The sequence below is a fragment of the Suncus etruscus genome, chromosome 9 (genome assembly GCF_024139225.1).
Source record: "Suncus etruscus isolate mSunEtr1 chromosome 9, mSunEtr1.pri.cur, whole genome shotgun sequence".
Taxonomy (NCBI): domain Eukaryota; kingdom Metazoa; phylum Chordata; class Mammalia; order Eulipotyphla; family Soricidae; genus Suncus; species Suncus etruscus.
In genome coordinates this window covers 107,404,416-107,466,780 of record NC_064856.1, presented here as the reverse complement: position 1 = coordinate 107,466,780, position 62,365 = coordinate 107,404,416, and the positions used below count along the sequence as shown (strand labels likewise).

The 62,365-nt window shown below is 44.7% G+C and overlaps 2 protein-coding genes across 2 annotated transcripts; one reads left to right on the top strand and one right to left on the bottom strand.

The window, feature by feature from the left end:
• Positions 1-3,394: 3,394 nt before the first annotated feature.
• On the bottom strand, positions 3,395-11,826 carry LGALS12 (galectin 12). Its single transcript, XM_049779882.1, has 10 exons — positions 11,758-11,826; positions 11,150-11,184; positions 9,635-9,751; positions 9,111-9,324; positions 8,102-8,221; positions 7,651-7,689; positions 7,162-7,188; positions 6,543-6,631; positions 4,025-4,175; positions 3,395-3,541 (listed from the first exon to the last, which is right to left on the bottom strand). The coding sequence occupies exons 1-10, from the start codon at positions 11,824-11,826 to the stop codon at positions 3,395-3,397; spliced, it is 1,008 nt and encodes a 335-aa protein (XP_049635839.1).
• A 12,010-nt stretch (positions 11,827-23,836) lies between these two features.
• PLAAT5 (phospholipase A and acyltransferase 5) lies at positions 23,837-42,538 on the top strand. Its single transcript, XM_049780863.1, has 5 exons — positions 23,837-23,910; positions 26,269-26,377; positions 39,074-39,182; positions 40,515-40,777; positions 42,437-42,538. The coding sequence occupies exons 1-5, from the start codon at positions 23,837-23,839 to the stop codon at positions 42,536-42,538; spliced, it is 657 nt and encodes a 218-aa protein (XP_049636820.1).
• Positions 42,539-62,365: the final 19,827 nt, after the last annotated feature.

Genomic DNA, 62,365 nt, shown 5'->3' with positions numbered 1-62,365 from the left:
GGTTAACTTAAACTAATATGCATGTGCATGAAAATGTAAAAAAGTACTTTGCCTTCAATGTTGAAGGAGTTACATAAGTTTTATGGCTTTAAATTGCTTTGTGTGCTGCTAAGAAATATTATGATTACAATCTGGGGACTTGAGGGACAAAGTAATTGTACATGTGTTCTGTTTTATTTTTCTTAATGTTCTTTGGTTGAAAGTTCAAAGTTCAGATATCAGCAAGGGGATTTCTGAGAATTCTGTTTATGGGTGATTGTCCTTCCACTGTAACTTTACCTTGTCCTCTTTCTTTGCATCTTTGTTCTCATAATTAAAGATAAAAATATTTTAAAAAAAAGAAAAACACGGGGCCGGGCGGTGGCGCTAGAGGTAAGGTGCCTGCCTTGCCTGCGCTAGCCTAGGACGGACCGCGGTTCGATCCCCCGGCGTCCCATATGGTCCCCCAAGCCAGGAGCGACTTCTGAGCGCATAGCCAGGAGTAACCCCTGAGCGTCAAATGGGTGTGGCCCAAAAACCAAACAAAACAAAACAAAAAAAAAAAGAAAAAGAAAAACACGGGGCCAAAGATCTCATAGCCTCACTGACTGAACACCCTGACTGTACTCCATGTAGGACATTTATTGTTGAGGAACAATCAACATGGGAAGGATAGATAACAAATTTCTATCTAATTTTTTTCCAGCCACACCGGGTGATGCTCAGGGGTTACTCCTGGCTATGTGCTCAGAAATCGCTCCTGGCTTGGGGAACCATATGGGACAGAGGGGGATTGAACTGCAGTCCGTCCTAGGCTAGCACGCACAAGGCAGCTGCCTTACCGCTTATGCCACCACTCCGGCTCCTCCCATGTAATGTTAACTAAGCTTAAGTAGGTTTTTACATTTCATAAAGGAATGTGTGAGGAAAGAGGAAGAGAAGGTAAAAAAAAAATCTCCAAAGGGTCTTCCTCCAGGAGAGGTGACAGATAAAAGACTGAATACAGGACTCCTGCCCGCAGAGTGTTCCCTATGGGTGCTGGTATTCCAATAATTTGCATTAAGAGTTCTCAGATCTTCTTCTGTCCCTCCCCTCAGACTCTCAGTTCTCTAGCTAAACTTGCTTACTTCTTGGATGTCTTCATAGCTGACACATAAGAGTCCTTTACTGAAGTGGTGTAAAGGCAAACACTTAGAAACTTGTGGTGGTTCATCTTCATGTCCTTATCACAATCTTTTGTTTCTGCTGGAGCTTCTCTCCAGAGGAGAGAGGTCGAGCTTTCTCAGAGCCCAGGCTGGTGTCAGTCATATCAGACCTCAGTTACCTGTATCCACAGAGTGGGTCCAACCATAATGTGTCTTATTGCTTTAGGACTAGTTATGACACCTAGATATTAACCCAAAACAAAGGCATTCCCTTATGTTCCTCTTACCTTAAAATCTCTCCTTTTGATATGTAAAATCCCACCTGGATTACTTGACCTCCCCTCTCCTGGTGAATGGATATTGGTTTAATAAAGGAAGAGGCAGTTCTGGTCTCTCTCAGGCAGAGAGATCACAAGGCGAAAAGCCACAGACTTCATGATTCTTTCCTGTCTTGATTTATTAATCTGGCACCGCTACCTTGCTTCTTCAGACCTGTCTGCCTGGCATTGGAGATATGGTGTGTGTGGTGATCTTAACTCTGGAGATTTATTTTATGTGACAGGAGTTCTTTCAATCTCATCTTGGTTCCATTCTTTCCCAATAACTCATTGTTGGTCCCATTTTGCCCCCATCTAAAACAAAATAGTTAAGAATCGTTCTATTGAAAGAAATTTACTTAGAGAAATGTGTTGGGAGAGAAAGTGAGAACACAGGCTGTTCCAGAGGGGGAAAGGCTGAATGTGCCTACATATCTCAGGTGGAGATGTGGGCCAGTCTCTAGGATGAAGAAGACACCTCCGGTGCCTCTACATAGTTGCCTTCTCCAAACCAACTTTGTAGTCGGCTTCTTCCAAATTGCCTTGGCCTGGAGTTCTCAGAACACAGAAAAATTAATCTGGGTTTTGCCAAAGGGAAAGTCTTGGGTTATGGATGGTCCTTTCATATTCTCATAATGACCTTTAGATACTCTTAAAATTTCTCCCTATCAGTGGTGCACCCTTCTCTGGGTGGTGCCTGTTTCTGCATCTGTGTGTTGGTTCATTTTTTTCCATTGGCTAAAGAACTCTGGATTTGCTTCTCCAAGAGATGTGGTCTTTATGCCTTTGACTACTTTAGGGGCAGGCAATTTTTTAAATATTTTTATTATCTCTCTGCCTACATCAGTTTTATGGTTTCCTCTAATTTAGTGCCAGAAGAGATCCTTATTGGTATGTCTACCCCATAATATTAAAGAATATACAATATATCCTATTACATATAGTATTTATTATGTCTCACCTTTTAGAATAAATAATATATGTAGTTAGTAATTATATTTTTAGAGTATGTTCCCCAGTGATGCTCAGAACCACTACTTGGGGTACACCATGGTTACACTGTATGGAAGCCATACAATGCACAGGATCTAACACAGAGCCTCAGATGCTAGGCAAATACTGTACCCTTTGTGCTCTTCCCAGCATCATAATTCATAATTCATAATTAATTTATTCTTTAACCACTCCATTTCCTTTGGTGTTCTTCCTTTCCCCCTTTTACTTGGTCTTCTCTGTGCCTGGTTTTCTCTTTCTCCATGAGAATATCAGCATCTACTGTCCATGAAATGCCATTGCATCAAATCTATTCTCCCTATCTTCACAGTAATAGAACTGCGACCAGGCATGGGTTGGCTGGCCAGAGATATTTCCAGTTTTCCATGCAGAGAGACTGCACGATTCTGTACACCCCATGTACATTGAGTGTACGTGGAAATGTAGACTCATGTGTGTGTGCACGCGCACACTTGCGCTTGGGACTTAGGAAATCACAAGTGCCCCATTCACAGTTTCTCCACTTTCTCTGTGAATAACCTGCCTACAGAGACAACAAATTTCTTCCACGGGATGAAGTTGATGCCTGGACAGGGTGAGATGAAGGCTAGAACAATCCAGAAGGTTCTGGATTCTGCCCTTCTGACCTGGACCATTCTCTCTAGAACTGTTAGCAAAACCAAAAGCAGCTGCCTTCGGGCTCTAAGCTGTTGTAGTTTTAGTCAGCAAAAGGATGATGGGCTCAAGCCTAGACTCCTTGTGGAGGGAAGATCAGAGCAATGGGACTCTTCAGTTTTGGTTCCCCCTCTACTGAGGGCCGGGAGACAAAGTCCCTGCAGACATGAACTCAGGGCCCCAGGAGTGAGGCAGTAGGAGAATACTGTGGCATGGAGACAGTCTTGCGAGGGCATGACGGTGCTTAGGCCTCCTCCTCTTCTCTCCTAGGCCCTGACTGCTTCCTCAACAGTGGACGCAGTAGAGGTGGACACTGCCACTGATGCGAAACACCCTCAGCTGTTCCAGGACCTGTGGATCCAGGCTGGTGGCACCCAGGCCCTGTCCGTTGAGAGCCAGCATCAGCCCACCTTCCTGGCACTGAAGCAGCACCTGAGAAAGGGCAGGGCATGAGGGAATGTACCTTCCTGGGTCTCCCAGGCCTGCCAGGTGTTTACCTCCCACCCACCAGGGATTCCCCTCTCCAGAGGACACAAAAATTGGCTACAGGATCCCTTCAAAAGAACAGGATTGGGGCCCAGGAAGTCACTAGCTCATACCACCCTACTCAGGGGGGTGAGAGGGAATCTCCTCTATAAATGGGGTTTATTCGCTGGAAGGAGGAAGGACCGGTCTGGCCCCAGCTGCATCAAGAAGTTAGGAGGGAGGGGGCTTTAGAATAAAGTAGATGTCTAAGTTTGCTCTGGTGGATTAAGGCTGGATCCTGGGCAAGGAATTCCCCGTAGCAGCATGCAGGGACTGAGCAGGCGTGTTGGCCATGAGTTCTTGAGTTGCCCTGGAGGGCTTGGGTTCTGCATCCCCAAGTGATGTGGGTGGGAATAGAACTCTGTGCCCAGCTACTTGTCCCCTACCCACCTCAAAGAACCGCTGAGGGTAGAAGAGGAAAGGGGCTGAGATGAGCGTCTTGCTGCCCCAGGGTGAGATCCAGGCCAGAGTTTTGTCTGCGAAGGAGGCTCGGAGTGCCAGGGGAACACGGGCGGCTTCATCCAGTAGGCTCAGAGTGAAGCTGAAAGATGGGGACAGGAGGGGTCCATGGCTGCAAGAGCCTCCAGAAATAGGCCTTCAGGATCTTTAATAGGCTTGGGGCTTTCCGCTAAACACTGAGGCTGCAGGGCTGATGTACACACAGGATGGAGTTCTCCATATTGTGCGCTGGAGCCCACCATATAGCCCCCTGCTGGCTGGAGAACCATGGTGGGCTCAGCTGCAGCCTCAGCTTTGCCTCCGCAAAAAAAAGGGCAGAGTAGGTATCTGGAGGTTAGGACAGGAAGGGCGTTTGTTGTGCACGCAGTCGACCCAGGTTCGATTCCCAGCATCCTCTATGATCCCCCAAGCCTGCTAGGAGCAATTTCTGAGTGCTGAGCGATGAGTGATTTCTGAGCACTGCCTGGTGTGGCCCCAAAACAAAATGCAGACTGGTTGTGAGAGTTTTGCCAAAGGGGATAAAAGTATTGTAAAGAGTATACAATTGCTAACAAGATAGTGCCAGGGATCACAAACCTATCTCCTAGGGTGCAGAAAAAAATAAAGAGGGTCATGTACTGGATGCTGAAAGGAGGGAAAGTGATATGAATGATTTTCCTTTTATGACAATATTGCAAATCACACTGTCTAAAAGGAAAAAAGGAGAAGAGAGAAAGAGAGAGACACACAGAGAGACAGAGAGAGTGACGGAGAAAGAGAGGGGTATGTGGAGGGCAGGATAGAAACTGGGGACATTGGTGGTAGAAAATGTACACTGTTAGAGGGGGAAATAAGGGAGGCACCAAGACCAAACAGGTGCAAGACTACTAAGTAGTAGGCTAGATACAGAGGGGACCACATATTCTAGCAGCCCTGGGGGTGAGGGAAGAGGATATGGGAGGTAGGACAAAAACGGAGGTGTCGGGAGGACAATTTGGTGATGGGAATTCCCCCCTGATTTTATGTAAATATGTACCTAAAATATTATTGTCAACAATATGTAAGCCACTATGATCAAAATAAAAATTATATTAAAAAAAAAGAAAATGTACACTGTTGAAGAGATGGATGTTGGACATTGTATGACTGAAACTCAATCACGCCTCAACCATGTAATTGTGTATCTTATGGCGATGTAATTAAAGAATTTAAGTAAAAATAATAATAATAAATATTTTAAGGAAATTATGCAAGAATTCTAGAATGTTTCTGGCATAAAATCTGTGCTTGCTTCTCAATACTTCTCATGCGATTCCAGTGTTGGGGAATTCGTGGCCCATCTGACGAGTACCAACAGGCCAAAAAAGGAAAGTCAAAAAGGTCAGCTCTGGGGCTTTAAGCAGCCGATGAGTCTAGGTCCAGGTCTGAGGGTTTCCTGTTTCTCTTCTAGGCAATTGCTTTTTCCAGGGTTGGAAACTCCCCAATTAAGTGATCTTTTAACATCACATGCCTGAACTGAGACACAGCCATGGTTTGGGGGCTTTTTTTTTTTTTTCTGTGCTCAGCACAGTCTCAACATTTCCACCACCCCAGCAGCTGACACGGTTGTTACCTCTGTTTACAGACAAAGAAACAGAAAAGCAGAGGAAGAGGCCAGAGAGATAGCATGGAGGTAGGGCATTTGCCTTGCATGCAGAAAGACAGTGGTTTGAATCCCAGCATCCCATATATGGTCCCCTGAGCTTGCCAGGAGCAATTTCTGAGCATAGAGCCAGGAGTAACCCCTGAGTACCTCCAGGTGTGACCCCTTCACACACAAAAAAGAAAAGAAAAGAAAAGAGAAAAGAAAAGGGAAAAAAAGCAGAGAAAAGCAGAGAAAGGCAAAAGAACTGCCTTAAATTTGCGTAAGTCTCAAGCATTCTCAGTAGAAGTCAGACACAGGCCAGAGGGGCTCAGAGAAGTCATGTCAGCCAGTGCCTTTCCAGAAAGAAGGAATGGAAGGAAGACAAGTTGTAAAATGAATTTAGGAAAAGAAAGATAAAAGACAGTGTGGAAGGAAGTGACTTGGAGGATAATGGATCAGGAGCGCCCCCTGTGGGAGGCTTGGGGCAACACCACTTATCTATCTCCCTGGAAGTTAACAGGAGCTTCCAATCCTGTGCCCACTTCTGTGCAAGCAAGTATGGGACCATTTGAGAGGCCACATCCTCCTCTGGGTCTGAGCCTGCATAGGACAAATGTCCTTTCTGACACCCCACCAGGGACAGTCCTTTGAGGACTTGATGGGACTGCAGGGACTGTATGGGCAGCTTGAGCCCAGGCCCCACCAGATCTGACTGTGTCCAGGCTCTGAAACCAGAGACAATGACTTCCGCCAGGAGAGTTGGGGTTAGACAGGAAGTTTCTGGGCTCATGCCTAGCACGAGGGAACCTTCCCTCCTCACCTCTTTCTCCTTGTTTAGATACTTACTCCTTGGGCTCTTGTAGAACCAGTCCCCGGACTATGATGACTTGCCCTGGCAGGAGACCCCGAGGCAGGGCACGAGAGCAGGGAACTTTCTAAAAGAAAAGAGAGTCGACTGAGAAGACCACTCACGGTGGTTTTGGGGAACCACTATTCCCAATGCCATTTTCTTGGGTTCCTAGGATGGGAGCAGGAGTCCCAGAGCAGGCCGGAGGGACCTGACTCTGCTCCTGAGACTCTGTCTGCACCTATTCCAGACCCATCTCTAGATTCCATGCCCCCTGTCAAGGCTGGATAGCGCCCTATACCATTCAGTGAATTCCACATGTATCACCACCTCTGCCCCCTAAATGGACATGGGTGGTTGGTTTAGCCCCCAGCCTGTGAGCAGCTAGAGACTGGGCATGGTTTATCTCTGCTCCGAGGCACAGGAACCTGGCACATAGAACATCAAGGTGTGGCATCCATGAAGACAATGTTCAGTGAAACAAGAGCCTCAGGCCAAAGGGCTGCCCCCCAACCCTAACATCTCTGCAGTTGTCTCTGGGGGGGTCCACCTGATGCTGAGGGGATCCTTAATCTCCACCACTGGAAGGTACCTGGGATCAGGGTGAGGGACACTCACCAGCCGAACGCTCTCCAGCAGGAAAGGCTGTCAGGGAGAGACAGAAACCTCATGAGGATTAAAGACTGGGAGACTGGGGGTTGGTCTCTCTTAGAGATAAGGCAGGTGGGGCCCCCCTGAGTGTGGGGGCAGAGGGTCTGTCACTGGCTCTCTGTGAGGTGAGGGCTCAGCTCCTCTTGTATCCCAGAGACTACCTCAGCTACTGGGGGGCAGAAAGTGGCTGTCTCAGGAACTAACACTCCGATGAAGAAGAGTTTTTTAGAAGGTAATCTTGGGGTCGTCCTCACACACCCTGCACCTCTTCCTGTTGGCCCCCCAGGAGAAGGAGAAGCTGTTTTGGGCTGTGTAGGAAGTGAAGCCTATAGCCTGTAGTAGATGCTGAGGGAAGGGGGTGCAGGCCCCAACCCCATGAGGAACAGATCATGTTGACAGTGGGGAACTGTGGCTCAGTTAGTTTTGGGGGAGGCTCCAGGGTCAACAAAGACTCACGTGTCCAACTGGATACTCGCTGCCGCCCTCCACAAATGGCTGTGGGGAAAGAGGATAGGCCTCAGGCCACTCCCAACCAAGAGAGTCAGGAAGTGGCCTGTCTGCGTGGGACAGTTGAATATGTAGCTTCTAGGGCCCCTTCTCTTCCCATAGCCACTGAACTAGAGTCTCTGGTGGTGACCACAGAAGTCTGTGTTTAAATAAATTCCCAGATCCAGCAGCTGCCAGTTCAAGTCACTCACTCTCCACTTACCCATGATGGACTCCCTACCCCAGGCCCCAGGACCCCCTTCCTGTGTCCCCTTGTCTTCCCTCACTCACTAATACCCAACACTTTAGAGGTCCCCTCTAAGGTAGTTCGAATTGTTGTGCCTGGGCCTGTGGTTGAGGTAAGGATCTCGGGCCTGTCCAGGTCTTACGGGTGTCAAGCCCAGGTCCCAAAGGGACTAACATTGATATTCAGGAATCCGACAGCCTTGACCAAGATGTCCCCGAAGATGCCCAGGGTGTCCACCCTGGAGAGTGGCAGGCGATAACTGTAGTGCAGGAAGTGGCGGCCATTCACGCTCACCTGAGGTGGGACATAGGCCAGCTCAGTAGTAATTCTGGCCTGTAAAATAAAACTTAGGAATTGTGAGATTACCCCACATGCATATTTCCAACCCCAGGAGAATGGGTCTGAAGCAACAGGGTAGCAGTGAAGAAATAAGAAACCAAGCTAGTTAGGAGCCAGTCTGCGCCTCCCAGTCTCTCTGACCCTCAAGGTCAGAACTGTTCTCTCATTATTAAACCAATTCCCATCACCAGGAGAGTGAAGATTTACAAATTAAAAGAGATTTACAAGGAAGAGAAAGATGGGAGAACAACTTTTGGGGGAGTTAATAGCTTGGTGTCATCTTATACTGGCCCATGTGATCCTACTTTTGCTCTCCAGACAGTGCTACTTCTAGAACCTTCTCCATGAAAGGCTCAGGCCTAGGCTTCTGCAGGACCTTCCACAGTCCCTTGGGTGCACCAGGCTCTTTTCAGGCCCTCCTCAGCATTTCCCTTAGGCACAAAACCTCTGCCCCAACTGAGGAGGAGAAACGGAGGCTCTGAGGCTGTCTGAACCCCAGTTTCTACTCTTCCAACCCCTCATTTCTGGAGAAGGGAGAAGAACCTTACTTTTTGTTTTGGTTGAAATTTGTACCTCACTGTCAGGCAGTGCCTGCCTCAGGCATGGCAGTGAGAATTCACAAGCATGGGAGACAACATAGATGGGTACCAGAGAACTTACTCAGTCCACCTATGCCCGGCCACTGGGCCTAAGGCCTCTTTGACTCCAGCCTGGAAGCTTCTTGGGGTGCCAGTAGATCCTCCCAAGAAAATCCCATCCAATCTTGTGACATGGGGAATTTCCAAGGGCAGAAGGATTGAAGGACCCAATTCCGAGACCTCCATTGTACATCTCTCCACCTCACCTTTACACCCTCGTTTCCAAAGAGAAAGAGGAGGAGGAAGCTGTCCCCTCGCTTCACAGCCAGGTGTGGCCAGCGGATCTCCTTCTGCCAGCAGCCACCGTACAATGAGTTGCAGATGACGTGGGGCTGGGTGGTGTGAAAGCGAGGGTTGAAGTGAACAGCAATGTCGGGGCGCGGCTCCAGGCTGCAGCCGCACTGGAAGTCCACGTGGAACCTGGAGGCAGACAAGCTCTTCAAGACACCTCCTGGAGCTATGGCACAGCAGAGAGGGCATTTGCCTTGCATGTGGCTGACCCTGGGTTTGATCCCTGGCATCCCATATGATCCCCTGAGCATTGCCAGGAGTAATTCCTGAGCACAGAGCCAGGAGTAATCTCTAAGCATTGCTGAATGTGGCCCCCAAACAAACCAAAACAAAAATGATGCCGCCTTCCAGAGAAACCCTCTACCCCAGAGGCTCAAGGCAGAGAGGATCTCCCAGCTCATCGACTCCAGTGTCCCCCCCCCCTCAAATCCCTACTGACCTGTGGGCACGTCGGGGAACTACACCCTGTAGCATGACCATTTTGCCAGCCCGCAGGCCACCAAAAATGGTGGTGACATAAGGAACCACCTGGACCAGGGGAGAAGGGCAGACAGAAGTCAGGGCGTGGGGAGGGTAAACAACCCCTACTAGTTTCCTAAGGGGGCAGAATGACTGAAAGTTCTCCTGTGCCTGTCCCCTTCATGATGTCACCAGCGGTCGCAGCTGCATTGGCCCAACTGGACACTAACAAGCCAAGTCTCTCTCTCTGGCTCCTAGAATCTATGTCCCCAGGTATGGGCTCACCCCTTGGCCACCAACTCCCAGAAGAGACTTTGCAGGACTTATCCTAGGTCCAGGAGGGAAAGGAAGAGACCAATTGAGACAGGAAAGTGGCTGCTAAAATGGGTCCTGGACAAGCATCTGAGGGTTTCCTGGCTGCCTGGAATTTTACCTTCCCCCAAGAAGTTGCTTGGCACCCCTAAACATAAGGCACGGTTAATATGTCCACATCTCCTTTTCAGTGTTCTGTTCCTGCTGATTATTTTTTTTAATTTTTGTCTTCCTGGAAATGCATGTTCAAAATTCTTCACATCTAGGGGCTGGAGAGATAGCATGGAGGTAGGGCATTTGCCTTGCAGACAGAAAGACAGTGGTTCAAATCCTGACATCCCAGATGGTTCCCCAGGCCTGCCAGGAGCGGTTTCTAAGCTTAGAGCCTGGAGTAACCCCTTAGCACTGCCAGGTGTGACAAAAAAAAAAAAAAAAAAAACCAGGGGCCGGCGAGGTGGCGCTAAAGGTAAGGTGTCTGCTTTGCAAACACTAGCCAAGAAAGGACCATAGTTCGATCCCCCCACATCCCATATGGTCCCCCCAAGTGAGGGGCAATTTCTGAGCACTTAGCCAGGAGTAACCCCTGAGCATCAAACAAGTGTGGCCTGAAAAAACAAAAAACAAAAAAACAAAAATAAAGTAAAATAAATTATTCACATCTGGGGTCCCTTCCCAGATATCCCTGACCTGGTGCCTGAAAGCACCCACCACCACCCCCAGCTGCAAGTATTTTCATTCTGAATGGGCTGGTAGCCTGCTGGCTTGGGAGAGGGGTGACCTGGTGGGTGGCGCTGGGAGCCTGGTCCCCATGAAGATGACATATTGGCTTTCCTCTTTGGGTTCAGTGCTGCACAGAGTTGGACTGTGCTGAGATGTAGGCAGAAAGAACAGAGCAAAACTTCAAAATGGCCTTCACAGGGCATTCTAGCAACTTCTGAAAGTTGGATTACCTACAAGGTAGTTCAAGGTAGATGGGAACTGACAGTCACTAAAACAAGGAATGGGGGTGACCTGAGGGCCGCTTCAGTTCATCTTGCAAGTACTTGGGAAGGGGCAAGACCTGACTGGGAATGGGGGTTCCTCTATCCTTAGCACCCCCAGACCTACTCCAAAGCTTTCCAGGGACTGAGCAAATTCAACTCCAATCTTTTGGAAGGTACTTCCAGGTTTAAAAAAAAAAAATCAGGGGGGCCAGAGAGATAGCACAGAAGTAGAGGGCTTGCCTTACATGCTGCTGACCCCGGAGGGAACATGGTTTGATTCCCGGCACCCATATGGTTCCCCCACCCCCAGCCTGCCAGGGGTGATTTCTGAGTGCAGAGCCAGAAATAGCCCCTGAGCACCGCTGGGTGTAGCCCAACAACCAATCAATCAATAAAGTTTAGAAAAAGTAAATAAAAACAATCAGGAGTAAGGATATGGGCGGGGACTGAGCAGGAGGAGGAAGACAGAGAGATGCCACGTCCCATCAACTTTGAGCTGGACAGTCCAGTCTGGGTTCCTCCTAGTGTGGACATGAGACTCCAGGTATTTCTGGGTAAGGTAACCTGGAGGGTCCTGGTTACAACCCAAGCCACAAGTGCAGGAGTGTAGGGGGTAGACGTTGCTGCTGTTCAAATGCATCCTGTGCCCCAAAGCCACCTATACCCCAGGGGTGCAGAGCTGACTTTAGCCTCTCCCACAGTCTCCTGGGAGAGACTGCAGAGGTTGTGTGCTGTGGGCCAAGGGCCTCTTCACACCACTAGAAGGGAGGCACCCCAACTTCAGAAGGTCCCTCATCTCTGTGCTCACCGGGTGGAAGACTGGTGGCTGCAGGATGAAGGTGTCAGGAAGCGGGTCCAGTTTCTCTCTAGGTGACATGGGGTGGAAGGGAGGGTGACACTTCTGACTGGAGCAGCAGACCCCTTGCCAGGAGCCCAGCTGGGCTGCTCCCCTCTTCCAGCAGGATCCCAGGTGTCAGCCTGCACCCGTTCAACTACCCTTTTTTTATTTTCCCCTTTCCCAGCTGGATCCTATGTACCCAGGGCAGCTGTCCCAGCTGTTCCTCCCACTTTGGCACTGCAGGGTCCTAATGCCGCTTGCAGCAGGCAGGGGTGGGAGCGGGGTGCTCCACCTTGGTGCCACTCCTCAACCCTCTTCTTCCCCCACTGCACTGGATGGTCCTGGAACTCTGTGTGAGAGGCAGCAGGGGCACAGCGATAAGCTGGTTGAGCAGGAGCTACAAAGAGGCAAAGTGGAGTCTTTGGGGACACCGAGGGTTTGTGTTTTGGGGGTCTGGGGGTCTGTATCCTCTAGTAGCCCCTGCAGTCAGTCCCAGGGGAGACCCCACCCACAGCTTCTTAGACTTTGTGGGGAGCCCCCTCCCACCTTTCTGGAGCTTCCTCCCTTCTCTGCCCTTTCCCCCTCTCTTTTGCAAGTTTAATTGTTCCTTGGGGGATTCTAGTTTCAGCATCTACTGGACTAGCCAAGGCTCAGCCAGGGTCATTAGAAAAGGGGTGTTGGAAGGGCCATGAGGCAAGCACAGGAGAGAGGAGGGTAAAGTGCAGCAGAGAGAGGAGAGAGGAGAGAAGAGGCGGTTCAGTGGGAAGCATGCAGAGGCACCCCAAGATACCTGGCTTCTTGCTCAGTCTCTTTGGCAGCACTGCTCTCTGTCATGAGGCATGTTGCCATGTCTGGGACTCCTTATAGATTATTTGTGCATTGAAGGGAGTGAGCACAGGCCCCTACCCCAAGGGGTGGGCCAAGACATCTGCATTTCTTGGGTTGGTTTTTGGGCCACACCCAGCAGTGCTCAGGCGTTACTCCTTGCTCTGCTCAGAAATCACTCTTGGCAGGCTCAGGGAACCATATGGGATGCTGGGGATCAAACCTGGGTTGGTCATGTGCAAGGCAAACACCCTCCCCGTTGTGCTCTCACTCCGGCTGACTCCATACAGCTGCATTTTTAATGAAAGCATCTTCTACACCTGTTTGAGCTAGAGATGGTCCAGTTCTGACTCAAAGTCCAACGAGGCTTTCTTTCCCTTGAAAGGATTGGGGAGATAGCTTAAGGGTATGAAGGGAGCCCCGGGTCTGATTTCCTGACTCTAATTTCCACTACCCCTCCCCCACACCCCCAGCACTCAGGGAGATACCCCCAACCAGAACCCCCATGAGGTGTGCCCCCTTTTAGTTGCATAGAGGCTGGGCTGTTCAGTAGTCAGTGGTGGAACTCATGCAGTACATGAGGCCTGGGTTTGATTGCGGGAGGGGTGTCTGGGGCCCCACAAACCTTCAACTTTATGCTGCCTTGGATGATGCCAAACTCTGACCCCAGAGTCAGACTTGGCTCAGGGCATCCCTGGCAGATGGGTCTGGGCACAGGCTCAAGTTATGGGCACTGAAGAATGCCAGATGTCCCTTTGCAGGAGAGTAAGCAGGTTCTGGCTGCAAACACGTAGTCAGGGGTTGTGTCAGTTCCACCTGGAAGTTTATGAGAAATGCAAATATTTGGGCTACAGCACCTCAGGCTGGGGGAGAGGAAAGGGGTTAGAGGAGCCCGTGAGTTGTTAGTTTCAGTTCCTGTATGGGTTCCTGCCTGTGCCGCTGGTGGACCTATGTGCCTTGGGGTGCAGATCCCACAGGGAAAGGGGGACCCTGCAGGTGTTCAGTGTGGGGACATTTGATCAGCGTGGGTGAGCCTAGGAGGAGATATTTGTGTACACAGCATTATGCAGAGCAAAGGTGGAGAAACCAGTCAGGCAGGGGAGGACAAGCCAACCTCAGTCCGGGGTTCTCCCCTGCCCCCCACCCCCAGCTTTGCTTCCTGCTTTTAATCAAATACCATCCACAGAGCACTACAGCAGATCAGCATCCCTGACACCTCATTTGGTCTATTTTGCTCTGCTAGGCTAGTGCTCTCTGAGCACCGAGCATTGCCAGGTGTGTGCCTCATCCCCAAACCAAATTGGGAGGGAAACTGAGGGAAGCTGGGAAGTGAAAAACAGCGGACAAGGATTTATAAGCATCGAAGAGAAAAACAAGGTGAAGATTTACAGTCATAAGAATATAGAAAAGGTTGGCCGAAGTAGAGGCAACATCCCTAGAGCATAGCTATTAGGAACTAGAGTTGAAGATGAGACCACACAACTGGAGTAAAGATGAACAAAATTTTAATCCATCTACCAACAGCCCCCAAATTGACCTGTCATGGTCATCTCTAGAAGGAGATGAACCCCACCCGAGGATATGTAGAGGACAATATAGGGAAGGGATATAGGAAGGTTCTAGCTTTTTGATGATCTTTAAAACGATTGGCTATTGGCTAGGAGTACCTTCCTCCTGCTCCCTTGTCCTTCTCAGATAGGCTACCTGGTATGGTCAGGTAGGGTTGAGCGGTGTTAATGGAAATAGGCTTGAGAAAGCCTAGCATGTGGCTTACACCATGTGGTCCTTACAAAATGGAGTCCCTCCTTGTTCAGAACCTAAGAGATGTCTGCCAAGTGGCCTTTACAAAATGGCGTCCCTCTTTGTTTAAACCCCCACCATAGCCACTGTAGCAGAATAGTTAGATGGGCACAAAACACTTAACTCTTCAGAACCCCAACAGCTGTAACTGCACTTTAGCCTGTGTAAGAATGCTTGCTTGCCTGATTATTATTTCTGCAGTGAAGTGTATAAAAACAGGGTGGACCCTTTGTTCAGGGCTGAGAGTTCCCAAGGCAACCTGAAGTCTGGGTCTATGCAAATGAACTTCTTTATCTTTCACCCATTTTGGCTGTAAGAAAGAAAGAAAAGAAAAACTCAAACTCAAAACAACATAAAATCTATCTTGTCACTGTTCTGGGGACAAAACCTAGGTTAGAGCTGGTGTGGGCTAGTGTAGGCTCTGGCCTGGGAGGGAGAGAAGAGGAGAGAGCAAGGTAGAAATCAAATACCTTTTTATTCCAGCCTGTAATCTAAAGTCTGCCACTGCCTGAGGGGTTTCTGAGAGAGAGAGAGAGAGAGAGAGAGAGAGAGAGAGAGAGAGAGAGAGGAGAGAGAGAAAAGGAGAAGGAGGAGGAGGAAGGAGGAGAGGAGAAGGAGGAAGGAAGGAGGGAGAGGGAGGAGGAAAGGAAGAGAGGAGGAGAGAAAGAAAGGAGAGAGAGAGAGGATGAGAGAAAGGAGAGAGAAGAGAGGGGGGAAAGAGAGCAAGAGAGTGAGAGAAAGAGAGTGCACAGGCAGCATCTGCAGATGCTTTATCTCTGGCCTCCTGCACACCAGCAGGTACTGCTCTGATCTCTATCCTGGCCCCCTTCCACCTGTCCAAGTTTTTCTTTTTATACCTGTGATGTCAGGGGCGTGTCCAGGTCCAACTGTCATTAAGGTGGGATATCCAAGAGGCTGTCAAGTCTAACTGCTCTTAGATCAACAGGTCAGTAGGCCTGATGTTACCAGACCTTTTTCTTTGATGGGTAGATAGATGGGACCAGTTGATCTTCGGGCTTGTACTCTAATCTGTTAGGAGGATCCCACATGGATGGGTGGAAGGTAGCAGAGGGGCAGGGGATGAGGCATTGTATATCTAATTTTTTGTGACCCTGGACAGGCCACAGGTTTTGGTTAAGCATCCCAAGAGCTTATTGATAAGATTGGGGTTCAAGTTTAGTGCCTGTGAGGAGGTTGAGAGAAAGGAAACTGATTCCTCCTTATCCTTAGAGTGAGGAGTGTTGTGGGAAAACACCAACAATGGGTTGACCAGAACCCAACTGTGGAACCCTCCTCATCCACCATTGGCAGACACCCCCTTTCCCTTTCCCTTGCCGGCCTCCTTCACCCTGCACTTTCCCTTGCTGCACTGTTTCATCAAGCACTGGGAGTCCTTGGATAGCAAATCTAGGTTCTAGTTCTGGGGCCTCTTCTAACAAGGTTCCTGTAGAGATGGGTCTTGGGCAAAGTGCTTGATGCCAGTGATCTCAGAGAGGGTCACACGTCTGCCTTTATGCCTGCTCACAAATAGGCATCTATTGGAGTCCCCAATGATACTGTTCCCAAAATGTCTGGCAGATGGAATGACATTTATATTGATAACCCATAGAGCAACTGTTCAGGGGTTATCCTTGAGGTGAGAGCTTCAGAGACACCACTTCAGTGACTTGAAAGAAACAGCAGAAAGAGGGGAACCATCTCCCCATGATCAGTGTCACTGTCAGGCTTGACTCTAGGCCATCCCTCCTCTCTCTCCCAGAGAGCCCTGGTGAAGAGGGATTAACTATCAACCATCAATATCACCCATTGTGATGCTGTCTAAATTCTTCTAATCCCCGATGATTACTTTTCCCTGGTGCCCCCCATTCCTGGATGCCCATATTTGATGTCTGGGACCGTGCCACCTTGTACGTATCCCAGTTCCTCTTGTCCTATATAAACATTGTTAGAAGGGAATAAAGTGTTTCTGAGCATCAGTCTGGGACCCATTCTTTCCTGGTCTTCAGCTGGGGGGGGGGGGGTGGAACATACTTGGTCCTGAATAACTGGGAAGACAGAAGTTGACCCTCACTGGCTAACAGGATTGACACAGGAGTTGACATATGTCTCTGCCATCCAGCCCGGTCTGACTGCCTGAAGAGCCTCATAACTCTTGCCTCTCCACCTCAATACCATCTGGGGTCACAAAAACCCCTGATGTCCTTCTCTGGGCACCATCTGAGTCACACAGAGTAACTAACATACCTTCCTAGAGGGCTTCTAAAGGGCCATCTTTCAGGACAAAGAAGTGACCTCAGAGGGTCAGTTTACAGTGTAAAAATTAATCATAAGCAAAGATCCCAACAAATGGCCAAGTCCTATGATAATGTGCATAAAAATTTGAATGTGGGGTTTACAAGAAGGGTGGGATTGAAGTAGCAGGGGAGAGAGAAAAATCAAATGTTCTAAGTTCCTTGTGTTGTTTAGGACATGGCTCTTGGAGCAAGCATGTTAATACCTCAAAAGCAACCAATGAGAGTCTGTATTTCCAAGTGGAGGGAAGGGTAATTTACTTGAGAAAAATTTTTATGCACAATATTAAAAACTAAATGCTAAAGAATCCAATCCAATAGCTATATTATGTACTGGTGCGGAAGGCTCAGTTTTGCAGATATCAAAACTGCCAAAATGATTTCTTGGCCCAATGCCATTCCAACGTAATGGTAATAGTGTATTTTGGCAACTTAAATAGTCAATTCTGAAATATTTATTGGGGGGAAAATATCTTGATCCCAAATACTGAGTAGTAAGATCACTTGACCACCTAAAGAGAGGTGCAGATGAGGGACAACAATATCCCTGCTTAGTCATGAGAGCTCATTACATGACATCAATGAGGAGAAAGAACTATTAACAACTAATGATGAAATATGATTGCTTATGTGGGGAAAATGAAACTATGTTTTTTAACTTCACAAACCTGTGCAAATCAGATTTCAGATAGATTGAATGAAAATGATCCCTTTAAAAAATTGGTACAAATAGTGACACCAAAATAATACAGCTAAGGCTCTTATTTGCCTTGTACATGGCAAATTGATTCCCAGGGTCACAAATGGCGCCCCCTAAGCAGCACCTGGAGTGATCTCAGAGCATGAACACCTACGAGTAAGCCCCGTGCCCCACGGGTGTGATTCCCAAAGCCTACATCAAACTCAAAACTTTGACAAGGAAATAGAGAATTTCTTTGTGTTTTAAGGACACGAGGGACTTTATGAGAAGACAGAGAGCTAATGGTAAAGGAAAAGATGGATAAATTCTATTGTATTAAAGCTGCTAACTTCTTTTCAACAGAAGGCATCTTTGTGCCAATCCTGTTGGCTGGCAAGGGTCAACTTTCCTCCTCTCGATGCATCTAGGACTAAGGATGTTTCCCCCACAGCTGATGACTGGAAAAGAATGGGTTCCAGGCTGATGACCAGAGACGCTTTATTCCATTCTCAGAATGCTTATATAAGAGAAGAGGAACTGGGATATGTGCAGAGTGGCAGGACCCCAGGACCCCTGGGGTGGACAGCCACCAGGGAGAAGGTAAACATAAACATTGGGGATGAGGATTGTTTCAGGAGTAACACGGCGAGTCATAAAAAATAAAAGTAGCTCTCTCTCTCTCTCTCTCTCTCTCTTTCTCTCTCTCTCTCTCCTCTCTCTCCCTCTCTCTCTCTTCTCTCTCTCCCACTCTCCCCCCTCTATCCCCCTCCTCTCCCCCCACCAGAGTTCTCTGTGAGGGAGGAGGGATGGCCTGAGAGTGACAGTGATGGTGGGAGGGATGGCACCCATCTTTGTGTGGTCCTTCTCTATCTCTGGAGCACTGTTTCTGAGATTTTTGCTTCAAAGGGAATCCCGAAGTGGTGAATCTACAGGGTCCCCCAGAACAATTGCTCTACAGGGTTCCATCTGCCCTCTGCCCGGTGATTTGGAAACAGCACCACAGGGGATCCAACACTCATAAGTACAGACAGGGATGGAAGAGATGGTGTAAAGCAGTGCTTCTCAAATAGTGGTGCTCGCCCCCCAGGGGGGACTCGAGGCTCCATAAAGGGGGGCGTGTTTGACCTCGGCAAACACTGTCATAACAAGCTAAGCCCCGTGTTTATGTCTCTGTATGTCTCTGGATCTGAGAGTTGTGTCCTGCTTCAAACCCCGCTTCAAAAAGCTATGCATTGCAAAATGTGCTCAACAGACATCACCTTTGATTAAAAAATCAGCTCAAATTATTTTATGTATTTTTGTTTTGCAGGTTAAAGTTTTTTTAATAAAGATACTATTTACAGTCACATGGGGGGGCGCGAAAAATGTTTTCTTCTTCCTGGGGGGGGCATAACAGAAAATAATTGAGAAGCACTAGTGTAAAGTTTAAGGTACTTGGCCTGGCATGTGGTTGGAACCCCAGCAGCGTCTATGGTCCCTTGAGCATAGCCCTGGACTGTTTCTGAGCACTTCTGGATGTGGATCCCTATTCCCATCCCCCCAAAAAGGGGAAAATTCTGAAGACACGCCACACGTTGGTTAAAAAAATATATGTAAACAAACATGACCAACTAAAAATGAGATATTTGTTGAGAAAATACAAACAGCATCCATATTTTACTAAGAAAACCATTTCAAAACAGAAATAGCAGAAGACACAAAATGAAAACAGAAAGTAGCTTTTCAAAAAGAAAATATAAATATCTCAACTGTAGCAGGTCAGCCCCTGAAGAGGTTGACTGATGGAGGGATGGAGAATGAGGCCCTTTTCTTCCAGCTCGGAGCACGCGTCTGCCACCCTGTCTAGCCCACGGTTCTGAGGTGAAACGGCGGGTAAACAGCTCGCAGACAATCAGGCTCGTGGAAATATTTGCTTTATTCAGATGGACAAAACTGAAGTCCAAAGACTCAGATTCAGTTCCAGCCAGCAAAAGCCCTCGCCTTCCACAGACCCTTGCTCTTATAGTCCAGAGTCAGGTCCCACCCAATGGTGGGATCAGATACCAACCAATGGTGGAAGCAGAATCAGGTCCTACCCTAGGGTGGGGGCAGAATGCCAGGTCACACTCTAGGGTAGGGCACAATCACCTAATCAGATTAGGGTGAGCAACATAGTAATCCCCCAAAATATTTACATACACAACACTCAACATTTTGATTAATGCAAGTAGCAGCATTAGTAAAATGCTATTTCACACCCTCTCTCTGGGGAAAAATGAAGGATGGCTGAACTAAGAGTTGTTGAGATGATGACCCACAAGATTCCTACAGCAATAGGATTTTTAACAACATGCTAAAAAGTAAATGACAGCCCCAGGATGATTTGTCACCTAATTGGGAAAGGTTTCAACCTTCCCCAGAAATGCAGTCTTATCTAGATTGTGTAGAATTTTCTAATTGGTGTCAGGGTCATCACCCTTTCTCTTCTCCAGAGGTAGATGACCTAAACCCAAAACAAGTCCCTTTTCCCTCCCTTTTCCCTTGTTCTGCTTGTGGAAAATTTCTATTTGGCACAATTTATCTTGAATATCTTCCTACTTGCAAGGCAGAAATACCACCCAATTCAGAAATGATTTAATAAAGTCAATTACATGTTTAAATTAATTTGGTTGGATTTCTGTTCTTTTAAAAACATATTGAAAAGCATATTGCTGGTAGAAATGAAATAGAATGAAATTACCAATTGGAAAACTACCTAGTGTATTTTTATAAGGCTGAACACTCACATCTTCCTAGCTATTAAATCCCATGGACTTTCTTGCAGGCTACATACACTAGCTTCAACTTTTGTTCTTTTCAATAATTTCTCATCATGCTACATTAGGAAAAAAGAAAGGCTTTATTTCTTTCTCAATCAATAAATTATGACATGTTTACCCAAATGGATTCCATTTCAGCAGGGAAAATCAATTCTATATCTCTATAGCAATGTCTATGTCAAAATTATCTATCCAATTTTGAATGAAGAGAACTTACAGCATGATACCATGTGCATGAAATAAGCAAAATGCAACTATGAATCAAGGTATATTCGAAGCAACCTGGAAAGGGCTTTACTGAAAAAAATAATAGTCTTATTTTGTTGTTTTTGAGCCACACCTGGCAGTACTCAGGGCTTATTCCTGGCTGGGAACTACTCCTGGTGGAGCTCAGGAAAATCAAACCACATGCAAGACAAATTGACTCTCTCTAAACTCTTTCTCTCTGCACTGAAGACCCATTAGACTCTCTCTAACTCTACTAGAAAAAAGTTTTAATGAATTCCCTAATATGGATGTTTTGGTGAGGACAGGAAGTCCTAAGTCCTCTTTTAATGCTTTGGCTTATGGTTCTATGCTTTTCTTCAGCATCTTCTATTAAAGAAACTTCTCCTTGTAATGATGCATCATTAACCCATTACATGATTTAATGTTAGAGTGTAACAGAATCTATATGTGTGTTTGATTTTCTGGAGTTATCCACACTGTCTTTCTATTTTGTGTGTGTGTGTGTGTGTGTGTGTGTGTGTGTGTGTGTGTGTGTGTGTGTGGTCACACTTGACCATGATCAAGAAACCACTCCTGGAGGGCTTAAGGGACCAAAAGGGATGCCAGGGATCGAACCTGGGTCTGCCACTTATAAGGTAAATGCCTTCCCCACTCTATCCATTTCTTGGTGATTATATTAAAGCTTCTTTCTTCAGAGTCTTTGGACTCTGACCCCAGATATCACTCAAGCTGACAAGGGGAAACTAGTTAGTGCAGTTTGGTTTCCCTATCAGCTACCCAAACCAACAAACTATTTTTATTTTATTTACTTATTCGGTTTGCTTGTTTGGGGCCACACTAGGCCATGCTCAGGGGATACTCCTGCTCTGCACTCAGGGATCACATATGGAAGTGGTTGGGGAGGGAGACCAGATGGGATACCAGGAATGGACCTATATACAAAGCAAGTGCCCTCTCCACTGTGCCATCATCCCAGTCTCCTACTTCTATTTTATCATCTATCAGATTTAAGGTGGGAAAATTGTGTTCTGGAGAGCCAGCATCCTTGCTGCCATTTCTCTATGTGCATTACACAAAACATTGCCCTCCTGTCAGAGCTCAAGGTAAGTGGCTCAGGCTGTTGTTTTCTGCTATGGATAGAAAACAAGCCTCAAATGTTGGTGCTGGCTTTCGGTATAGGCCCAGAGCAACAGGGGTGGAGCTGAAGAGAGAACATTTATTCCACCCCAGTATTCATAGCAAGTCACCTCGAGTGTTTTATCTCATTAAGCAAAATTGACTTAAGAAAATATAATCAGGGGCCAGGTAGGTGGCGCTGGAGGTAAGGTGTCTGCCTTGCAAGCGCTAGCCAAGGAAGGACCCTCGTTCGATCCCCCTGCGTCCCATATGGTCCCCCCAAGCCAGGGGCGATTTCTGAGCACATAGCCAGGAGTAACCCCTGAGCGTCAAACGGGTGTGGCCCAAAAACCAAATATATATATATATATATATAATCAAAATGAAAACAAACAATCTCTTAAACTGCACTGATCTTTAGTGCAGCACTAATATTTTATCCATCAAAACAGGTTTCATTCATGGGGCCGGAGCAGTGGCGCAGGGTGTTTGCCTTGCACGTGCTAACCTAGGACAAATCGTGGTTTCATCCCTCAGCTTCCCATATGGTCCCCCAAGCCAGGAGCGATTTCTGAGCGCATAACCAGGAGTAACCCCTGAGCGTCACTGGGTGTAGCCCCAAAACAAAAACAAAATAAATATGTTTCATTCAAAGGGCTGGGAAGGTGTTTGCCTTGCAAGCAGCAGACCCCAGGTTTGATCACCAGCATCCCATATGGTCCCCCTGAGCCTGCTTGGAGCAATCACTGGATCCCTGAGTGCAGAGCCAAGAATAAGCCCTGAACATAACCAAGTGTGGTTCAATACCTCCCCCTATAAAACAAATATAGATCTGGAAGCAGAGGAACTTTTTTTTTAAAGTGGAAGTCATAAAAGTCAGTGTGTGTGTGTGTGTGTGTGTGTGTGTGTGTGTGTGTGTTTCCATGCTTGGAGGGTTCAGAACACGTGCTCCATCGCACACATTACATTTTATTATTATTCACAATAATAAATTAAGCAAAGTAAATCAAACCAAACCCATCAAGTTAATAAAATTCAGTCAGCCAAAGTCTGGTTAATTCTTAAGTAAAAATTCTGTAAATAAAATAATATGAGACAATCTCCTTCCAGATTTGAACACCTCAGTGCACCCCGGGCATCCTCCTAGCCCCCTTAGTCACCCTCTCCAGCTACTACTATTGTTCTTTGCTCCTCCAAATCGCACTCCCCAGAGCAGCTCAATTCTGCTCCAGCTGCACCTGACATCTCCTGCATGGGGGGTGGGGGCGTTGCCAGCCCTGCTCCCCCAGATGCCCAGATTCCTGGACCTCCTCCAAGCACCGGTAGTTTTCTACCGTTGGCCCCTCATGAGCTGGGACCTGCGCCCCTCGCGCCCCAACCGTTGGCCCGGCGCCCAGAACCCCCAGGGCGCGCAGCTCTCCAGTTCCTAGGCTGCTGCCCTCCAGCGCCATCCATCCATCCTTGGGGCTCCGCCGACCAGGGGGCTTCGCTGTCGCCTTCGAGGACCCAGGACCCAGCAGGGGTGATCCCAGAGAGATGGGTCTGAGCCCTTCGGCAGTCAAGTGCAGGCTCCGCACTAGATTACAGGAACCTCCCCCCCAAATCCTCCGAGAGAGCCCCAGGTACTGTACCTGCCACCTAGTCCCCAGCCAACTGCTGTCCCCTAGTTGGATCACCCCAGGAATAGGGTATCCCCAGACAGTGTGGCCTGGTTCTGAACTTGCAACCGGCCTGGTTGAAGTCTTTCTCCAGGTCTCCCTGGTTCGAGGATCTCCCCTAAATATCCCCCCCCCAAAATATCTTGGAGATGGTGCCAACGTTTATTAGTGCAGATGAGGGGCCATTCTGGAAAAGAGCAGCCGTTGACAGTTAACGGAAATCAAGGATCTTTTGTGTGGCCGTTTGGGTCTAGTCCAGTCCTTCCCAGGAAAAGGGATTCGGGTGGCAGGTGCTCGCAGAGGACTTGAGAGCTTAAGGAGAGGCCTTAAAAGGTTTAAAGTTCTCTCTGCAACCGGCTCATCGACTCCCCCAAAGTCTCTCCCTGGGGACTTTGAAGATTTTGGTCAGAGGCACCCAGCTCTTTCCTCTCCCTCCTCGTGTCCCACGAAGATTCCTTTTATTCATCCAGAAATCTGCAGGCCCAAGCAGAGCCTGGCACGGTGTAGACATAGAGGAGATGCCCTCTGCTTGTCTTGTCAGGGTGCTCACTCCCCCCTCTCTGGCTCTTTGTTCTCCCCCCCTGAGAAAAGGGCAACCGAGGTTTGGTTTAACGAGCACCCCCTCCCTCTTCCCCTTGCAAACTAGAAGAATCTATGGCACCGTTGGTCCAACTCTCGGGCAGGAAACTGTTACGGTCCTTGGAACTGCGCCGAAGCTTGCGGCGAGGGTAAGTGAGGTTCACGGTGGAATGTATGGTCCCCAGAATTCACCAGGAGTGATTCTTTTTGTTGTTTGTTTGTTTTTGTTTTGTTTGGGGGTCACAGCCGGCAGTGCTCAGGGGTTACTCCTGGCTCTGCTCTCAGAAGTCCCTCCTGGCAGGCTCAGGGGACCATATGGGATGCCTGGATTCGAACTGGGGTCTGTCTTGTATTGGCAAAAGCCTTACTGCTATGCTTTCGCTCCGGCCCCCACCAGGAGTTATTCTTGGGTGCAGAGCCAGGAGAAACTCCTTGAGCACCGCTGGGTGTAGTCCAAACACACACACACACACACACACACACACACACACACACACACACACACAATCACAGGTGAAGTGCCCATCAGTAAGGAAGAGATTGGGGGCTCCTGGAAGTAATAGATTGAGAACAGTCACAGACCAAGCCTGAGTCCTCTGAGCTAGGTTGCCTGGCAGCTGGTTAGAGACACCCCCCCCACCCAGCCCCTGTGCATGCTCCAGACTGGGGAAGCACATCCCTCTTAGAGAGGCACTTTTGTTGTCAGGGAGTATAGTGGTTAGGGCTGCACAGTGCCAGACCCCTGACCTAAGATCCATCGGCAGCATTGTCTATGATCTCCAGGTAGACGGATCCCTGAGTACAGAGCCAGGAGTTAGCCCTGAGGACTGTCTACTGTGTCCCAGCCCACACCCCCACATAATCTCCCCATAAAAACATAGGGCACTTCCAACATGGCCAGTTGATCTCATTAATGGTGGACAAGAAAGACCTTCCTGCATTTCCCTTAGGTAGCTTGCAGGGAAAGAGTGCCAGGGCCTTGAGCCTCTTTTTAAGATTCAGAAGGACTAGAGCGATAGTACAGTGTGGAGGGCGTTTGCCTCGCACGCAGTCGACCAGGGTTTGATCCCCAGCATCCCATAGGTTCCCCCAAGCCTGCCAGGAATAATTTCTGAGCACAGAGTCAGGAGTAACCCCTGAGCACTGCCAGACATGATTGAAAAAAAATTCGGAAGAGCTGAGTTAGTTACCCTGAAATCAAAGGGTCCCGAACTTCCCACTATATTGCTGTCATTTGAAGGAGGGGGAACAAAATAGGGGCAAAGTAAACTCCATTTTTGAGATGTGTGTTTATATAATATACACATAAAAAGTATATATAAAATATAAAAATATATATACAATATATAAATATATTTATAAGTAAATATAAAAATTTAGAAGTATACACATATGGGATACATGTATATCTAAATATATGTTTATATATCTAAAATATATATACATGTAAGATATATATAAAATATATGTAAATATAACATGTCATATGACAAACTTATTATATATAGCAAGCTGTACATTTTAAATATATACCAATATGTAAGAATGTATAAAATACAGTATATATGTTTTACAAATACATTTATATATGCACTATTTCGATGCCACAGTCAACAGTGCCTGAGGAGCACTCATAGCTCTGTGCTGGGCTCTGCTCCCAGCAGTCCGCTATGTCAGTGAGCTCCTGACAGCTCAGTGAGATAAGCAACAACCTCCCAGATTTATAGATAGATAAACCCTCAGTGTCAGACCTGTTAGTTTAGGCTTGTTAGTTTGGATCCTTTGGGCAGGTCTTTTGAACCTCAATATATTTCACTCAACTGTACTTCTCAAGGCCGTAACCTTCTCTTCACTTTTAATCCTCTTTAACAGTTTGAAGGGGCAAAGAATATCATGTTCCTTCATAATACTTGCCATTAGTGTTACAGTCCAAAAGAATTTCTCAGAAAGATGGAGTACGTTATTTGCAGAGCTTGCTCCAGAGTTAAAGAGGAAATATATACATGTAAGATGTATATATAAAAAATGTGTGAGAGTGAAAGTGAGGCAGTTGGAGAAGGGTGGTACCTTGTACTGTAAGACATAGCCTGGGGTTACTACATGAAAATGAAAAATCTAACAAATAAAAAACCTAGATGTCAGTACCTCTGATGACTTTAGAAAAAGATCATTAGCAAAACAAAACCAAACAAAAAAGAAACCCCAGCATACAATTCTAAAAGCTACTTGTATGATTAAAATATTGATAAAAATTAGCATTTTTATAAGTGTGATCCAAAAACAAAACAAAAAATAAAATATTAACCTTTTAATCAAACAATTGTTTAAACATCAATAAAATGCACTTCCTGTCTTGGACAGCTAATGGCACTCAAGGAAGCAAATATACTGGGGAGATGTTCCCTAAAAATCTCAAAACTGAAGTTACGTAAACTTAAAGCAATGAAGGTTACTCTGTGATTCTGAAACAGTGTTCTGTGTTATCTGGGTGATCATCTTTTATTTAGGGAGCGGGCCACAAAAAAACTAGAGACCACATTCAACCAGAAGATGGCAGAGTTGGATTTCACTTTGAAACATGAGACTGAAGGCGAGTTAACCAAGCAGGAAGTTGAGGTGGGTATCCCCTAAATCCTTGTGACCTTATATAGAAAGTATATTTTATTTAGACTCTTTGCTAGGTTAAGTTGATTGGGGACACATTACTTATTCCTAATAATTCTTTAAAAGCAGCTTTATCAAGCTATTGAGTTGTACTGAGGTTTCATTGACATACCCGTGAACTATATAGAGTAAGCTATAATTTTTGGGGGGTGGTCACACCCGGCAGCGTTCAGGGGTTACTACTGGCTCTACGCTCAGAAATCGCTCCTGGCAAGCTCGGGAGACCATATGGGATGCCGGGATACCAACCACCATCCTTCTGCATGCAAGGCAAATGCCCGACCTCCATGCTATCTCTCCAGCCCCAAGCTATAATTTTTTTAAGTTGGACATTTTAAAAATAATCTAGTGTTCTAGTTATCATATACCTATGGCAGGAAACCCTCATTATATAGCCTGTGGAGTTTTCCCCCACATGACTTTTATAACATGAAGAGAGAAGAGGTAGTAGCTTCGAGAAGAAAATCTTTTTTTTTTGTTTGTTTTTTTTTGTTTTTTGGCCACACCCGTCTGATGCTTAGGGGTTACTCAGAAATTGCCCCTGGCTTGGGGGGACCATATGGGACGCAGGGGGATCGAACCGTGGTCCTTCCTTGGCTAGCGCTTGCAAGGCAGACACCTTACCTCTAGCACCACCTCGCCGGCCCCAAGAAGAAAATCTTAACCATTTTCTCCCTCCCCACTTCTCTCACCTGGGGAAGCAACTAGAGAAATCTAGGACAAAGTCTGCTCTGAACCCCTGCACAATGCAGACCTTCCATCTCACTAGCCCCCATGAGGCGCTGTTCTACCCAGCATGTGAGACGATTCCCCCAACACCCAATTTTTCGGGGAGCCCGGATTCAGGCTGGAGCCAAGAATTGCTCTTTGCAGGAAAGAAAAGTCAGTCCTAGGCCTTACCCAGGCCTTTCTTTTTTTTTTTTTTTGCCCAGGCCTTTCAAGTTTGTCTTTCCCTCACAGAAAAAGAATTTCAGGAGGAGGTGAAGAGTGAAGTAAAACTGGGTTTATTTTGAAATTATGAAGAAAGGAGAGAGAGAAGAGCAAGAAGAGAGGAGAGAGAAAGTGAGGGGAAAGGAGAGAAGTGAATGGAAAAGAGAGAGAGAGAGAGAGAGAGAGAGAGAGAGAGAGAGAGAGAGAGAGAGAGAGAGAAGAGGCAGAAGAGAGAGAAATGCAGTCTTCCTTAGTCCAACTGAATTTCTGTAGGCTTTCTCTAGACCTGCCCCTATGCCCCATGCAGAGTTTTCTTCCTAGGCCAGAGCTTGTTGCTAGTTGGTTGTCAAATGGAGGCCTGGGAACAGTTGATGATCTATTTTTGATGTTATTTTTCTGGCCTCTGCTCCTGCTAGAGCTTCTCTCTGTGAGGAGTCCAGCCTTCTTTGGTTCAAGTCTTACCACGTCTTAGTTCCCATATCTACAACGTGGGTTCTGGCCAATAACACTCTTAGGTCTGGTGACAAAGTGACTTCTTCAAATCCCCAAAGCCATGGTTTGGATTATGTCCTGAAAACTCATTGCCAAGCAGGCTTCCTTAACTGCTTGTCTGCCTGTTTAAGTCATAATCAAGATAATGAAGGGGGGGGGCAAGTGATAGTACAGTGGATAAGGAGTTTGCCTTGCACATAAGCAACCCCCTTTCAACCCCCAGCATCCCATATGGTCCCCCAAGATAACATATCTATGGGTAACCCCCCAAAAATGATCACCTTCAAATTCCTCCCTCTTCCCATTTCACCCCACCCAGGCAATAAGTTTGCAGCCATTACAGACTAGTTTGTGTTTTCTAGAAGTTTCCATAAACGAAATAATGCTGGAGGTACTTTTGTGAGTGTGCCATCTCTCACCTGGTTTTGTACAACTCTCCGAGTTAGAACCATGCTGTTTCATGCTGTCATTAATTTATTCTCTTTACATTATCAAGTAGCATCTCATTGCTTAGGTGTGATCATAGTTTTTCTGGTGTCTATTCAACTTGTTGATGGGTATTTGGTTATTAGCTTGGACTGTTATAGATTTAGCTGCTTTGAACATTTGTTAAACTCTTTGTGCAGCTCTTGGTTCTGTGTCGGTCTCTCTCTCGATGACCTAGGAATGGAATCTAGTAGATGCCTGTTGAATAATTGTTTTCCCAAGTTGTTCTCCATTCCCACCATCAGTCTATAAGAAGACTTAAAATCCTCTCTCATGTTCATCTACATTTGCTCATAAATATTCCCCCATCTGAGACTATTTACCTGTCACCTCATTCCTGATAATTACCACCTGTGACTTTTTTTCTGATATATTTAGATTTTCTTAATTTGCTTTTGGGCCACACTTGGCATATCTTGTTTTTCTTCACTCAGAAATCACTCCTGGAGAGCTTGGGGGAGGGGGGACCCTATGGGATGCCAGGGTGGGCTTCATGCAAAGCAAGTACTCGACCTGCGGCACTATCTCCTGCCCGGCCTTCAAAATAATTTGTATGTGAAGAAAACTGAAGAGATTGAAGCTGTTGATTATGAGGTGACCTAGTTTGAGTTGCAGATTCTTGGGGTCTGCTAGGAGATGATCATTGGGTACACTAGAACTCATTGTTGAAGTCAGGTAAAGGGCAGGAGACTCTTATGCTCTTGAATAAAGTAATCAAAAAAAATTTTTTTGGTCACACCTGGTGTTATTCCTGTCTATAAGCTCAGAAATCGTTCCTGGCTTGGAGGACCATATGGGATGGCGGGGGATCAAACCGCAGTCCATCCTAGGCTAGCACAGGCAAGGCAGATGCCTTACCACTAGCACCACCACTCCAGCCCCTAAGTAATCGATTGGGGGAGGGGTGGATCACACCCAGAAGCGCTCAGGGGTTACTCCTGGCTCTATGCTCAGAATTGATCCTGGCAAGCTTGGGGGGACCGTATGGGATGCCGGGATTCGAACCACTGTCCTTCTGCACTCAAGGCAAATGCACTACCTCCAAGCTATCTCTCCGGCCCAAGTAATTGATTTTTTATCTCTCCTAACATACAAGAACAGGAAAGTAGCACTTCTGCAAGTTAGCTATACTAGTCAGAAATGTCAAGATGTCAACTTCTTTTACTGGTCAAGGGAATGATGGAACCTAATCATTAAGAATTTTAGCTTCTAGGTTCGATCCCTGGCATCCCATATAGTCCTCTGTGCCTTCCAGGAGTGATTTCTGAGCGCATAGCCAGGAGTAACCTCTGAGCGTCACCAGATGTAGCCTAAAACTACCCCCAAATTTTTGTTTTGGCTTCTTTGGGGGCAGAAAGATAGCACAGGGTGTAAGATAATTGCATAGCTCACCCTTGTTCCCTTCCTGGTTCTCTCCCTGGCACCACAAATGGTTTCCTGGCCAGCTCCAGGAGTGATCCCTGAGCAAAGAGCCAGGATTATAATCCCTGACCACAAGCAGGTCTGACCCAAACCTTGCTAGCCCCCTAGCTCCCCTTATAATAAAAGCATTTGTTTCTCTTTGAAGAGCATTTTAGCAGGAGGTTACAACAACACTCTCTAGAATGTTTCAAGACCATTTTGTTCAAATGCTACTTCCGAGAACAGAACAAGTTGGGGAAAGGTTGTGAATATTTATGAGGCCCCCTCATTGCACAATATAGCAAGGTTGATATTCTTGTAAATGTTTTCAACTTAATACCTTGTCAAGTCAGATTCTTTAGCAAGCTCTGCGCTGCAGGAAGCTATGGGCTGTCCCTGTCCCTGCAGGATGTCATCCTTCTCAATGCTCTAGAGAAGCATTTGTTTAAAAACAGACAGGCAGGTCCTTGGGAGCTTAGTGCAGGGAAGCTGGGCACATGGGTGGGAGGTGTGGTATTGGAATGATGCATGCATGCAAGCGTCATTAACAATATTGCAAATCATAATAGTTCAATAAAAATGGAAACACCAAAAAAAACTTACAAAGACTTGCACTTCTAGGTTTGGGAATCTCATTTAATAAACTTATAGTCAAAAAGAGAGGAGCACAAGATTATTTTATTACAAATATTTTGTAGAATCATCATGAATTACAGAGAATTCAATGCTATTCGTTACTGAATTTTAGGAATACTATGTTCCAGCCCCACTTTCCCTCCCTTCGCCCAGCCTGCCTCTTTGGCAGCCCTGTTATGTCTTTTATTCTTTTCTTTTCTTCCTTTTTATGCACTGTGGTTAACTCTACTGTTAACTAAGAGGGTATTATGCATGTCACAACCTCTTTTCAGCATTTCATTCTGGTCCAGAGTGACTGCTTCCCTCTATCATTGTATTAATGGTCCCTTCCCTGGGCCTTGCCCATCTCAATATCATTTTAATATTTGCATGTTGGGAAAAATGTTTTAAGAGATCATTTTTCTCAGTAACAGTAAAGGACAGCATCTAAAGCATTCCTTACTGCATTTCCTGTCCAGAGGAGATCTGGGACGCTGTCTGATCCTTGCCCTCAAGGTTGGTCCATATAGACTATTTAGAGAAACATATATATAATAAGAATATATATTATATGTGAGTAGCAGCACCACCAGCTCCCCAGAGAGACTTCTGTACAATGTCCATACTTGGCTTCATCACTAGAGAATTAGCCCAAAAGTCTGGCCATGGCTGCCAACTGCCAATTCTTCTGTTTCCATCTTAATAAAATAAAGGTCTGAGCATGCATCCTTGAGTTTATTTTTCTCCTCTAATATTAATTGCCCATTATCAGATGCCTGAATAATGTCTCCCATCTTCTAATCTAACTCCCATCTTGGTTGCATTCGCAGGCCCTTCAAAACATATAGAATTACTTACTGATTTACTTACTAAGGCCAAGATTGGGCCCAAGAAATGAATGTACCTTGAAGTGCCAACCCTTTTCCTGAAATGAAGCCTTGGAGATTTCAGGCCCATTCTGGCCATGGTTGCCAACTGCCAGCTCTTCGTTTCCATCTTAATAAAAATAAAGGTCTGAGCATGCATCTTTGAGTTTATTTTTCTCTAATTGCCAATTCTCAAATGCCTGAACGATGTTTCCCATCCTCTAACTCCCCATCTTGGTTGCATTCACAGGCCCTGCCAAAGACACATAGAATTACTTACTGATTGATTTACTAAGGCCAAGATTAGGCCCAAGAAATGAATTACCGAGAGGTGCCAATCCTTTTCCTGAAATGAAGCCTTGGAGATTTCAGGTCTAGTCTTGCCATTCGAGATGTCTCCTCACCTTGTTGTCTTCCCTCATAGCATCTTCAGTTTCTCCTGGTTTCACTCCTTTCCCACAACTTCCTCTCTACAGTTTGATGAACCCAAGTCTTTTTCCTCCTCACAGCCTCCTCAGCCAACTACCAGAGACTTCTGTTTTCACATCCAGCTTATAACAAGTGCAACATACATGCCCCTCTGTTTCCCCTGCCTTTACATTTATAAGTTGAGGTCCTACTATCCCCAAGAAAGTTGTATTTGATACGCAGTGATTATGTTGAATATGTTTAATCAAGGTCATATGAGTTGAGGCCCTGATCTGATCTAGTCAGAAACTTGGGAGAGCTGATTGGCTCCTTTTTGTATAGTGAAGTCATGTGAGCACAAAAGAAGATATTGACTGCCTACAGTCCAGGATAGAGACTAGGAGATGAAGTCCTTCTTGCTGGCCCTATGATCTTGGACTTCCAAGCTTCTGGGAATCAAAGAAAAGGACTTAGTCTACTAGAGCATCCATAGCCATAAATAATGGTCTCCTCTCAGGAGACACCACCAGGACCCACCTCTCTGGATGTTGATTGCTGTATTTTTGGTTCTGTAATTCAGCTACATACATGTAATAACATATAATAAACCTTTACATGATCAGTGTGTCCAAGACATCTGACCCTTTTCTCTTTTACCACTCATCCACCATATCTTTTAGGGGGTCACACCCTGGGGTGTTCATGGGTTACTTCTGGCTCTTCATTCAGGAATCACTTTGGGTGGGCTTGGGGGGGACTATATGGGATGCTGGGAATCAAACCTGGATGCATGCAAGGCAAATGAATGCCCTACTAGCTATACTATTGCTCCAGCCCCTATGAATACTTTTTGATTGAGTGTATAAAAGAATTTCTGGGCTTGGGAATAATGTATTCACTGCAAAGGATTAAAAATCAATTCACAAGGACAGATTCATAATTAGGCATGATTCACTCCATCAGGGCTTATTTTGACATTGCAGTAGAAAGGAACAATATCTCTGCTCTCTCCAAAACCCTACTAAAGACCTGTTAAATAGCTTCTAAGTGGGAGAGAGGAATTTGAACCAGATCTCTGAAGAACAAAATCTGTGTTCATTCCCTGCCTCTATAGCTCTCTCAGACACTAAATTATATTCTCTCTTTTGTGTGATGTCAGCATTTGGAGGTTCCAGATTGAATGTCTTGAGTTTCCATCTGGTCTTTGGCAATAGCCAATAGCAAACTAACATGGGTGCTTTAACGATTTTTCCATCTGCTTCAAGCTTTCTGCATCTGTGGTAAGACCTGGTCCTGGATTGGCCCAAGAAGGCAAAAAAAAAAAAAAAAAAAAAAAAAACAGTCTAGAGGCTTCACATTTTTACTCCCTGGAATTTGAAGTAATGCCCTTACTTTGGGATTGTGTTCATGTCCACCAGAACAATAGGAGGGAATATGCCCTCTTTCTACTTAGCTGCTTACCCACTTTCCAGGGCTGCACCTGTCAGACTGATGAAATTTTCAGAACCTCATTATCCTGGCGCCTTACAAAAAAAGCCCAGTTATAAGTGATGCCTGATCCCAGGAGGAGAGCCAGAGCTAGGTTGCCCACCTGCACAGAGGAAGATGGAGGGGATGGAAATAACATTTTTTGAAGACAGAGACAGAGAGATAGACAAAGAGACAAACACACAGATTAACAAGAGAGACAGAGATAGACACAGAGACTGACAAAGACAAACAAACTGGCCTGGGAATGTGGAGTTAGTGTCAGGAATGTTTGCTCAGGAGGGTGTTGACATCCAAGTCCAGAGATTGTTAGAAAGGGGGCACAGGGCTGGCAAATGCTTTTGAATGGATGTTGCCATTCAAGTCACCAGGAATGCGGGATAGAGAAGTCTTAAACACATACTAAAAGGATCAGAAGTTTGTTTTTATTTTTTTAATAGTCTAGAGGTATTTTTATTTTTGAAAAACCACCTCTCAGGCCATGAACTCATAGAGGTGGGTTAAGGCGTCTTCCCATTGGTTCTTGTAAATTGCGTTTCTCTGGGTGGACAGGTTGGTACCTCCGGTGAGTCCAAGTCCCTCTCTCTTTGACTTCTTTTCCTGATCGTCTTCCTTCTCCTGTTTCAGGAGACTGGCTTGACTCTTAGAATGCTGATATGCTCAATGCGAACATAAAATCTCTTGGCAAAAATCTTGCCCTTCACTTGTTTATGAGGATGCCAACAGCATGTTGGGAGCATTGTTGACCCTGCCAGTTTTGCCATGGTAATATTGGTGGAACACTTCTTTTTGAGCAGCGCCCATTCCCTTTTGTTCCACGATGTCCCCTTTCTTGTAGATCGCGTGATGTGGCCAAAGGAACAATTTCATGTAGCGAGTGTCCATGGTGTTAGTAATATTTGTGATTTCTTTGAAAAAGCTGGAAGTTGGCAGTTTTGCTAAACAGCAACTTTTATGTCTGCCTTTTCTACTGTTTTTACTAGCTATCGACGTGAAAGTGTTGAAACTGTTGCTCTAGAAGACTATTAAGTCTCTAGTGAATCTTAATTCAATTTTTTTCTTTCTTCTTTTTTTTTTTTTTTTTTTTTTGGAGGCAGGCACACCCAATGGTGTTCAGGGAAGTTACTCCTGGCTATGTGCTCAGACATTGCTCCTGGCTTGGGGTGTCAGGGATCGAACCCAGGTCTGTCCTGAGTCAGCCATGTGCAAGAAAAATGCCCTATCACTGAGTTATCACTACAGTCCCTTGATTCAATTTTTTAATCTATCAATCCCTATCCTGTCATAGTCAAAGTATAAAATAAATCCTTAAGATTCTAAAATCCCCCCTTCTTCTTCACTCTTCAGTCCTAGAACCTTCTTTTTCCTGAAACTCCAAAGCTTGTTCAACACTCTTGGTGACCAGAGTGTGGATTTCTTATTTTTGTGACTTAGACTAGCATCACAATATATTGTGATATATATCCATCAGGATACAAGCAAGACTAGTGAAGAATAGATGGATGAATTGGTAACTGGGAATGACTCTGGCAGATGGAGTGGGAATAGCTGGACTAATAGGAGAAGACCTAGCAGGTACCACATGCTCCTCAGGAGAATGTATATATTCTGTCCATCTTGTTCTATGGAGCTTTGCCTTCCAGAACATGCTCTGGATGAGGGAACTGGCTATTGATAAGGGCTCATAAATAAGGAAGGGTCATAGATTTAGACTGTAGGTAGGAAAGAGCATTGATCAGGACTGAAGGTAGGGAAGGGTCATAGGTCAGAACTCAATTATTGAGATTATATTCAATAAAGTGAGATAAGAGTGAGTTATGGGAACATAAATTCTTGTCCAGGGACCCTTCTGGGCTCTATTTTATCTGCCCCATGATCCACCTTTTACACCTTTATCAGTGCCAGTAATAGCCCAAGAGCTATCTGACTGACTTCTGGCACCTTTGGGAGATCTCTTCTCTCTTGTCACATGGTACTTTCTTGATTTTCCTTCCTGAAATCCAGACTAAGATCTGCTTGATCTCTCTAGGTTGCTGTATCAATAAGGATGGGTTTTCCTATGTCTGGTTTATGTAAGAGTTTGGGGGATTTGTGGCCTTAAATCTGTTAGGCTTGACAAATGTTAAGTTTGCAACTCAATAATAATTTATTTAAAATAAAGACATTAGATTTAATTAGTTCTCTTTCCCACTTACTCACATGTGTCTGAAGACTTGTATATTATTATGACTTAAAAAGGTCATTTAAAATGACTTAACAGTCATTTAACTGCTTGTCCATCTCAGTCATGTAAACATGTCACCAGACTTAGTTTTCATAAATGAGTTTTATAATGTTTGAAATTTGGGCTTCTTTATGAATATTTTAAAAAGCATGGCCCCAATTCTTTTGCCACTTACTGGGGCTAATGCATTTACTTAAAATGCTATATTCTTTTTAGTATTTAAGTCACGTAAAGGATACTTGCAATTTGTTAATTGTTTTTCTTTCTTTCTTTTTTTTTTTTTGATCTTCAAGAGAGAAGGAATTCATCTACTTTGATTAGTCTCTTCTAGACTCCAAGTCGCTTAGCTCACACTCTCCTGTTATATCACAAACCCCCAAGTTTTTAGGGAGAGATACATTCATAGCTCTTCCTCTAACAGTGGTTCTCAAACTATGGCCCGCGGGCCACATATTGTATTTGTATCTGTTTTGTTTCTTCATTGCAAAATAAGATATATGCAGTGTGCATAAGAATTCGTTCATAAGTTTTGTTTTTACTATAGTCAGGCCCTCCAATGGTCTGAGGGACAGTGAACTGGCCCCCTGTTTAAAAAGTTTGAGGACGGGGCCGGGCGGTGGCGCTGGAGGTAAGGTGCCTGCCTTGCCTGCGCTAGCCTAGGACGGACCGTGGTTCGATCCCCCGGCGTCCCATATGGTCCCCCAAGAAGCCAGGAGCGACTTCTGAGCACATAGCCAGGAGTAACCCCTGAGCGTCACAGGGTGTGGCCCAAAAAACCAAAAAAAAAAAAAAAAAAAAAAAGTTTGAGGACCTCTAGGATTATGGTAAATGAAAATGGCAATCTTGTGAGGAGTCTTATTCTACACTGATTTGAAGCACCCTATACATGATACTCATTTGCCTTTGTTTTTCCTTTAAGGGCAGAAAAAAAAGAAATTTTGGCTTGGTGAATAGGGTGTGGAACTTTTAGTCTTAGTTCTGCCACTGGATGTGCGTCTATGGTCAAATAACATTTGTCTTGGCCTCAATTCTTCCATGTAATATTAAAGGTATATGTAAGTGGTCTGCTTCATGCCCCTAAAAAAGTCCCTTCCTCAAATGAGCAAGACTTTGACATGGCTTAAAGAGTTTAGGAAATCTTCCCTCAAAGGCAATGATGAAGGTAGACAAATCTGTCAAAGAACAGTGTGAAGCTTTTAGACCAATGGCATATAGCAACTTGAGGAGCGTTGGCTCAAGCAAGTTCAATGAATCTCAGAATCTCAGAACAGGGAACATCTGTAGCACAACCACCCATATCTCTCCAAATTCTTTTGTTTTGTTTTGTTTTTGGGCCACACCCGGTAATGCTCAGGGGTTACTCCTGGCTATGCGCTCAGAAGTTGCTCCTGGCTTGGGGAACCATATGGGACACCGGGGGATTGAACCGTGGTCCGTCCAAGGCTAGCACAGGCAAGGCAGGCACCTTACATCTAGCGCCACCGCCCGGCCCCATCTCTCCAAATTCTTATTGGAGAAATTGTATTTGGTTGACTAGACATGACGATTAGACTCTATCTGGAGCAGAGTGTAGAAAATTGAATGCCTTGGGATGTTGTTGAAAACAATGGTTATTCAGAGACAACTAAAGAGAATATTGGAAAGTTGTTGCATGTACCTGGTGGTCAGAAAGGGATGCACAAGACTGCACACACATGTTGAGATTTTGTGAGATCCCAAAGCAAAAGATAAAACAGACGTACAGCCTTGAGAATTTTGAATGAATTCTCCATAACACACTGAGCTCCCTCAACAAAGGTTGGATTCATTAGCTTGAGAAGTGGCTCATCACCTTAGTCTTAATCCCAAATCCCGGTCAATCACTGGCATATTTCTAGCATAAAAAAAAAAATCGGGGGGGGGGGGACTGGAGAGATAGCATGGAGGTAATGCGTTTGCCTTGCATGCAGAGGGTCGGTGATTTGAATCCTGGCATCCCATATGGTCCCCCGAGCCTGCCAGGAGCGATTTCTGAGCATAGAGCCAGGAGCAACCCTTGAGCGTTGCCGGGTGTGACCCAAACACAAAAACAAAAAAATCGGGGTTCAGAGGGGAGTGTATATGACAAGGAAAGTGATTCTAAAGTTGATATGGAAAGGCAAAGGAAGACATCAGTCAAGCTAATATTGGAAATGTACAAAATCGTTTAGGCAAAATGGAGCCATTTGTGGAGTCATAAAATGAAACACTGACCATATTCTGCTCCCTGATGAATCATCTCAATATTGCACAAAGTCAAGGCATGAGACCTCATATTGCAGGAATCCACTGGACATGAAGTGGTCAGAGAAGCAAATCTATAGAGATGTAAATTAGTTAGTTGCCTGGGGTGAAGGGAGCTGAGGAACCAGAAAGGAGAGAGTGTCCAGCTTGGAGGACAAGGTTATAGGGCATGTGAATGAAGAAGTACGGGGGTAGGGGGTGGAATGGTGTACATGGACAAATCTACATTTGGACTGGGCACAGAGGAAGAGTGGCTTAGAATGGCTGCCTTGCAAGTGTATGATAACAAGTTCAAATCCCCAGGCCATCCTTGGTGGCATGGCAAAACTGTCCCAACCTTCAGTGAAGCCTGGTCCTGTCTGAGCACCATAGAGAGCTGCAGCACCCCAGAGCGCCACCCCACAAATGCTGTGGGAGCATAGCATGTGTGCCAGTGCGACCCCTGGTGGGCCTCATCAGCAACAACAACAAAGACCTGGGTTGTGGTTGGTGATGTTCACAGATCCTGCCAATTTACTAAGACTAAGAGGGCTGCATACTCTGTGTAAACCAGAGTTTGACCGGAAAATTGAGGGGATAAGTGGAGTACTTCTAAGCCGGCTTTCCCAGCATGCTCTTTTCTTTCTCGTTCTCTTCTGGACAAGCTCAGCATCAGCTGGGGAGGAAGAAGGAAGCGGGCATCAGAACACAAGACTCAATTTTGATATGCTGGGGCATATTCTTAGAGTAGAAGAATGTGGATTAAGAAAAATCCTTTCTTCTTCTCTCCTGTACCCTGCATCCTTACCAGTTTGGATTGGTGGTGTCTCAATCTGGTTTGAATTTCTTTAAATTGTGGTAAGAACAATCAGTGAGAGTTTATCTCTTGGGGATGGAATTGATAGTACATCAGGTGAGGTGCTTGCAATTCATGAGACTGATCTGAGTTTGATCCCTGGCATCACCTATGGATCTCCCAACCCCATGCCAGAAGTGATCTGTTAAGGGCAGGACCAGAATAAAAGCAAGAAGGGAGTGCTACAGAGGACAAAGAGATCAGCTCTCTAAAAGTCATGTCAATAATGCTGAAATGTACATGTACATGTATAATATTACTACTGATCAATACTAATAGAAGAGTGTCAATATAAACACTAAGCTATATCTCTGATCACTGACTCTAACTCTCTTACATGACTGACACTAAACACTCTTTGAATTAACTACACCCTATCTCTTTCAGCTCACAGCAAATGTCATTCTCCTCTTGCCTTCTGAGTTTGACTATTTCCAATCCCTCCTATAAATGGAACCAGGAGCTTGTCCTTCTGTCACTTCCTAAATGGTCCTGTATGTGACAAGAGCTCTCCTCCACTCTGGGTTTTTCTGTAAAGTGAGGAAACATGTCGTCAAACTGAGTGAAGTTGATCCTTAAATTGGGGCTCTGGGGTACCGAGGGCAGACAAGTTTCTTTTATCCTTTTGTTTTCTGTCACAGGAAAAGGCAAGACCCCAACCCGGAGACCTGATTGAGATCTTTCGCATTGGCTATGAGCACTGGGCTATCTATATGGAAGATGACTGCGTGGTTCACCTGGCTCCCCCAAGTAAGAGTGGGAGCACTATTGAAATATTGATACTGTTAAAGTTGGCAGGGCAAATAGAAGTGTAGGCTGTTATTGTATTCCTTGACTGCTCCCCTTAGCAGTCGACCAACCCCAAAGCATTACTGGACCTTATGGAATTTATTGGATATAGAATTTGATCTCTTGTCTACCCCACATGATCAAGTCTCCCCCTGCCCCACCAGCACAATGTGAAGTGTTTCCCAGATGTTTACAAGCTTGTCACTTTATCCTGCTGTCCCCAAACGCTGTGTCTAACTTCCTTATAACCTTTGACCTTCCTTATCCCCTTTGAACCCTGATTTTCATCTTGTCATCCACACTTTTCACCCTGTCCCAGGATGCTTAACCCTCCATCCTTCAAAGAAGGCTGAGTGTAAAATGGAGGTGAATTTTGGGGGGAGATTCGATGGGGAGGAGGTTTTGACAACAGATGATTACAGTATAGAGTGGGAAAGAATTTAAAAGGGGGGAAATCCAGAGGCTCCAAAGAGAAGCAGTTCCTCCAGCAATTCAAGGGTTGCTTAGGCAGTGTAGAACACCTCTTAGTGCAAAGAGAAGAGTATTCAAGATTATTCAAGAAGACCAGGTTCAACTGAAACACCAATATCACTTGATCAAACTGGGATACCAAATGATCAAAATGAGAGACTTGATTGAGGAAAGTGATTACCAGCTAGTGATCAATGGCCAGGAGGGGAAGGGAAGTAACAGTACTGTCTTCACATGCTGTTCCGTGGCTCCCCAGTTCGTTGTTTGTTTGGTTTTTGGTTTTTGGTCACATCCGGCACGCTCGGAGGTTCTCCTGGCTCTATGCTCAGAAGTCGCTCCTGGCTCTATGCTCAGAAGTCGCTCCTGGCAGGCTCAGGGGACCATTTGGGATGCTGGGATTCAAACCACTGTCCTTCTGCATGCAAGGCAAATAAAATGCCTTACCTCCATGCTATCTCTCTGACCCCATGACTCCCCAGTTTTAAAAAGTGAGTTGGGCCTTCTGGTTGCTTCAGGTCCAGTTTGGTCCACGTACACACATTTATTCTCTTTACTGCATGCGCTCAAGAAACACTGGCCAGTTAGCAGGATGTATGTGTCTGTTTGCTGGAGCCCCTCCCCACCATCAATTCTAAGTTTTATTTCAGAACATCCTGCTATGAGAAAGCCTTGAACAGAGGTTAATTTGGTGCAGAGAACCTACAGGGAACCATAGAACTGATGCCCCCCCCCAGAACTTTCTTAATGGAAAACCCAGGTATTTGCTCCCTCACTTTCCTTTCTTTGCAGCTCCCCAATGTTTGTGTCTCTTCTGGCCCCCAGGTGAAGATTTCCAGGTGGGCAGCATCACATCCATCTTTAGTAACCAGGCAGTGGTCAAATACAGCCGGCTGGAGGATGTGCTGCATGGCTGCTCCTGGAAGGTGAACAACAAATTGGACAGCACCTACCTGCCACTGCCCGTGGACAAGATCATCCAGCGCACCAAAGAGATGATCAACCAGATAGTGCAATACAACCTGCTTGAGGGCAACTGTGAGCACTTTGTCAACGGCCTCCGATACGGCGTGCGCAGGAGTCAGCAGGTTGGTAACCCAGCTTCTTTGGGGCTGTTCTCTCCCTAGTGATGAGAACGGCCACCGCAGGTGCTTCACCATGAAGATCAAGTGTAACTCCGTGAAGCCTTAGTCTTAGAAGACCAGATGGCCTCTGGGGCCTTAGGAGTGTTGTCTCCACTCTAAATGTGTGATCAAACCATGTCATTGACACAAGGATAAAGTCATCTCCTGATGCATTTCCCAGATCATGTCCCCTCTGTCAACTAGCACATGTCTTGGTTTCTTCCATGAAGGAGAGGATCCTCAGATCTGTTAACTAAGAAGAGATAGAAAAGGTCCTTGGCAAATTAGTAATATGATATCAGGAAGATCCCACCCAAGCCAGAAAGATCTTACTGTCCTTGCTCAAGACATGGTTATTTTATTTAGTCTTTTGCTTCCTCGACAAAATAGGTAAAGTATGTAAATGGTTTATGGCTGAAGTTGCAGACTTGAAGACCATGTGGTCCACAGGCTTGTTTGGCTTGAATGAATCCTAATTTCTTGTTGATTTGACTTGCTAACATTAAAATATACAAGTGGTAGATACAAATCATCTGAATTCTTAGTATCTCCAAAACCAACAGATTGATCAGGCCATTGTTCCTCCCAGTTTCTCTGCCTGACACCTTGGGGGGGGGCAGTAATGGCTTCCCCTTTAAGTGAGAGTGCAGGATGGGGTGCCACCTGCCTGTTTTCCTTGAGTAATCTGCTTGACCTGTGCATATGGGATCTGAGTTTGTGAGGCCCTGCCTTGCTTGATGAGTTAAACGTGGTACAGTGTGCATGAGGGAGGATTTTGAATGCCTTGAATTTTTGTGGCAATTTAACATTTGTTAACATCTATTTGTTCTTTAAATCCCTGTGGTGAGCAGGGGAGCATACTCTTGTCTCTATAATAAATAAAAAAGAGAATCAACAGTTAAATATGTTAACTTCTTTTTATCTATGTTCTTAACTGGGATCACATTCCACGGCTTCTTTAGGAGCTTAGGAGACCCTTCTTGCCTCTCAAAACCCCTGACCACCCCTATTTTGACTTTCTGAGACTCCTAACTTTGCTTTCTGCCCTTTCCTGGTCCATACCCCTTTCTTTGAAGCCGTGCTCATGCTGGGAGATGTTGATGGGCTCTGAGGTAAGAGAGATCCCATATGTTAACAGAAGACCCCCTCCAATCTTAAGGATGAGGGAGAGACTAGAGAATAGTTTGCTTAGAACCCTGAGTCTAAAGGTCTAAAGGTCTAAAGCCCAAAGACCCAGGTCCAGTTATAAGTCCAAACTTGAATTCCTTGGCTTTGATTGGGTTCCAGGGGGTACCTATATGATGGAGGAGGGCCTTAGAGACTATACTCCTCTAAGGAGCACCCCTGGACCAAGTACATCTGAGTGAGAAAGGGAACCCAACATCTGGTGGCTTCCAGGGTGGGATATTGTGAAATTGGCAAGGAGTACCATAGGCCAATCTTGTCTACATTTCACGTAACTTTCAGGTCGTTGGAGCTAGGTTAGTCAGATACCTGCCTCCTATTGCAGTCTCCAAGCTGACTGACTTTTGAAGCCATGTGATTGAGGCAGGGTGACTGGGAGTGAGGCTGAGGGTCAGCCTAGCCACATCACTGAGTGCCTCGGGCTTGTCTGCTTTGCAGGTGGAACACATCCTGACGGAAGGAGCCAAGGCAGCGGGATCCATTATTTCTGCCATCGCGGATAGCATCAGCTCCAAATCTGTAACTTCCAGAAGATGCTGAAAACTCCAAAGTGGAGGGAGATAACTCTTGACATCAGCCCAATGAATGTGCCTCCTGTCTACCCTTTGCCTTCCTCTCTCAATTGGCCCCATGTAAGAAAATTATGAGCTTGGGAAGAATCTAGCTTGTATCCAATAACTTCTCTGGAAATATATCCAATATATGTGATCAGAGACTCTCCTGGGCTCTGAGGCTGGGAAGGGTCGGTCTATGGTCCAGTAGGCATCTACTAAGCTTTGCCAGGTTTTCTTGATGCTTGACTCTGTGGGGAGTGAGCCTGGCTTAGTTATTAGTCTGAGCGTAGTCTGTGATGCTTGACTACCATCCTGGAATACCTCTCCTTGAATTCAGTTATAAACTCAACAGAATGTGTTTAGCTTACCCCCCCCCCTCAAATTTACCCCCATCCTGCCCTCTAAGGCTCACAGAATAACTCAGGAGAAGATTCCAGGTAAACCTGGAAATCACTGCTCAAGGCCAGCTATGCCTCAGCCTAGGAGGACCTTGCCCAAGAAATATTTTCCTTTGAAAATGATGCACCTCCTTTTATTTTCAGTGTTAAATGCCCATCTCATTTTTTTTTAGACATAACCTATCAAGACCAATTGATCTGACTTGTCTACCTGAATATTTTCTACCAGAGTATTCTAAAACTCTCGTATTTCTGAGGACAATTTCAAATAACACTGAATAAGGAAGAGGAAGAGGTGATTTTTTTTTGTATTTTGAAGAACAGTTTGTTCAATGATGGGAGGCCTCAAATTAGGACCAAAAGTTTTTAGAGCCATCAGGGAGCTGAAAACAGTCAAGGTAGCTAGAGAGTTTCGAAGAGAGAAGGATGGAATCACGGGAGCCTAAGCCTCCAGGTAGGGTTTCCTCTAGGCTTTCTTCCCTATTTGGAGAAAATAGACTTGCTTCTCTACTTTTTCATCCCTTCCTGGCTTGTTCTTTTCTTAGTCACTCATTTTAGATTCCCATCCTGTTCCCCGGAACTATGTGAGTGCTTTTCTAGGAAGCTCCTCAATCTGCCCTGCCCCATGGGCCTCTCTTTTGGCTTTGCATGTGAGTCCTCAGTGCTGGTATTTCTCCATATCACTTTTCTTGTTTCCACAGGCATCTCTCTTACCCTCATCAGCCATGTTCTTGGTACCTCTCCCTGCTGTACTTCTATTCATTCTGTGGTCTACTTGAGACTTCCTGTGAAGCAACATGCAAAACCAGGAGTTGTTTATAAGAAGCATTCCTCTTTATTTCTTTAAGCATCAGACCAGCTCTGTTCTGTATCAGTGAACCCTTTCTGAAGATGACTTTGAACCCATACACTGTTAGTCTTCAAGCAGGTGTTAGATTAACGGACATCTCTCCCCCAAGCAGGGGATGTTTAATACTTCTTAGCCAAGGACACCTCCATCTCTTGTTTATGTTTGGAAGAGGAAGATTCATCTCTGGCTTTTTTCTGGTTTGAATTCAGTAAGGTAGAGAAACCTTCCTCCATGACCACATCAAAATTTAATCATTAGTCCTCCAACAAGTGTTGAATGGCTTCCCCCAATCTTTGCCTGAACCTGTGAGCAGTGGGTGAGGAGTGGCAGTGAGAACTGTGTGTCAGTTGAGAGAACACCAGACTCAATGAAATCTGGGGCATAGACCATTTCCTGTACTATTATGGCTTCTTGTGTGATGCTTCCAAGTTACCCAGAATCCTACCAACTCTGAAATGTACATCACACATTTTGTAGAAGGGGGCAAAGATTTCTACACTTGATCTTTAACCAAAAGGCCGAGAAGTGATGAGGCAAAGATTTCTTACCCACCCCAAGCAAAGCCCCACAATACATGCACGCGTGCACACACACACACACACACACACACACACACACACACACTGAGTTATAGTAGTTTCTATATTCTCTATATGGACCATTTGGGTGAACCTTTTCCATCTTGGTCAAGTAGTTTGCACCTCTATTCTTCTAGAGTTGTCCAGGGAGATTCTAAGGAAATGGCACCGATCACAACCATCTCCAGCATGTGCATATCAGCTGGTAGTTTGTGTGTGCCTTCACAAACAAAAGTCTTTAACCCTTTTCTCTTGGAAAAGGGTGAGCTGGGTACAATGGTGAGATGTTTTTACTTGGCGTGTCATTAGGAAAGTCAAAAACTTGGATGCTCTGTGTTCCTTTACTGGCAGAGAGACAGTAGATATGCGTGAGCCAAAAAGTGGCTACACATAATTTAGTATGTACACAATTACAAAAAGTCTGGTTTCTGGAAGCATGGAGTAGCCCCTGCAGAAATAATGATCATTACGGGATCTGATTGGCTAGATAGCTGGGAGTGGGGTGCATGAAGTGGAAAACATATCTGTTGGGAATCCCAACTGAAAAATGGGGGAGATGAACCTCACCACAGGGACAGCAGGTCAGAAGCCCAGGATAAATGGGCAAAGGGGAGCCCCTTGTAATACTAGTAGAAACAAACTCCCTCCTCTCAGTTTCTTTTAAGATGTTGTTTCATTTGTTGTTCCTAAGTCTTGTGTTGGGAAGGGAAGTGAAGGCAGGTGTCAGGGAGGATAAGCAGAGCATATAAGATGATTTAGCTTTGAAGGATGACTTAGGTCTCTAGCCATGATTCATGGAGGGGAGACAAGCTAACTAGCGTTATTTCAGATCCATGGCCTTTGGAAAACTTTGGAAGTAAACTGTATTTTCTGAAGTCATGAGATAGATCTCATCCAAATAAAAATAAGATTTAATTTTTTAAAAATGGGGGAAAGAAGTGGGAATACACACAGTGATGCTCAGGGCTAACTCTTAGCTCTGTGCTCAGGATCATTCCTAGCAGTTTGGGGTGTGCTGGGGATTGAACCTGTGTTGGCTATGAACAAGGCAAGTGTCTTACTTGCTGTATTATCAAAAGGGTAAGCATTCAAGGAATGAATGATTTTGCTGATTTTTTTTTTTTTTTGGTTTTTCAGGCCACACCTGTTTGATGCTCAGGGGTTATTCCTGGCTAAGGGCTCAGAAATTGCCCTTGGCTTGGGAGACCATATGGGACGCCAGGGGATTGAACCGTGGTAGCGATCTTTTCTTGGCTAGCGCTTGCAAGGCGGAGACCCTACCTCTAGCGCCACCTCGCCAGCCCCAGATTTTGCTGATATTTTTTGTCATGGATATTCTAGAATGCTCAATGTAAGGGAAGTGAAAATTGGACACATAGTCCCCTTCTGATGATCATAGACTTATGCGTTTCCCCTATGCTGTGGTTGTTGGGACTTATCAATTTAGTCAAAACAATTGATGTTACTAAGCAAGGGCAGATAGACCACTTATCAAAGCTGAGCTGCCAGAGATGGGCCCATGCTGCAGGGGTTCGTGGGAGCCTTCCAGGGAAGACTGGCAAAATAGTTCAGTCCTTTTTAATAGAGGAGCCTAAGGGCCTATGGAAAATTTCTAATCCAGGAATTAAGAAAGAGGGAGAGATGGGTTCAGGACCCAGGGTAAAGTCAGATTGAGGGCCAGGTAAAAGGAACAGGTGTATGCTACAAAGCAAAAAGAATACAGCTGATGGTAGTCAAAGGTCTGCCCAAATTATAGAGAAAAGCTGTAGCCAGGAGTAGAAACACTTTGGTCAAATTGCTGCTTTAACTTGATTTTTCCAACTTCCAACACCTCTGCATGGAGGTGGTGTGGTGTTTCTAGACCCAGGCAGCCAATTATAATGAAGGTATTTCTCAAAGGGGTGGATCTCTTTTATGGCTGAAGCTGGACTGCTTTTTGGGAAATAATAAATGTAGGACAAGAACCCATCAAGCTTAGAAGTCAATACAGTGGCACTGACATTTGGGAAAAGACTTTATTTTAGAAATGACCAGCAAATAAATATGAGTCTAGGCTCAAATCTGTCTTTTTTGTCTTCTGTGATATGATTGGAGAATTTTTGTAAGATAAGGAAAGATAGACATGGATAAAGTTGACTGGTAGTCTTCTTGAGCACAGATCTTCCTTGCTGTGGAACATTTCATTTTTAGGAGAGGTCTGGTTGTCAAGTTAATAGGTTCAACCCTATTTTCCAAAGGGATCCTCTGCTACCTCCATTTTTGCTGGCTGCATATCTGGTTTCATATCCTGCATAAAACTCAATTTTCTATTAGAGATGGTAGTAACTGAGAGCCAGGGAAAACAAACCAGCTCTCCCGCATTTCCAGTCTAGATCTGATATGTCCTAATTTGTTTGGCTTTATAAAAAGTTATACAGAATCTGCAAAAGTCTGTTGGGCTATTGGTTGGTTCTTGACATGGTGGTTTGGTAATTCAGATGGTGGCAATTTGCTAGATTAAATGTAAAAAGAAGGGTTTTCCACAAACCGAAGCCACAGATTCCTTGCCTTTTATTGTCTCTACCTGAACTGTGAGCATTTTTTCCAGAGCTCTTCTCAGAGATGAAAAGACAAGGAACCTGGGATTCAGTGGATTTTTTTCACGCATAGTTTCAAGCCATTACCAGCAGAACCTACTGCCTTCAGTCTCCTCTCATAGCCATCCAGCTCTCCCTATAAATATCCCAGTCCCAACTACTCTCTTATTTGGTAGTTGGGCAAGTAGGGGATTTCATAAGTGATGTCATCACCCCCATGTTATCACCCCTTAAAGATCTAGTAACACAGTTATGATGTCTGGATCCCTCCCTGCCTCTGTAGAAACAGATTAAACATGGAGCTCCTCTAGGTGAAGCAAGGCTTCATGTAAGCAATCAGGGGCTCTGACCAGCTCTTCCCATGCTCTGCCAACATAGGAAGAAAAATAAGAATAATGACCATAACCCCAGGAGCATTTGTGGAGGGTCCTAGTGTTCAGGCATTGTTTGAAAGGCTCTGGAGCCTTCTCTCACCTGGGTCTCTATGTGCCCATTTCCAGTATTGCCATGATAGACTTTGTAGCTCCTTAAACAGATTTCCACTTACCCCACCCTCCAAACCACAACTCAATCTAACCAACCAGCTTTATTTAGTGCTTTGCTTGGGTGGATCATAGATAGTAGTCTAGTCTTCGAATGATGAAATTAGAAAAACTAAATCCTAACTCACTGAGAAAGGGTCAAAGAGAAAACCAAGGACAAACAGGCTGATTCATGCCTATAGAGGAGGAGGCATTTCCACGAGGAAAAGGAGGCCAAGGGTTGCATTATTCATGTGCTAGTTAACATGCTAGTCAGAGAGCCAGTTTCAATGAATACTATCATTGGGTCTGGTTCCCCTTAACATGATTAGAGAGTGATGAGTGGGACAAGCCTTATTACATTTTTTATAACATTTTGTCCATTTTTAATATGACAATAAGACCTTAGAGTACTGAATTGGGATTAATCACAACCAGTCCCCCCCCCTTTTTTTGAAGATAGTCAGAGATAGGCGTCCTTAATATCAATATCAAAGTGACCTTACCAGGGTATGGTCAGATTGAGGGCCAGGTAAAAGGAACAGGTATATGATATAAAGGAAAAAGAATACAGCTGATGGTAGTCAAAGGTCTGCCCAAATCATAGAGAAAAGCTGTATTTAACTGTATTTAACTTGATTCTTTCAACTTCCAATACCTTTCCATGGGGTGGGGTGGGGGTGTTTATAGGCCCAGGCAGCCAATTATAACTAAGGTATTTCTTAAAAGGTAATTCTCATCTATGGCTGGACCTCTTCTATGGCTGGAGATGAGCTGCTTTTTGGGAAATAATATTCCATGGCTACTTAGGTAGCCATGGAATGAAACTACTATCAAGCTGGTCAGGACAGTTTGAATGCAAGGGGACAATTCCAGGGAGCAAGAGAAGTTCTGTTGGATTGCACAAGAAGTTGCACAGGCGAATGCTGAGGGGAGTTTGTTCTTCACTAGTTTCCAGGACAGCACTACTATACCGCCCTCTCTTACAAGCTCTGCAGAAAGCATGAGGAAAATGGCTCTCTGCTTAGTGAGGAAATTGTCTTCGAGTTGCTCATAGTCAGGTCGACTCCTGTCAGGCAGAACTGTGCGGTAAGGGGAGGGTCAGGGAGCTTTGAGCATCAAGAACACAGACATGGGTTCTGAACACACAGCCCTTGCCATTATAAGCATGTATTGTTAATTTACTATTCCATAAAAGCATGAAAGGAAGCATAGTTGACTGGATAGGTTTGTCATTTTTCAGGCCTGGGGAAATAACCAGCCAAAGACTTACTGCAGTCTCATCTCCTGACAATTTCTAGAACTACAAATAGATTTATATTAGGATTTTGCACTTGCTGGTACAAAATAATTCACAAAAAAAAAGCCCAAGAAAGCAAAGAATTTACTGGTTCAAGCAGCAGTTTTCTTAAACAGAAAAAAAGGAGGGAGTTATAGTATAACTAGATCTTGGGGTTAATGGATTCTTGTTTTAAAACAGCATGGGCAGATCAGCATTGACCGCAACTAAGTATAGCAGAGTTTATACCTTGTGAAATAAGTTGGTGTGTTATAAGTGACCTTTAATTGGGTATGAGACCTATAGTGGTAGGGGACAGAGACCCCAAATCTTGGACTTGAGTCTTATGTCTGAGTAGCCAACAAAACAAAATAAAACAAAAACAGGGAGGGGGGACTCACTATGACGTTCGGTCTGATCTCTTTTACCATTGGGGTGGACCTGAGAAGGGCTGAAAGGGTAATATGTTTAAGTAGATTAATCTATCACTAGTTTGTTTTTCCATAGCACTGTTAGTAGATCAATGTTCCAACAGGACATTATCCCTTTCAACGAGTAAATTATTATTTCTTTGATATTAAAACTGATAAATAGCCAAGATACGAATAAAGATTTGATACATAGTGGTATTAGGGCCTTGACACATGAGGGGATCATCATTGCCTTAATCCATAGGATCACTATTTGAATAAACCAACATTGCTTGCCTTCGAGGGGTCAAGCAAAAACAACTTTTGAGGGGCTTTTCTGGAAACTGGGTTTAATGAATTATTAGGAAGGGGCCTTATAACAAATCCTAGACCCAGAAATGAGAGGGAGATAGAGAGAGAGAGAGAGAGAGAGAGAGAGAGAGAGAGAGAGAGAGAGAGAGAGAGAGAGAGAGAGAGAGAGAGAGAGAGAGAGAGAGAGAGAAAGAGCTGATTTAGGTCCAGAGTAAGGATTCAGTCAACTAAAGGACCAGGAAAAAGGGATAGGCAATAGGAGCAACAGGGGCAGACAACTAACACTTTTTCCAGGAAATGCAGCCAGAGTCTGGGAGAAACAGCAGCAGCAGCAGAACCAGCCTACACCCATCAACACCCACCAGCTCCCACACCCCTGCACTAGAGCTGAGGGGGGTCTATACCCCTGGGCAACTGCCACTAAATGACAGTCAACCAAGCAGGGGGAACATCTTAATAAGACAGACCCCTTTCATGGCAGATACAGCAGTGTAACCCAAGAGGGGGCCAGACTGGAGGCTCAGTGGCTATGCAAATGAAGGTTTTAATATATCTTGTTTACAAGATAATGGAATGCTGTTTTTCGAACCATGACCTTCTGCATGAAAGGCAAACGCCTCACCTCCATGCTTTCTCTCTGGTCCCGAAAATGGTTTTAGTCAGTATTGCTCTCGTTGGTTGAAAGTGAAAGTCGGCGAGCAGCTATTGGCCCAGTTTCAGTCCTGGGTGGTCTTTCTCTTCTTGCACAATGTGGACAAGTGTTTGGGTCCTCAGTCTTGATTGTCTTTCTTGATTCTGTCAGGCAGATCCAGGGGGTGAGGTGGGGAAGGGGTTCTGTGTTGACTTCCATTCCTTTTTTCTGCAGTTCTTACTCCATACAACCAAGTGGGGGGGGGGGAGGACTGGGAGGTGTTCAGAAGAGTAGCCACCCTGTGGGCACTAATGTCCTTGACCTGGAAAGTACAAAAGCTGAGATTCTGAAATTATCATTTCTAGGATCCAGTTTCCTTAAGCACCTTCCTTTTTGGTGATTAGCCAGGAAAGCATCCTTGTATTGGGATTTCCCCTCCCCCTTTACAGTCAGCCCTCCTGGGCAGGAATCAAGGTATTGGAAGTATTGGTAGTTGTCATTTTCCTGTTCAGTTTTGCAGAATTTATTGTTGCGAGTCAGGCCCCACAGGATGAGACTGAGATAGAGAAGTTGGTGGAAGCAGGACGTTTGCCAGGACCTCAGGAAAGGGATAAGATGAGATGTGTAGAAGGACACATATTGTTAACACTGAGTGGTACTTGCTGTCTAGAAAGCCTCACTCCTTGAGGGTTAAGCTTAGCATTTCTTCCATTGCTTAGCAGTTGCCAGAGAGGAGGGGAGGAGGTGACCACACTTTTCACATTCTCTGGAATAGGGAAGGTATTCTCTGCCTTGATTCCTGAAAGTCACTGCGACTCCTGTGGGGGTCATTTTCTGGGGACTACATACTGTGATTTTCCACTCAGCAATGTGAAAAAGATTTTTGTTTGGGGAGCTTTGGAGACTTCTATGTAAGCTATATCAATGAGATGGGTTTTTATGAAAGTGAAGCAATGAGGGTTGTGCAAAAAATCACAGCTAAGGAAAAAAAATCTAACACCTGGATTTAGAATCCCTGGCCCTGGCTTGGGGTAGACAGCTCTGGGGAGCTTTGGGGTCTGGGTGGCATCACTATTTCAGGCTTAAAGAAAATTCACAAAATTGGGCACAAAGAAGTGAAGGTGAAGAGGATTTTGAGCCAGCACAGCAATACCATGAAATGACTCCTTCCAATGATATACCTTCCAAGTATCTATCTTCTCCCATTTCCTCGCTTCCCTCTACTTCCAGCATGAACTACCAGAGCAAAAATAAGTACTAGAATCACTTCTTCATCTGAACAAAATTAATTGTATGGAATTGTCTCCAAACAGTGCTCAAGGGCCAGAGTCCACCCCCTGCAGTTGTAGACTAGAACTTAGGTACAGCAGTCTTGGGGGGGAGTTATCAAGGTCCCATCTAGGAGTACAGGAGGACATAAAGTTTGACTGTGTAAAGGGGGGGGGGGATAGAACGAGGCCTTGTGTATCTGACATATACACCATCCCTCAGAATGAACACCCCAGTCCCTTGTTTAGTGATTTTTTTAAAAAGGTTTGTTTTAAGAAAACAAAACCTACAAAATGATAATTTAATGTCTATAAGCAATCCATGTAAGTGGACTTAGGATCAGGCATATCAGGCTCTCTTCTGACCCCCCCCCAAAGCAAATGAAAAGTTCCTACAGAGAAATATTTGAAGTATTTAGGAAACTCAGTGTGATGGGTGAGTTGGGCAGCATGGGAACAAAGCTAAGAGACAGGTGGTGGGGTGGTGGAGGCTCGCTCTGAGGTTTGGTCTGATCTCCTTTACTAGATGAGTGGGCACAAGAAGGGCTGAAGGTGTAATATTTTTACGTAGATTAATCTATTATTAGGTGGTGGTTCCTCCGTATCATTATTGGTAGATAAACGTTCCAAGAAAACAGTATCCCTATCAGCGAGTAAATTATTATTTCTTTGATGTTAAAACCATTAAATAGCAAGGATACAAATAAAGATTTGATCCATAGTGGGATCAGAGCCTTGATACATGAGGGGATCATTGCCTTGATCTACAAGATCATTATTTGAACATGGACAACATTGTTTTCCTGTTCTGGGTGCCAACCACCAGAGTCCCTCTCCTGCCAGAGGCGGAGCAGGCACAGCTCTTAATAGGTTTTCCTGGAAAGTGGGTTTAATGAATTATTAGGCAGGGGCCTTAAAACAAACCCCAAGGCCCTGAAAGGGGGAGAGAGAGCAAGCAAGCTGGGTTTAGGCACAGAGTTAGGAATTCAGTCAGCAAAGGCCCAGGGAAGAGAAGTAGGCAGTAGGAGCAACAGAGGCAGACAATAAACAGTTTTTCCAGCGAAATGCAGCCAGAGTCTGGGAGAAAAGGCAGCAGCAGCAGCAGCAGAAATAGCAATATTAGCATGGAAATTGCAACCCACCAGCACCCACACCTCTGCACTAGAGCTGGGGAGTGGGGTATAGACCCCTGGGCAAGGCCACTAAATGACAGTTAACCAAGCAGGGGGGAACATCTTAAAAGGACAGACCGCTTTTATGGCAGATACAGCAGTGTAACCCAAGAGGGGGCCAGACTGGAGTCTTAGTGGCTTTCCTATGCAAAAAAAAAAAAAAAAAAGGTTTTAGTCAGTACTGTTCTCATTGATTGAAAATGAAAGTCGGCGAGCAGCCATTGGCCCAGTTTCAGTCCTGGGCAGTCTTTGCTTGGCTGGGTGGGGTTTCATTTCCTTCCCAGCAGTGGGCTGGTCTGAAGTCTCAGCTAGGGCATTTGCCTGGGTCCCCAGTCCTGATTCTCTTTCTTGATTCTATAGGGCAGATGCGGTCTGGGAGGGGGGGTGTTGGGGAGCAGGCTCTGTGTTGGCTTCCGTTCCATTTTCTGCAGTACTTACTGCATGCAGCCAAGTTTGCGAAGTACTGGGAGGTGTTCAGAATAGTAGCAACCCTCATGGGCGCTCATGAACTTTGCCTTGAAAATGCTCAGATGCACAAAACCTGAGATCTGAAATGATCATCTCTAGGGCCTGGTTTCCCTAGAGAAGAATTCCTCTTTAATGATCCACTCAGGAAAGCGCCCTTGATTTGGGATAGCCTCTCCCACTTTTCGTCTAGCCCCCCTGGTCAGGAATCAAGGTACTGGGGTGGGGGGAAGTCAACTAGTTGTCATTTTCTGATCAGATGTGTAGAATTAATCTATTGTTGCTAGTCTGGTCCCATTGGGTGAAACTGAGCTAGAGAAGTTGGTGGGGGCAGGACATTTGCAGGGCCTCCAGGAAAGGGATAAGAAGAAGATGAGATGCGTAGAAGGACACATTCCCAACACTGAGAGGTACTTGCTCCTTGAGGGTTGAGCTTAGCATTTCTTCCATTGCTTAGCAATTGCCAGAGTGGAGGGGTGGAGATGACTCTGGAGTAGGGGAGGAATTCTCTGCCTTGGTTCCTGAAGGCCACCTTGACTCTTCTTGGTACTTGTTCTGAGTACTAGGTTCTGTGTTTTATTGGGTGGGGGGTGTGACTCAACAATATGAAAATGATTATTGTTTAGGGAGCTTGGGATATACCTGAGTGAATTAAATCAATTTATTTTATTAAACTGACTCAGTGAAGTTGGGCAAAAGCACAGCTAAGAAAAAAATCAATTTTACCTTTTACCTGTCTTGAGTAGACAGCCCTGGGGGCTGTGGGGGGTGGGTGGGCACCTCAACAGGGACAGACAACCAACACTTTTTCCAGGAAATGCAGCCAGAGTCTGGGAGAAACAGCAGCAGCAACAACAGAACCAGCCTACACCCACCAACATCCACTAGCTCCCACACCCCTGCACTAGAGCTGAGGGGGGTCTATACCCCTGGGCAACTGCTACTAAATGACAGTCAACCAAGCAGGGGGAACATCTTAAAGGACAGACCCCTTTTATGGCAGATACAGCAGTGTAACCCAAGAGGGGGCCAGACTGGAAGCTCAGTGGCTCTCCTATGCAAATGAAGGTCTTAATCAGTACTGCTCTCGTTGGTTGAAAGTGAAAGTCAGTGAGCAGCCATTGGCCCAGTTTCAGTCCTGGGTGGTCTTTCTTCTTTCACATTGTGGATACCTGTCTGGGTCCTGAGTCTTGATTATTTTTCTTGATTCTGTTAGGCAGATCCAAGGGGGTGAGGTGGGGAAGGGGCTCCATGTTTGCTTCTGTTCCTTTTTCTGTAGTTCTTACTACATACAACCAAGTGGGGCAAGGATTGGGAGGTGTTCAGAAGAGCAAATTAAATCAATGAGATGGGGCTTTACTAAACTAATGAAATAAAGTTGGGCAAAAGCACAGCTAATTAAAAAAAAAATCAAATGAAGAATCCTTTGTTCCTGCCTTGAAGTAGACAGCACCGGGGTTCTGGGGGGGGGGGGCATCGCTATTTTAGGCTTAAAGAAAATTCATAAATTGGGCACAAAGAAGTGAAGTGGTGTTTGAGTCAGCACAGCAATATTATGAAATAACTTTTTCTCTGTTGGTTGAAACACCCTCTAAGTATCTGTCTTCTCCTATTTCCTCTTTTTCCTCCACTTCCAACAAAAACTACTTTCGAGAGCAGAACTAAGTAGTAGAATTAGTTGTTCACCTGAACAAAGTTATTTTTATGGGATTGTCTCCAAACAGTGCTCTTCTGGCAGAGTCATCCCCAGGAGAGTAGACCAGGACTTAGGTACAGCAGCAGTCTTGGGGTCATCAAGGTCCCATCTGGGAGTACTGGGGGAGGGGGGCAAGAACTTTGAGTGTGTAAAGGGGGGTGGAATGAGTCCTTGAGCATCTGACATATTCTCCTTCCCTCAGAATGATCACCCAGTCCCTTGTTTTGTGATTTTTTTAAAGTTTTTTGGGGCCGGAGAGATAGCATGGAGGTAAGGCATTTGCCTTGCATGCAGAAGGTTGGTGGTTTGAATCCCGGCATCCCATATGGTCCCCCGAGCCTGCCAGGAGTGATTTCTGAGCATAGAGCCAGGAGCAACTCCTGAGTGCTGCCGGGTGTGACCCAAAAAAGCAAACAAAAAAATTTTAAAAAAAAGTTTTGTTTCAATAAAACAAACACTATAAAATGCTATTTTAATGTACATAAATGATCCATGTAAGTGGATTTAGGATCAGGAATATCAGGCTCTCTCCAGACTCCCCAAAACAAGTGAAAAGTTCCTATGGAGAAATGTTTGAACTATTTATGAAGTTCAGTGTGATGGGTGAGTCAGGAAGCATGGGAACAATTATGGGGAGTTAGAGGGGAGTCATATTTTAATAACCCATACATTGTAATATGGGGCATTGTACATCAAGCAGCAGGACACTTGTGTTTGAAATAAATTCATATGGCATCAGCTTGCTTGTAGAATAATGTCTCTCCAACTATTGCATCATTGCAGAGCACAAAAATAACAGCAGACTTAGCTAGCATGTTTAAGCAAGAGTGATACTGGGCAGGCTTTCCAGTTCAAAAGAGAGAGAGAAAAGATAAAAGGAAAAAGAAAAATATTGCATTCTCTTAATTTTAGTTTCCTCACACGAGGATGGCTTCTGTGTTAGAAACTCATATTCCAGAGTTTAATATATGCATTTTCTTATTCAACTGGGATACTAGGAACCAGTGTAGGCTACTTGTGTATGTTCCTACATGTCATCACCCCAATAACAAATATAGTACTAGATCTTTTAAGGATATAAAAAGTGGTCAGATGTTGCCATTAATCCATTATCCATAGTCTATGATACATTATCATGGATTTAATTCACCAGGGTATTATGGCCTTGATCCATCGAGGAATCATGGCTACAATTTTGATCCACCAAGGGTCATTATTCACGGTACTCCGAGTTCATGTCGCTGTCCAGGTGCCAAATTGTCAGGGCCAATCAAAACCCCAGAAAGAAGAGAGGGTTAGAAACAGGGTTTAATTAAGCTGGGAAGCCAGGGGCCTTAGAGCTAGCCTCCTAGACTGAGAGAGAGAAAGCCAAGGTTAGAACCAGAGCAAGAAATAAGCCAGAGAAAGGATCAGAAAAAGAGAAACAGTAGTAGAAGCAGCAGGAGCAGGGAGTCAGGCAGGACAATTTCCCAGGGCATCTGGTTGTGACCTTCTGGCAGGGGCAATCCGACAGAGGGCTGCTCCCAGCACTTCTGCCCAGGCCTTATATACCCTCAGCTCAACTGCCCTCCAGTGGCAGTTACAAGTGGTGTCTCAAGTGACACCTTCACCCTTAAAGGAACAGTAGCTCATTTATAGCTGACCAGGGGCCATAGAGTTCTGTTTTCCTCTACTGGTCAAAGACAAATAATTTTAAAAAGACAGGTTTTTTGTTCCTAAATAAAATAGCTTGTCCCTGGCTCATATACTGGCATTTGCACAGGGGCTTGAAGGCAGCTAAGAAAACTCTGTTAGCTTGTTTTTCTCTAGAAAGTACCCAGTCTTAACTCTGAAAATTAAAGTTCTTTCTTTCCTCCATACAGCAGAGATCAACTTATATATTATATATATATATATGTGTGTGTGTGTGTGTGTGTGTGTGTGTGTGTGTATAAACATATATATACACTTATATAGATAGATACATTTTTGAGTCACAGAAGTGAGCCATTTAAAAGTCTTTTCTCTTTCTTTTGCCCAAAGACAGTATAATAGATTCTTTTCTTTACTATGCCTATGTAAGAGGAGAGAGGAGAGTATTGCTTTTTCTGTTTTCTGAGAGCCTCTCTGTCCCCTTGGAACTCATCCAACCTGGGCCTGGCTTCCAGTGCTTCTGTTCATCTCCAAAGGTGCAGTTCACACCAATTTCCAGCAGGTCGCACCCTCCTCAATAAGCTGTGCTTGCTTTACCATCCAGGGTATTGGCTGTTGGCTTTCCTTCTTCTCTTGGTTTATCTGAGGCCTTGGTAGATTGCCAGCAGGTTTCTTCTGGCAAGTGAAACCTCCCCTATTGCATCCATCCATCCCTTTGTGGCAGGGGAAAGTTTAGAGTAGAATTCTGTCAACTTACAAAAGTTCCTGTTAGGGTGGTGCAATGGTCCCTTTTATTCCCAGGTCCCCAGTTTTGGTGCAGCTTAATTTGTCCTTAGGTTTTTTTATCATGTGTCCTGGGAATGAAAACACAACTGCACGCTTGTGAAACATGACCCACTGCTGATCAACATAAGCGCTTTGTTCTCTGTATTGTTAGTTTTCAACTTCACTATGCCTGCAAACCACCACATCCATGACTTAGATTCTTTTTAGAAACTGTTATGAAATAAAAATAAAAGCCCTGAAAAAGCAGTCAAAAATAGCTTTTCGTTCAGTTGTGTATATATGACCTAAGTAGAAAAAAAACCAATAGAATAAAATGAAACAAATATGAAAACTTTCTGCTATTTACTTCAGTACTTTTCATTCATATCAACTTTGATCTCGGTGACAACCTGCTACTTTCTAAATTGTGCAATAAGCAAGCAAACAAACAAAAAACACTCAAAACAATAACCAAAGGTCCATTAGAGACAGTGGCAAAACTGTTTGATGTGACACTGTGTTTTCTTAATCTTTAGTTTGGATTTGGTTTGGTTTCATCTCTCAAGTGGTGCTTCGCTTTCGCCATACAGTTCAAAAGATCTTTAACTGTTTCAGATGTTTCAGAAAGAGCATGAAGGTCAGCACTGCCTAAACAAAATGTCCTTCTAAGCCTACCCCTACACCATGCCAGAAATCACCGACATTCTTTAATTTATTTATTTTTAGATTTTTATTGTAGGGGCCGGGAAGGTGGCGCTAGAGGTAAGGTGTCTGCCTTGCAAGCGCTAGTGTAGGACGGACCTCGGTTCGATCCCCCGGCGTCCCATATGGTCCCCCCAAGCCAGGGGCGATTTCTGAGTGCATAGCCAGGAATAACCCCTGAGCGTCAAACGGGTGTGACCCAAAAACCAAAAAAAAAAAAAAGATTTTTATTGTAACCAACGTGAATTACAAACCTTTCACAGTAATATTTAGGGAACATAGTGACAATGAATGAGGGGCATTCCCACCACCAGTGTTGTCCTCTCCCCACCCTTGTTCCCAACATGCATCCCATATCTCCCTTCTTTACCCCCCAGAATACTAGTGTAATTGACAATGTTATTAATGGCTTCTCATGCAGATCATTCCAACATTACACCCATTATCAGCATTCCCACTGCCCTTCCCCAAGGGCCCCAACATGCCCCCTCTCAGCCCTCTCAGCCCCCTTTCAACTAAATTGTGTGGTAACATGGAAGAGAGTGTTTGATACAGAACGATCTCTCATCTGAGGGACTAGGAGATACACAGCAAGATAGTGACAACAGGTTTGAATCTGAAGTCAAAGGTAGGTTTTACTTTGTTTGACCTATCTAGATAAAAATTGTCCAATCTTGACAACGTCATAGACCACTCTGGGCTCAAATCTAGAGTCGAACCATTTATGTCTAGCTACTTGACCTGGAAAGAAAAGTCTTTAGAGTGTTCATAAAAACTAAACTCTAAAGCTTGCGTGTTAGTCAACAGGAGACATTTCTGAGAATAATTCTGAGGTAACTGGTGTAAGTTGAGCAAACCAGGAAGTACAGTTACTCTAGTATTTAAATGAAGTGTGTGTGTGTGTGTGTGTGTGTGTGTGTGTGTGTGTGTGTGTGTGTGTGTGTGTGTTTGGGACTACATAAAACATATGGGCTTTCTCTTAGCTCTGTGCTCAAGGTTCACTCCTAGCAGTGATTGGGAAACTATTTAACTGCTGGAGATTTAAACTGAAGTTGTTTAAATGCCAGACAAGTGCTTTGACCCTTGTACTATCTCTCAGCCTAAATTTATCAGTTATTGCTTCAAATTATTAGCTTTCTCTGTGCAAAAGTATAATCAATAATTCAAACTGATGCATATCCTAGGATTTCTATAGCTATATATTTAGATATAGTGTTGATGACATAACTTTAGAATTCCACCTATTATTTCCCCTTGTCTTCAATGTCACTCTTTGGCTTAAGCTCAAATACCAACAATGCAGCAAAAATTTTTTCCTTGTTTTTGCCAAAGCAGAAGTCATAGGTTTGATTGGTCCCTGCCACCACGTGGCTCCCTTCTGCCTCCCCCAGTTCCACTGGGTATGGGGGAAAATGGTTTTAAGAGTGTTTTGATGAGTGTTTTCTTTTCCTCATCAAGTTTTTAATTTTGCCAAATACACTTTTGTGTCTGCAATTTTTAAAAAATAAAATTATTCAATAACTTTCCCAGTACTGCTCAGGAAAGTAATTAAGTGTTTATTCATTGATTGGTTCCTGATATTACTCAACCCATACCACACTATCAGAATTTGTCTTTGTGAATAGTAGCAGCTGATTCCAACATGTTTCCAAAATCATTCCAACATGATTCCAATCAAATTATTTGTTTTTTTTGGTTTAGTTATGTTTTTGTTTGTTTTTAGCCTCACCCAACAGTGTTCAGCAGTTACTCCTGGTTTTGCACTCAGGAATTATCCTGGTGGTCTTGGGGCCATCTGTGATGCCAGATAGAACCTGGGTGGGACCTCATGCAAGGCAAATGTCTCACCTATAAAGTACCCATACTTCAAATATCTACCAAAGAAAAGTGTAGACTTACGAATGGTCTGCGAACCATAGCTAAAGTTAATTCAAAATTTCATGGAATCCATTCAGTATTCTGTTATGGAGGAAATGAGGCGGGAGAGACACCGAGATAAAGAGGGAGGGGCCAACAAAAAGCCATATGCAATTTGACCTAGAGGCCTTACTTGTAGAAGGGTATATGAGATCATTAAAACCCTTAAAAGGAAATTATGATGTGGTTCTCCCACAATCATCTCACATCCTCATTTGTATATATGATATAATTGATCTTCCAACCAGATATCTTATAAGACATAATCAACCAATCACATAGCAGAAAAAAATTTATGGGCAGGGGCAGGTAAAGTTACTGTAAACACCAATTGTCATACAGAAAGAGGAAGCAATCTAGAAAGCAGAGTGGAACAGATGGCAAAGAGAAGAAAGGTCACTTTTTTTTTTTTTTTTTTGGTTTTTGGGTCACACCCAGCAGTGCTCAGGGGATGCTCCTGGCTGTCTGCTCAGAAATAGCTCCTGGCAGGCACGGGGGACCATATGGGACACCGGGATTCGAACCAACCACCTTTGGTCCTGGATCAGCTGCTTGCTAGGCAAACACCGCTGTGCTATCTCTCCGGGCCCCACTTTTATTTATTTAAATAAACACATAAAAATATCAAATTTAAGTGCACAGATTGCTGAATAGTCAAAGAAAGCAGGACTTACCAGAGGGAACCAAATGGACAATGTAATAATTAGCAGGCAGCTCAACACATATGTCCATTGATGCATAGAAAGCAATGACTGGGAGGCATTATTGAAATCAGGAAAAAGCAGATTGTATGACACTCAAGTACATGCAAGATATAACTGTTCTCTTAATAACCTTTTCATAATATATCAGAGACATCCTATTCTTTTTAATAATCAGGAAGTGAGTTTTAGGACATTTATACTGAGAATGAGCTAATGTCATTATCCCTGGTTACCAATAAATAAAAGTGAACTCAACTGACCCTTATTATTAAATTACCTTATTACTAATTGAAGTATCTCTGCCATGTGGTTAATCATTTATGGCTAATAAGGTCAGGCTTGGAGACACATTAAAGTTTCCAGGGATTCAGTCTGAGCAAACAAGGCTTTTTCAAGCATTTGAAATTTGGCTGAAGAGAAGCATACCAGAGAATTGTTGGGACTTACTCATTTGAGTGGCTATAGGGAGAAGATTTCAGATCATTGCTGCCCAGGTTCCAAAAATGATCTCATCCCTGACATTCTGAAATATGCTTTGAGGTCTCCTTTGGATTGTCTAAACTATGTAAAATGTGGAGAATCCTGAAAATGTGAACTCATCATTCCACCTTCCTTTGCTCAGTTCTTGTAAAACTGTTCTCATAGAAATAGTTCAGAGCTTGTGTGTTTTCATGAGTTTTGATGCATATGATCTCCCATGTAATCATGACCACAGTGAGAAAAATGTACAGCCCTCTGGAAAGATTTGGATTCCCTTTGCAGTTAATCTGTTGGCTTCATCACCATATCATGTCCCCTTGTCCCCAGACCCCATCAAGCCTTTGGCCTTTGATCACTGCAGTTGCAACTTGAAAAGATTCTTTTGGAAATAGAATTGTATAGCATATAGTTTTGATGTCTTGGCTCTTTCACTTAGAACTTGACACTATAATAGGGTCTCAAGGTCAGAGCAATAGTCCATCAAGTTAGGGCCTTTGCATTGCATGCAGCCAACCTAGGTTTGAACCCCAACATCCCATGTGGTCCCCAGAATTAGCCAGGAGTAATTGCTGAGTGCAGAGTCAGGCATAATCACTGACCACGTCAGTGTGACTCCAACATACAAAACAAAGAAACAAAAGCAGGAATTTTATTTGGAGTGAGGGTAGAAGGGGAGCAAATTCTATAAAGACAACTAATTTTGTTCATTGGGTGAGGATATTTGCTCTTTGAAGATGCAACCTTTTTTATATTTTTTAAGTAAAAATGATTTGAATAGAGTCAGTTCCTGGGTGTTTGTACTTATTATGTATTTCTTTTGGCTTATGAAAGAATTTTTACTTTTCTTAAAGTCAAAGTAACACCCCTACACCAGAGTTGCAGTTATGATAACCATAATATGAAACACAGAATATGTAAAACATTTTAACTGGAACTATAAAAATAAAAAAGGGTAAAGATTTCTGTTCCTAGAGTACAATGACAAGATTGAATCCTTCATTCTTTTTTTTTTTTTTTTTTTTTTTTTTTTTTGGTTTTTGGGTCACAGCAGTGCTCAGGGATTACTCCTGGCTCTACGCTCAGAAATCGCTCCTGGCAGGCTCAGAGAACCATATGGGATGTCGGGATTCAAACCACCGACCACCTGCATGCAAGGCGAGCGTCTTACCTCCATGCTATCTCTCTGGCCTCGAATCCTTCATTCTTGATCTAGAAAGTGTGATTGTCAAAGTCCATTGGCAATGAACACTACTCTAGAGAAAATGTTAGGGAAAAATAGTTTTCAAATTTTCAGAAAATTTTACTAGTTTTCAGAGATTTCTTTGATTTAATGAATACATCATAGGTCAAAGGCAATCTCAACTGACCTTTTGCTCTTTTAAGAATAATTTAATAATTGGGAATTATCCTTTTTTTTTTCCCTATTTGGGCCACACTCAGGTGAAGCTCAGGGGTTA

Bases quoted from the DNA above. Each gene is read 5' to 3' on its own strand.
- LGALS12 (XM_049779882.1), bottom strand. From the start codon at position 11,826: ATGTCACCTAGAGAGAAACTGGACCCGCTTCCTGACACCTTCATCCTG. The intron at 9,325-9,634 runs GTCAGTAGGGAT...GTCTGCCTCCAG, and splicing joins GTTCCCCGACGTGCCCACAG to GTTCCACGTGGACTTCCAGT. The intron at 4,176-6,542 runs GTAAGTATCTAA...CCCATCTTTCAG, and splicing joins GTTCTACAAGAGCCCAAGGA to CTTCACTCTGAGCCTACTGG.
- PLAAT5 (XM_049780863.1), top strand. From the start codon at position 23,837: ATGGCACCGTTGGTCCAACTCTCGGGCAGGAAACTGTTACGGTCCTTG. The intron at 26,378-39,073 runs GTGGGTATCCCC...TTTCTGTCACAG, and splicing joins TAACCAAGCAGGAAGTTGAG to GAAAAGGCAAGACCCCAACC. The intron at 39,183-40,514 runs GTAAGAGTGGGA...TCTGGCCCCCAG, and splicing joins GGTTCACCTGGCTCCCCCAA to GTGAAGATTTCCAGGTGGGC.